This window comes from Seriola dumerili, unplaced genomic scaffold, assembly GCF_002260705.1.
Source record: "Seriola dumerili isolate Sdu_G_001 unplaced genomic scaffold, Sdu_1.0 BDQW01000066.1, whole genome shotgun sequence".
Classification (NCBI taxonomy): domain Eukaryota; kingdom Metazoa; phylum Chordata; class Actinopteri; order Carangiformes; family Carangidae; genus Seriola; species Seriola dumerili.
In genome coordinates, this window is record NW_019174321.1 from 200,100 (window position 1) to 272,188 (window position 72,089).

At 40.7% G+C, this 72,089-nt stretch overlaps 1 protein-coding gene and 1 long non-coding RNA gene across 2 annotated transcripts; one reads left to right on the forward strand and one right to left on the reverse strand.

Annotated features, from left to right (window-relative positions):
* Positions 1 to 3,959: 3,959 nt before the first annotated feature.
* On the forward strand, positions 3,960 to 5,621 carry LOC111219477. The gene is made up of 2 exons (XR_002665020.1): positions 3,960 to 4,074; positions 5,031 to 5,621. It is a non-coding gene; the product is annotated as an uncharacterized LOC111219477 (long non-coding RNA).
* An 11,520-nt stretch (positions 5,622 to 17,141) lies between these two features.
* mmp24 (matrix metallopeptidase 24) lies at positions 17,142 to 56,778 on the reverse strand. The gene is made up of 9 exons (XM_022742150.1): positions 56,687 to 56,778; positions 54,834 to 54,950; positions 45,532 to 45,631; positions 44,871 to 45,075; positions 36,381 to 36,542; positions 33,400 to 33,614; positions 25,204 to 25,342; positions 20,441 to 20,707; positions 17,142 to 17,506 (listed from the first exon to the last, which is right to left on the reverse strand). The coding sequence occupies exons 1-9, from the start codon at positions 56,761 to 56,763 to the stop codon at positions 17,142 to 17,144; spliced, it is 1,647 nt and encodes a 548-aa protein (XP_022597871.1). The 5' UTR covers positions 56,764 to 56,778.
* Between the last annotated feature and the right edge of the window lie 15,311 nt (positions 56,779 to 72,089).

A 72,089-nucleotide genomic window follows, 5' to 3' on the forward strand; every position in this document is an offset into this window, starting at 1 on the left:
AAGGCTTAAAAAGACATAAAAACGTGATAGTATAGTAAGGTATAAAAACGACATAGTATAGGAAGGCATAAAAAGTCATAGTATAGTAAGGCTTAAAAAGACATAAAAACGTGATAGTATAGTAAGGTATAAAAACAACATAGTATAGTAAGGCCTAAAAAGTTATAGTATTGTAAGGCATAAAAAGGCACAAAAACAACATAGTATAGTAAGGCCTTAAAAGTCATAGTATAGTAAGGCTTAAAAAGTCATAAAAACGTGATAGTATAGTAAGGTATAAAAAGTCATAAAACCGACATTGTATAGTAAAGCATAAAAAGTCATAATATAGTAAGGCATAAAAAGTCAAAGTATAGTAAGGCATCAAAAGTCATAAAAACCTCACAGTATAGTAAGGCATAAAAAGTCATTGTATAGTAAGGCATAAAAAGTCATAAAAACATCATAGTACAGTAAGGCCTGAAAAGTTATAGTATTGTAAGGCAGAAAAACGTCATAGTATAATAAGGCATAAAAAAGTCATAGTATAGTAAGACCTAAAAAGTGATAAAAACGACAGTATAGTCAGGCATAAAAACGTCATATTTTATTAAGACACAAAAAGTCATAAAAACAACATAGTATAGTAAGACCTAAAAAGTCACAAGAACAACATAGAATATTAAGGCATAAATAGTCATAAAAACGTTATAGTATAGTAAGGCATGAAAATTACATAGTATAGTAAGGCATAATAAGCCATAAAAATGTTATAGTATAGTAAGGCATAAAAATGACATACTAATGTAAGGTATAAAAACAACATAGTACAGTGAAGCATAAAAAGTCATAAAAACAACATAGAATAGTAAGGCATGAAAATGACATAGTATAATAAGGCATAATAAGTCAAAAAAAGTTATAGCATAGCAAGGTATAAAAACAACACAGAATAGTAAGACATAAAAAGGCATAAAAACAACATAGAATAGTAAGGCATAGATAGTCATAAAAACATTATAGTATAGTAAGGCATGAAAATGACAGTATAATAAGGCATAATAAGTCAAAAAACGTTATAGCATAGCAAGGTATAAAAACAACACAGAATAGGAAGACATAAAAAGGCATAAAAACAACATAGTATAGCAAGGCCTCAAAAGTCATGGTATAGTAAGACATAAAAAGTCATGAAAACATCATAGTATAGTGAAGCCTAAAAAGGAATAAAAACGTCATAGTATAATGAGGCCTAAAAAGTCATAGTATGTTAAGGTGTAAAAACGTTATAGTATAGTAAGACTTAAAAAGTCATAAAAATGACATAGTATAGTAAGGCCTAAAAAGTTATAGTATTGTAAGGCATAAAAAGGCACAAAAACAACATAGTATAGTAAGGCCTTAAAAGTCATAGTATAGTAAGGAATAAAAGGTCATGAAAACATCATAGTATAGTGAGGCCTTAAAAGTCATAGTATAGTAAGACATAAAAAGTCATTAAAACGAAATAGCATAGTAAGGAATAAAAAGTCATAAAAACGTCATAGTATAGTAAGGCATAAAAAGTCATAAAAACGACATAGTATAGTAAGGCATAAAAAGTCTCAGTATAGTAAGGCTTAAAAAGTCATAAAAACGTCATAGTATAGTAAGGCATAAAAAGTCATAGTATAGTAAGGCATAAAAAGTCATAAAAACATCATACTATAGTAAGGCATAAAAAGTCATAGTATAGTAAGGAATAAAAAGTCATAAAAACATCATACTATAGTAAGGCATAAAAAGTCATAAAAACGTCATAGTATAGTAAGATCTAAAAAGTCACAAGAACAACATAGAATATTAAGGCATAAATAGTCATAAAAACGTTATAGTATAGTAAGGCATGAAAATTACATAGTATAGTAAGGCATAATAAGCCATAAAAATGTTATAGTATAGTAAGGCATAAAAATGACATACTAATGTAAGGTATAAAAACAACATAGTACAGTGAAGCATAAAAAGTCATAAAAACAACATAGAATAGTAAGGCATGAAAATGACATAGTATAATAAGGCATAATAAGTCAAAAAAAGTTATAGCATAGCAAGGTATAAAAACAACACAGAATAGTAAGACATAAAAAGGCATAAAAACAACATAGTATAGCAAGGCCTTAAAAGTCATAGTATAGTAAGACATAAAAAGTCATGAAAACATCATAGTATAGTGAGGCCTAAAAAGTCATAGTATGTTAAGGTGTAAAAACGTTATAGTATAGTAAGACTTAAAAAGTCATAAAAATGACATAGTATAGTAAGGCATAAAAAGTCATAGTATAGTAAGGCATAAAAACATCATAGTATAGTAAGATATAAAAAGTCATAGTATAGTAAGACATAAAAAGTCATAAAAACATCATAGTAAAGTAAGGCCTTAAAAGTCATAGTATAGTAAGGAAGAAAAGGTCATGAAAACATCATAGTATAGTGAGGCCTAAAAAGTCATAGTATAGTAAGGAATAAAAAGTAATTAAAACGAAATAGCATAGTAAGGAATAAAAAGTCATAAAAACATCATAGTATAGGAAGGCATAAAAAGTCACAGTGTAGTAAGGCGTCAAAACGTCATAGTATAGTAAGATATAAAAAGTCATAAAAATGACATAGTATAGTAAGACATAAAAAGTCATAAAAACGACAGTATAGTAAGGCATAAAAGGATTAAAAACGACATAGTATACTAAGGCATAAAAACAACATAGTATAGCTAGAAATGAAAAGTCATAAAAATATCATATTATAATAAGGCACAAAATGACAGTATAATAACGCATAAATTTCATGGTATACTAAGGCCAAAAAGTAAAAAAAAAAAAAAATTATAGTAATGCATGAAAAGTCATAAAAACGAGATCGTATAGGAAGAAATCAAAGCAATAAAAACAACGTTGTTATGCGTCATTATACTATGGTTTTTTTTGCCTTACTATACAATGGCACTTTTTGACATTTTTATGTCTTAGTATACTATGACGTTAGGTTGTCAGGACCAGCCCTAGCTTTCCTCATCATTTGTTTTGACAGTATAAAGTCACATTTTTTTTATTGACATTAAAAGGATAAGACTGTCAGTATTCTATATTTGTGTTATTTATTGCATTCGCCATGAAAAGACTTAACCAACAATGCATTACCCTGTCTCTCAATAATCTGACTTCTTTACCATTTTAATTTCCTAAAACAGCTGCTAACTGTAGTTTTTAACAATCGTTACTCAAACAAGAGGAAAATAGGGAATTTATTGGGGACTATTTTCAGCGGTGGATTAATCCACATTTGGTTCTCTGGCAGCAGGACGGTGTGTGTGGGACTGAATCAAAATAAAGCACGGTGTGTGTGTTCATGATGATGAAGGAACATGTCACCCAGTGCAACACTGTGACTCACTGGTGTGTTTTTAATAGTTTTTGGAAACAATGCAGGAATAATACGTCAGTAGGAGACAGTGTTGGCTTCAGTCTTTTTATGGGTTATAATATGTCATATAATATTCTATACAATATAATAATATAGTAATATCTTCAGCCTTATCCTTTAATCCAGACCTGCTGCAAAGATTTTCATCCACCTTTTCAATATCAGCTCTTAAATGCTTGTCAGAAAATCACAATTAAGGAGTTACACTCTTGAAACCTTGTCATAATAACCTGCACTCAAAAGCAAAAGTGTTTGTACTTGAATCAAATGAGGTCTTTCTGCGCAATTGGAAAACATCAAAACATGATTAAAAATAACTACCTGCTACTAAACCACATTATAATGATTACAGCCACTTTCTGGCAGAGTTAGAACAAAAGACTGATACCCCCCCCCCCCAGTCTTTATGCTAAGCTAATCTAACTATGTGCTTTTTTTCTTAACTGTTGCCCATTCAAGACTGTGACACAGGTGGTCTTTATGTGTGTCTGTACATGTGTATGTTTTCCCAAGTGTGACCTGCTGAGTCGATAATGGGAGGAGAGCAGAGCTGTGAGAAGAAAGCCAAGGAGAGAGAGGACAAGACTGAAAAACACCAAGAGTCTGCCAGTGCTGACACTTCAGGGTCTGAAGGTATTCACAGGAGCCAAATACTTTTTCTCTGTTATGAGGGACTTCCACACCACTACATTGTACTTTTCCCTCCACTGAATGCATCTGACAGCTGTTTCTACTTTACACATTAAGATGTAACATAAAAATTTATGATAGGCTTATAAAATACAACACATTGGTAAAGATGAAACCAGTGGTTTCCAGCCTTTTTTGGCTTGTGACAACCTACGAAAACACTGTAGTTGTGTCGCCTTGTCACATTTCAGATGTCTATGTTTTTAGCAGCTTCACCAACGAGACATTTTCCCTCTGAACTTCTCAGATAGTTTATTTAAATAACTGTAACCGGCCCAACGAGGTGAAATTATTCAATATTTCTCAAAAAAAAGAGAGGAAGGATTAGACAAAAATCACCAAAATGAAAACAATTTTTTCTCCTTTCCTCTCCCTTTAGTCATCTCACAACACTTCAGATTTATCCAGTGACCCTTCAGAGGAATCCTGACCCCTAGGTTGGGAACCACTAGAATAAACTGTATAATAAAATAGTTAAAAGCAGTTCCACCTGGAGCAGCTACTGCCGCTTTTCAATTAATCTAATAATATCATATAGAATAATACATTAGTTTATTTTCTGAATAAATAATTTTACTTTTGATACTCTGAGTACATTCTGCTGATAATAGTTCACTTCTGACTGAGTTAGATTATGAATACAGGACTGTTACTTGTAGTAGGAGATTTTTACCCTAATGTTCTGGTGTTTCTTCCACCACTGCTCATATTCATATTGATACATGATGAAGTACACGACAAAAAAATCTGTTGCATATTTTAAATGGTATTTACCAATGATCACCTTGAAAATAAAGCTGCCTTAAATCTGCAAGAAGTAACTTTATGAAGATCGTTTCATTTCAGAATAAAGGTAATCTGATGTCACAAAATATGTAATGTATACCTTACTTTCACAGACGCCCCAGCCGAGCTGCCCCAGTGCAGGATGGGAAACAGGCACGTGGACAACATGTGTTTCATGATCTCGTGCACCAACTGGTACTAAACTGGTCCTGGTACAACAGCGTGATAATGGAGCAGAAGACGTCAATGTGGGGAAGGTTCGAAAACCCATGTGGAGTTCAGGTTGTTGTCCTGTGACCTCCGGGCCGGACGCTGCATTCATGTACCCGCTGCTGCTCTGAAGAGGACTTCTTTAGAAACCCCTGTCGTGTTAATGAATAGTTAGAGGATGAGTGGGCCTCTCTTGATGATGGCTTCTCTGTAAACTCCCCTGCTTCCTCTTGCAAAGAGGATGTTCCTGCATGTGCAGCTCTTGAACTTGTCTACATGCATTTGCTTTTTCTGTTAACACACTGAACAGGATTGACGTGTTAGAAACGCTGCACGTGCACTTAAAGTAACAGCTGTAAAAGTCACAGATTCCTATACTGATTACGACTGTGTCTGAATTTCTCCTCATGCTTTCACTAACATTTGGTCTGTGGCTGAATTTGAGCCAAATCTGTTGTTTGATTTGTGAATAAAGATGTTTGTCTTTTTCCCAATTGTGTCTCATTATTTCTCAACATTGAAATTAAAATGTTTAAAGGTCTCATACTTAACACTTTCCCTGTGTTGATACATAAGAAAATATATTTGTGGTTTTTAGAACCAAAAACCATCTCAGTGTAGTTTTATATCTCCTCTCTCAGGCTTCTCTCTGGAGCTCTAGTGACAACAGGTCAGTCTGTTTTTTGAGTGATCTAATTAAAATATAGCAGATTTCAGGTAAAACACTCAGAGAAACCAAATCCTGCAAGGTTTGGATGGTGGGTCCAGGTGGGCGGGGCTTGGTGACTGCTTTGTTGTGACATCACAAAGTTCCAGAAGTCCTGACGGCTGGTTTTAAGGCTCAGTTTCTGAATACAGGCTGTGTGCATTTCTCTGTGGACTGAGGCTTTGATACTTTCACAGTATTAATATAGAAGCTAGACCTGATCTATAATCACACTACACATGGACAGAGACCTTTACACTATATGGACCTTTAATGAACAACATGAAAATAGATGGAAGCGCCTCATTAATTTTTTTACAAATATATTTTTCCCTCCTTTAAAGTGTTGTTAGCCTGTAAACATCATCATGAGCAACATCTTAAACCTGCTCATGGTCTTGATGTGATGCCTCCACCTCTACTGTTCCCACTGTTTGGTAGATGTGGCACCGTCACTACATGAAGGGCGGTAGATCTTGTGTGGCACTGAAAAACCTTAAAGCAGGTGTTCAAGAAGCAAATTCAACAAAAAGAACATTGGCTGAAGCTCAAAGAGAAAAAACAAGCAGCCTAACAGCAACATATTCTCTCCTCTGATCACTCAGAAACATTTTCCCTTCTGGGCCTCCCTTGACTGGAACCCACCACCTGCTCAGGTAAGCTGAGGTGAGCAAAACAGCATATGCATTCATCCAAGGTTGGCTGTGAAATTACAATTTAACTATGGGCACACCTTACTGTCAATACATAAACAACAACACAACAGTGGATAGTGGAAAGGCCTCAAGGCCTAACATCTACCATCATGATATTATCATATGTGTGTTATTGACACAATATCAATACTTCATTATTTAGTCACTGTCACCCGTGTACATGTGTGTCCTTGTGTGGTTGCTGATAGAATAAACATTATTGAGCGGACTCATCAAGCCGTCGCTGTGTGCTGACACGTGGTCAAAAACCTCCACAGGGCACCTTCAACTTTGGTAAGTGGTGATGCATTGACTCATTTACAACGATGACATAAAGTCTGTGAAACAAGAAATCTGAGCAAATGATCCATTTGTCCACAGTAAAAGAAAGAAAATGTCCCCATGAAAACTCCATATAAAACATTAAATTGCCGTGAAATTAAAATGTTGTTGGACGGCGTGAGTACTCACAGAGTCCAGTCCCATTACTGGGCAGGTGGTTTCACACATTGCATATCACCAGAGGAGGCGCATATTGATCCCTGAAGGGGTATTTCAGCAAAATGCCACAAGGCAGATTTATTATGCACATCTGGTAGATTTATACTGCAGATGCCCCAAAACTGTTAATGGACTTACAGAAATTCATTTAGAATCAGGTCTATTCAAAGCAAAGCTATAACAACGATGAAATGTACATTTTAACTGTGTATTTTTTTCTTTCTGCTGTATCACACAACGACAACAAAGATCAGAGAGAGAAAGAGAGATAAAAAAGATTAAATAATAAATAAATAAGTTAAAGTAAACAGAGACAGACAGGAGGTTTAACTTATTGGTGATTGCTCTGGTTAGTTCTTGGCATATTAATTTAAAGTGAAGAAGGCAGCACTGTGGGCCCCCCCCCCCTCAGATAAAGCTGAGACACCTGTGACCCCCAAACACTCCTCAGGGTAGATATAAGTATGAATGGACAGATGAGAGTTTCAGGATTCCTGGAATATAAGAACCATGTTGATGAGACGTCCTGATCCTCAGTAATCTAACAAACATATTGACTGTGCAACGTGACAAAAACTCATTGATTTTGTGACTTATTTTGGCGGCTTTTCTTGACTTGTTCCTTGTGTTTTTTAAGCCTATACTTAAGTCTATATTTATAGGTAAACTGGCACCATGTGGGTTTATTCATGACGCACATCCGAGGGAAGTGACACTGAAACTGAAAAATGTGTATATCACACGTCAGACTATCCTCATTTAAAAAGCGAGCCCACAGGTCGTCTCTGCAGCAGGGTTACGTTTTGTTGCTAGGCGACATCTAGTGGCCGTAGTAATCATGACAGGAGCAAAAGGGGGAAAGTGCGGCGATGAGCGACAAAGTCTGCGTCAATTCCCACGTGAAAGCAGCAGTTTATGTTGTTTTCCTGTCCACAACTGTTCGACAAAGTTAACCGCGTTGTTATTATTGTAACCATGACAACGAATATCATCTAATGTTGAGGAAGTACTTATTCTAACCCCAAATCACCATCTTTTCCTAAACCAAACAAAACCATGACATTGTTATAACCTCTTTAGACTTTTTGGAGAGAGAAAGTTTTTTGTTTCTTTTTAAAGCCACCTTCACTGCCTCAGTGAGCTGTGTGTTAAAGCCACTGCTGCAGCTCCAACTGCTGACCTCCGAAGTTGTTTCCCCACTCGATGGAAATTTAATGCTTTAGACTGTGAGAACACCACACAGTGACGAGGTCCAGGGAAAAAAAAGTTTTACATGCATCAATAAGCAGGAAAACAGTGGGACATGTTTTGGAAACAGAAAACTGCAGGATGCGCACAGTAGCTATGTATGGGATCTGGACACCACTGAATAACCACATAATGAAAAACAAGCCTTAGACAATGAAGTTTTCACTTTTATTGACATTTCATTGTTAACAGAACATTGTGTTATTTGTATATAATTGGCATGGGACAGTAAAACCAAACAAAACGTAAAAATATGAACCAAAAGCTTTCTGTTCCAGTCATTTAAACATTTTAAATAATAAAACTTTCTCTCGTTAGAAATAAAACTCGATCTTCTCAAGTCATTAAACATGCCTATGCAATATAAGCATCATCATAAAAACATTATGTGCAAAGGATGATCATCTTAAATAAGAGAGAGGGAAACAAAAATACAAAACTTTTTCAAAAAAGCCTTTGTTGGTCTTTTTATTTACATGAGCTGATATTTGATATCCGACATTTGACATGATGACTCTATAAAAAACAAACAAACAGAAGGGTGCATCAGTTCGCATGTAAAGTGAGCCGAGATCAGATTTTTTTCATTTTGATTTTATAATCAACCCATTTCGTCAAAAAACCCAAAAACCAAAACAAAAATCATGTATTTACAGAAAACATCTCTTTTTTTTTCTCTTCATAAGAAAAACTAACTGAATTGAATCTCTCTTAAAGCTATATCTGATAAAATCTCCCTACAAGTAGTAGTAGTAGTAGTAGCTGTGATATTATCCAAAGAACTTCAATATATCTTGTAACTTCAAAAAGGTCTGCCCAGACTACCTCTGATATGTTTTTATTCACCTACGTATATATATTTTTTTTAAGAAAAGAGAACAATAGAAATTAAAGGCAACAACAGGCAAGTTAAAGGAAGACTTAGCCACGTGAAGCCACACTCCAAACTCACAGCAGCGTTTGTCAGACACGGGGTTTTTATTTTTTAATACCGTAAAATGTAATTTGTGAAATGTATTTTTATCTATGGGGGGCAAATATGAGTTTTAAGCTCAGTGAGTCACTGGTAAATTAGAAACAGTTGAAATTTGAACAAAGCTGTGGACGGTTTGAAAGCAGTTCTGGTTGCGAGGTGACTTTTTATTTATTAAACAGAGGGCAACGTTTACCTAAACACATTTATTTAAAGGTCCCATGTTTATAAACACTTTCCTGGCATTTTTATTTTGAAGTGTTGATCCATAAGAAGACATATTTGTGGTTTTAAGAACCAAAAACCATCTCAGTGTAGTTTTACATCTCCTCTCTCAGGCTTCTCTCTGGAGCTCTAGCAACAACAGGTTGGTGAGCCAATCAGAAGAGAGGAGGCTCTGACTGCTTTGTTGTGACATCACAAAGTTCCAGAAGTCCTGACGGCTGGTTTTAAGGCTCAGTTTCTGAATACAGGCTGCGTGCATTTCTCTGTGCACTGAGCGCTTTGAAAATCCAGCCTCTGTACTGTGTTAAAAAATATGTTCCAGAGTTTATCTGAAGTTAATATGAGTTCAAGTTAATCAAAAATATTTAGTGTTGGGCCCATAGCTCACTACAGACAGCAGCTTCTTTATATTCTGCACAGACACATTAGGAAAACCAGACGGTTGTCTTATACCTGCCCCCAGGCTGTCTGTGATTTGATGAGACACAAATACACCATGTGAACAGAATGTAAATTAAAATAATAAAGTGTCACACATTTGATTTTGATGCGCGACACCCCGTTATAAATCACAGGCCCACAAGATTATGACGGAACGCAGGATCCAGTTCATTAAAGAATAAAAACAGCTGAGAACATAAGGACAGTGAAACAGAATCTTGCACTTAAAAGACTTTAACTCTGGAAGATTTGTCTAGCTCAGATGTTAACTTCAGATGAACTCTGTGTTTTTACTCACGTCAGTGGCCGTTTTGCACAGGAGAAATTATTGCAGCAAGAAAAATCTGTATGAGTATTCATGTGGATGCCTGACTATTGATTTAAGACGGACTGGAAAGATTGTGAACTAGTTCTTTTATAATTTCCTTGAAAGAAGAATATAGTCTGGTGTGGACCTGAGACACATAACCATTGAAACAGGAAATTATATAGAAGTTACAGGTAGATTCAAAACTGAGATAAATTTAAATTTATAAATGTAATTATCCACATTTGTTCAGTTGTACGCTCGGCTTTCATTTACAGCCACGCAGAAAGAACCGCTGTGCACTGTGTAAACTACAGGCAGTGCAGCACAGCCGGTAACAGAAGGTTAATTAGTATCATAGCAACACCTTGTTCTAATTACATATCAGCTAATTTTTTAAGGAAATTACTGAGAAATTATAGGACCTGTAAAATAAAGTGTTACCAGAGTTTCTGCTCTGCCCTCCAGAAACTAAAAGACTGAGTGCTGGTTTTTTGTAATTTTTTTTAAATTTTTTTATTATTAATATGTTTTTGTAATTTGCTGTAATGCAAAGACGCACCATCTCTGGCAAGTGTTTGGAAGTGGCATAATCAGATAACTAAGTCTACCTTTAAAGGCAACTCACTGTTGTCCAAACCCACCAGAGCATCACCAGACCTGGGACAAGAAGACACAGAGCTCTGACCAGAGATCAGCTGCTCTGCTCCTTTACTGAAGAAACTGTGAAGCTTAACACCTCTGTGTTTCTTATAGAGTTATTTCTTTCCTTTATTTTTATTTTTATTTTTTTAAACTGTGGTTTATTGAACTTATCTGCAAGTCTCTCGCTTCCTCTGTTGAATTGAGGGTATAGTGCTCACGTGGTGGATGCACAGTCAGTGGTGTGAAATGTGACAGAGTGACACCGAGAAAGACGGGGACTGAGTTTTGGCAGGCAGATAAATCCAACACCACCAGCATAAATGACTCGGCGCGTCAGTTTGTCCCAGGTCTGCACACAACAGCCATAAAAGAGGCAAATGTTCAGAGGACCCTTTGCCCTCTGTGAAAAGTACAGTTGAATAAATAACTTTCAAAAACAGAAACCACGTGGTGGACGGACAAGCGTCCAACACGCACAGTCTGAAAATCTCATGTTTACATATATTTTGTCTTTATGTGTGTGTTCCATAAGTAATATGAGTAAACGACGATGTAACCACCACGTTTTCTTCAAGTACCTTTCTTCCTTTTCCACAAACAGACATCTGCTGAAATACACTGCACTTTTGTAAACTGCTATTCTTCTGTAAAATCTCAGCACATATATACAGACTCTTCTAAAAGAGGAGGGGGGCGGTGTCTTATTTAAATGGATATAAGTACAGGTGTTTTTGTGTTTCCAGGTAAAACATGATGGAAAGTAAAAGTTTTACCTGCTCACCCCCTCCCCAGCCTCCCCCGCACCCCCCCGTCACCCCCCCCCCCCCCACTTGTTAAAAATCTCTCTCTCATTACTGCAACATGTAAACTCACAGCTGAAACTGTTAAACCCTCCGCTGAGTGTCCTTCTATATATAAACACTGTAACCTGATGGGGATGATGTGAGAACAGGAGTCATTCATCGTCATTGGGCGGCAAAAAAAATAAAAATCAAGCGACCAACCAGAGAGAGAGAGAGAGAGAGAGAGAGAGAGAGAGAGAGTTGTCGTCTTGAACGCCGCTGTAAAAATCAGCATCTCTCAACATCTCACATCTACTGCTGAAGTGCCCCGGAGCAAGGCACTTAAATCCCCGATGAGTCTAATCTGCCTGCACATCTGCTCCAGTTAAGACCTACAGTAAGCACCTGATACGACACTGACCTCCAGTCGTAAAACCTTCAGTTGTTTCCCCGCCGCGGCTTCAACCCCCCGTCAGTTACATTATGAGCGAGCACCAATGAGAGTGAGTGAAATGAATCAGGAGACGTTATTATTAGGTGTGGGTGTTTTTGAAGTGGGATGGACACCCCTCATTTGCTCCGTGAAATGTTGTCGTCGCCCTCCCGCCATCGCCCCCCCCGTCGGTCGCCCGCCCCCTCAGGGAGAAAGCTACAACTCTCCCTTCCCATTAAATCACAGCTGTAACAAAACACTCCACTGATGACAAACCTGCAGCACAAACTAGCCTGGAGCGCTACTATTTACAAAGTGCACCAGCGTCAAGTAGAGACACCACACGGCCAACGACCACCCCAACAACACCACGATCACGTTATATCTACTTCCTTTTTCCCCCACCTCCCCCCATGTTTCTGTCTGACAAAGTTTCAGCTAACAGACGGGTTAGCTTCACCTGCGACGTGTTTTCCTCCAGGAAACTAAGGAAGACGGTCAACAAATCAAAACATAACACAGGGACATCAAGATAAACAGTTCAACACGGGCATCCGTTTAAAAGAAGCAGTTCATCAATAATTATTTAAAAAACTGACTTTAATGCAGCTTTAACAGTCCGATTTTCCTCCTTTATGTAGAAATACTGAAGGTTCATGTTCAGTGCGACGAGAGCTGAAACTGATAAGTCGATGAATTGATCACAGAAAATTAACATGTCAAACATTTGTTGCTTCCAGCTTCTCCTCTCACGATTGTAAAATTACATCATTTGTAGTATTTCATTACAAATGCTGATTATCCGCTTTTGAAACTTTTAATTTTACTCAATTCAATTTTGATCAAACTGCATGTTCTCACTCGAGTCAAGCAGCTCTGCTCAGACCATCTCACTCCAGCCGAGAAAACACGAAGAGAAAGACAAGTTTGATCCAGCAGGCAATTTCCTTCAGATTGACATTCATGTTTCCACAGACTTACACGACCCCCCCCCCCCCCCCCCCCCCCCTTCAACAGAGAGAGCCAGTAAACTGTAACACAGGCGTAAAGGTAAAAAGGAGCACAATGTCTTGTTCTGTGTTTATTGTACACCCCCCGAGGAACAAATATATGTTTTCCACCGAGTCAAAAATTGCTCTGCAGGATACTGAACGACATCGATTTGTGCTGAATGCTGCGTGTGCTGAATTGCTCTCGACGGCGATGGCGAGTAATTGCGAGGATATGCGGCGAGAACACATTCAATTACTGCAGGACAGAGAGCTTGGTGAATAAGGTACAAAACTGAGGGAATGAGAACAACAGGAAAGGGTGGAGGGAGGGCAGAGGGAGAGGTACTGAGATGTGGAAAGATGCACCACAACCTACTGCATTAACACTGTGCATGTATGTGCATGTATGTGCATGTATGTGTATGTATCTAAGGAGAGTTTAGTTATAAACAAGATTAAACAGGTGAGGTTGTTCACCTGATGATGACGATGCATTTTTCACAACATCCAGTAGGTTTTAAAAAACGGTTCATAAACACCAGAGTCACGTCGACAGTCTGGACAAACAGTGACTCAGTTGTAACGTCCCGAGCTGACCTACAACAGTGATTCCCAGCCTGAGGTGGCGGGCCATAGACGGGGGACTCCAGAAACCCTCTGGGGAGCTGAACGGCCTCCGAATGAACCGCCATGAGTCACATTAGGAAGTTAATGACATTTAAATGAGAAGTTTGTGTGTTCAAATAAAGCGGCTGCATAAGATCTGAGTTGCGCATTAGATGATTCAAATCGGTCAAATCAGTTTGAATTACACTCTTCACTTCACTCTGGGTGGAATAATTTGCCGGGCGGACGGCGATCCTGCTCCGTTCTGAAATTTTGTTCTCTGCTCTTAGTGGTGCCAAAGAAAAGTTAGGTAGGAGCTGGTTATTCTTCTGTGATAATACTTAACATTTATTACTATTCACAATTTGTGCATCGGTGCAAAACGAAGCACACGCCCACAGTTACAGAGAAACACTCTGCACACGTCCAGACCAATCATGTTGTACGAATCACTAAGAAAAAGATAAAGTCCTCCACGCTGACTGATGCAGATTTAAAACTACAGATGATGGGACGCTGGAGTTTAATTAGATTTTAATTATTTCTTGAAGGCTGTTATTCCTTGCAGCACAAATAATGATCAAAATAATCAAACACTGGTCTGATTTAGTTTGATACGGTTTCTCCCTCAATGCTTTTATCAATCTGATAAAACTTCTATGAAATCTTAATTTGTGTGTTTTTATGAGAATTGAAACGTGACCATATGTACGACCCGGGCGATCAGAATCAAATGTGTTTTGTAACAATCTTGTCTTTAAACAGGCTGTTGTAGTTAAAAAAGCTTGAATTGATGTAAATGACAAACAAATGCATTCATCCTATCATTGATTCACTACTTCTGAATTTCACAATTTTACTAATTCCTTTTTTCAAAACAAGGTGTGTTTAAATGTGCAGACGAATCCCTCTGAGCAGTAAGAGCTGACGATTTAGAGCCAAAAACCAGGAGAAAATATGGCACTTTTTTTTAAATTTTCTTTTGCAAAACTGGACACAAGCTCCTTAAACAATAAAAGCACTTATTAAATCATAATGAAAGCAACCGGATTCTGACGCAGACAGGTTAGACCTATAGCAACCTACATACAGATTGTGTATTTGAACCTAAAAAGACATAAAGAAAGATGAGGTAAGTACAGAGGGAAAGCAGCAGCACAGATGGAGGGAAAAGATTAGAAAGGCAGAGAGAGTGAACCAGCGGAGAGATGAGAGGCCAGATGGACGGGGAGAATTACAAGAGGACAGTGAGAAAATACAGAGGGAGGACAGTGGGATTAAAGCGAGGGTTGTGGAGGGCGAGTAGCCCNTAACAATCTTATCTTTAAACAGGCTGTTGTAGTTAAAAAAACCTTGAATTGATGTAAATGACAAACAAATGCATTCATCCTATCATTGATTCACTACTTCTGAATTTCACAATTTTACTAATTCCTTCTTTCAAAACAAGGTGAATCCCTCTGAGCAGTAAGAGCTGACGATTTAGAGCCAAAAACCAGGAGAAAATATGGCACTTTTTTTTAAATTTTCTTTTGCAAAACTGGACACAAGCTCCTTAAACAATAAAAGCACTTATTAAATCATAATGAAAGCAACCGGATTCTGACGCAGACAGGTTAGACCTATAGCAACCTACATACAGATTGTGTATTTGAACCTAAAAAGACATAAAGAAAGATGAGGTAAGTACAGAGGGAAAGCAGCAGCACAGATGGAGGGAAAAGATTAGAAAGGCAGAGAGAGTGAACCAGCGGAGAGATGAGAGGCCAGATGGACGGGGAGAATTACAAGAGGACAGTGAGAAAATACAGAGGGAGGACAGTGGGATTAAAGCGAGGGTTGTGGAGGGCGAGTAGCCCCTATTAGAGCTTTGTGAACAGAAGTAACTTCATTAAGCCCGGTCGATGTTGCCGCAGCCACAGCCAGCATACTAATACAGACCCACATATATCCTCAGTAAACCCCCACCCCCCACCCCTGCTCCTCATCCCCTCTGTCTCTATCTCCCTCTATTCAAACCCTGCTTTACCCTGCCTCGCTGTCCCTTCACTTTCTCCATTTTCCTCCTTTATTGCACTTCTCCAAGCGTCTCCACACTTTTCTCCTCGGAAAGACAAACGCTGAGGATAAAGAAAAAAGTTCAGCTCTGGGTCCGTAATTATCAAAAGGCTAAAAACTGTAATCAAGAATATTCAAGTAGAAATAAACATGTAGAATTACCAGCAATCTAATATATTTTGAATATATAAATAAGAATGAAATGGCTGAATGGAAACATCCTATCACATCTGAATAAAATGCAAATAGTAGGCAGAAAAACAAAAATGCTTCTTGATGATATTTTGTAGAATTACTAAAAAAAACACGTTTTACACCTTTGGAGCTCTCTTTCTATACTGACTTTGGCGAGCAGGAGTAAGAGTGAAGGAATTTTTACTTTCAACGTTATTCAAACTGAGCAGCTTGATAAATGTGGGCTCTGGTTGTGTGCAGATGGTTAAACACGAGCAGATGTGTCAGGTCTGCTGAGACCGAGACAAGGCCGTTGAACTGTCGTGTTGATTTATTCTATCGTTATACGCTGACGACTCGCTATTCTACATCGGTCCAAGCTGTGTAGATCAAAACCCTTTCAAAAAAAAAAAAAGAAGTTTTGTTTGACTGGTTGAGGAGGGAATTTAAGTCAACAACGGTCTGAGTTATTGGTGATGAGGATGTTCTTGTTGTGTACGGTGAGAAAAGAGAGAAAAAGGTCCTCTTTGACAGTTTTACATCTCCATACAACTGAAAATAAATTAAACAAAATTCAGTAATCCACGGAGAGATCCTTGGTTTTCTTTTTGTTATGGCCTTTCTACCTACATTTATCTTCAAGTTTGATATTTTTAAACTGTTTCTTTTTTTTAATTTTTTTCTTTTTCATTAAATTTCATCTGACTCGATAGTTGAAGTAGTTCACGTGTACAAGCTGTTGTTAGAACAGACTTGGAAGTTGTTGTCTGGCTTAGAGGATCTTATTCTGCTCCTCTTCCTCTTTCTTTTTATTTTCACTGAGAAGGAGAGTTGTGTGTGTTGTAGAAGAAGTAGTCAAAGTTCAGTATCATCAGCTCATGAGACCACATCTCACTTGGCCAGAGAAGTTGTGGGCAAGCCAGGTGAGCAAGACTGACAAATCTGCTGTTTATGTGTCCTCAGCCAATCAGATCCTCCTGGAGTATTTGTGGACTTGTTCTGTTTGTTTTCAGCATCCTGACAAAGTTGCTAATCTTCCTGTTTTACACTGAAGTGCTTGTGTCACGAGACAGGCACGAGTCCCTAGCTAGCCAATTAGCGTCTTTCAGCATTGCCTTTCCATTGTCCTGTGCAATGTGTTCTTGGCCATTAGCCAACATTAGCTAGCTAACAACATGATGACCACTCAATCCGTGAACTTTGACCTCTTCAAAAGGACAGACGCCTGTCATACCCACTCCTGAACAGGGTATTTGTAGTAGTGCTGTGTCATGGTGTTCTGCTGCACTCCTTTGTTCTTAAACTGGAAAATCGTGTACACCAGCACCAGGATGCACAGCGAAAGGATGCAAGGGATCACCACGGCGATGGCGTTGACTGTCGTCGGGACGTCGTTGATGGTAACCATAATGTCCACGTCGTCGAGTGGCAGCTGCCGGTCACCTCGATTACCGGTGCCGCCGGAGCGCTCCATCTCGGACTGGTCGCAGCCCATCCAGTCGCGCAAGATGGACTTTGGATAGCCGGGCTCCACCGTCAGCTTCTGGTTGTCAAACTTCCAGTACTCTTTCCCCTTGTAGAAGTAGGTGTAGTCTGAGGGGGGGAGGGGGAGGGCATCGAGGAGGAAGAATGACACGAGGAATGGGGGAAGGAAAAAAAGGGGTGGTGGGGTGGGTTGTGGGTAGGTAAAGGAAAGAGACCAAAAAAAAGGAAATAAATTGTTTAATTATTGGTAAATATTGGAAATTACTACATTATGAAAAATGTTTGTTTACGTTACTGTTAACATTGTGTCTAAAATGTATTTGATGGATTAAAGCTCTGACCCGATGATGCCGCTAGATGAAATTTGGTTCAGATATTTTGAACCAAATATGGTAGTCCATTCAAAAGTTGGTGACACCTTTCACTTAAAACCCCAAATTTCAGTCAGCTTCATGGCCTTAAAGTCAGAGGATCACCACATTCATAAGGAGTCGTCCTGTGGGGACCATGAATGTCTGTACACAAGTTCATGGAAATCCATCCAACAGCTGTTCAGATAGTTCAGTCCAGACCAGTGGTTCCCAACATTTCCCGACTCGTGGCCCACTTGAAAATCTCAAAAATGTTGGCAGCCCACATCCCACCCCGTAACCATAACAGAGGCCAAATCATATGCTCTCAGAGCACTCTTTATTTTAATGATAACAATCGAACTGAAAGCAGGGGAAGCTCAATATTTCTTTTTTGTTTGACAGGTAACCAGCTATCTATTTTGACTCTCCAGTTTTTGCCATGGATACACCCAAGCAAACAGGTATATGATGTGGTTCAGCAATGAGGTGGTCCGGCCGGCGAGAACATAGAACTTTAAATTTATATATATATATATATAAGAAGAGATTTGTAGGCCCAATTCCAAGTCCCAGCCCACAGTTTGGGAACCAATGTCTAGACCAAAGTGGTGGACCAACAGGGCCACAGTGTTTCACATACATTGATTTATTGTTGGCAGCCTGCCACAATTTTGTCACATATTGATTTTACTATTTCAAATTGCGCATATGGTTCTCTCTCTCTCTCTCTCTCTCTCTCTCTCTCTCTCTCTCACACACACACACACACACACACATCAACAACGGACCTTGTCTGTCATAGTCGGACTGACCATCAGGAGTACTGGGAGAAATCCCGCCACATCACACATCAGAAGGCTGTCAAAAAAATCCATTAGGTATTTTCCCACCCCTCTCTGCGTGCCTGTCACTCAGGGTGCACAGAGCTGTCATGTGGGTGCAAGGACAGGGCTCACGGGCCAGTCACAACATGCAACTGTTATTTGACACAAGGTGAAGCAATGAAGCTTTATATAGTCTGTAGGAAACACTGTCACCTTCCACTAGCATGGCTACACTGAATACACACAGGACATTTAGTAAAAACATGTACAAATTAACAGATTTCAAGCCACCATGAGCATAAACAATCCACTACACCACCTTCACAAATTCACAACTTACAACTTACACACAAAAAAAAACTCACTTGTGCTTGTGTCACAAGAACAGACACTAAATGCCACACGGCTTAAAGTGGAAATCTCCACTTTGTTTTCTAAATTCCTCAAAAGCTGACACTGAGGAGACCTTCAGTCTTCAAGAAAAGCTTTCTCTTTAAGTGAAACACATCCATCTTCAGTGTCCTCGCCTCCCTTTCTCCGCTCTGCTATATCCCTGTGGCGCGGAATCTCATTAGAGGCAATAACATTTCTATTGTGACACGGCAGTTATGGCGGTTACAGTATTTTGGTCCCAGCAGTGGTTGTTTTTTTTATTGAAGGGCAATATTATGTAATGCCTGTGAGACAGACACAGGAGCTGGGAGACAAATGGGACAGTATGTGAGAGAGAGATAGGGGGTGGGGGGGGTGGGGGGTGTGCACCCTCATGGATAAATCCTAGCACACACATGCAAACATAATGAATAGCTAAACTGTGTGCATGTATGTTACTGTAGCTAAGGCTTAACATCATTTACTTAAAGTACCAACAGTAATAAAGTAAAAATATTATGTATAATGGCCCATTTCAGAAAAATACGTTGTATATTATATTGGATTAATGTTGTAAAGGCTGTACTTTAAATGTATAATATAGTTTATACTGTAAGTTTTACTGCAGCTGGGTAGTTTCTCCTAAAATAATAAGGCTGTTAAATAAATGTGGAGTAAAAAGTAAAACAATTGCAGGATAAAATATCAGATCTCAGCAGCACACACACACACACACACACACACACACACACACACACACACACACACACACACAGACACACACACACACACACACACACACACAGAGCTCACCAACAGAAAAACCCCAGAAGGTTTCATCTGATGTCGGCTTTTTTGTCTGCTCCATCACCTCCAAACAGCCAGTGGAAACAAACATACACACACACACACACACACACACACACTTACACACACGCTTTCGTCTGTTGCCCCCAAAGTCCCTGCAGGATAGCTTCTCATCTAACACCAAGACACCACACCCGGCCGACCATGTCACCGCCTCTGATCCCTCTCTCTCTCTCTCTGTCTCACACACACACACACACACACACTGAGCTCTGCCTCTGGTGTCCCTCTGAGGAAGCTACAAGGTCATGAGGTCTCAGCTCGACAAGTAGAAGTGATGATGGGTAGTTTTCTTCTAGGACACAGTCTGTGTGTCTGTGTGTGTGTGTGTGTGTGTGTGTGTGTGTTGGTCTGGCACCTTTGCTTGTGGCATTTTTAGGCTCAGAGAGAAGTAATTCACTGTGAATTAACTCAATTATCGAGACAGTGTCTGCAGGACTTGACCGTCTGTTGGTGTGACTGCTCCACTGAACGACCAGTTAACCTCTGACTGAGTGACTGAGTGATTCGCCACGTGAGCCCCTACTCATATTAAAGATTTTTATCTCACACATGTACCTGTACAGATGTATGTATATATTGTACAGACAGCGACACCAGACAGAATAACCCCGTAAGACACTCACATCCCTCCCTGCTGATGAAGGCCCCCTGCGGTGCATCCGGTATTCCCTTCCACACGGCGATGGGTTTGGGGTATCCCGGGTCCGCGGTGCGCTTCTCCTCATTGTAGCGCCAGTACTGGTCCCCTTTGAAGAAGTAGGTTTTCCCGACCGGCTCCCAGCGCAGCGCCGTGTCGATGCCGTCTTTGGGGAGGCAGCTGCCCAGCTCCACCAGGCTGTGGGGGTAACCGGGCTCGGCCGTCACTTCCTTAAACACCCAGTACTTATCACCTGCAGGATGAGAGGAGACACGAGTCAGCATTTCCATCAGTGGAGGCAAACCAGGCAAATGTTTGGGGCCCCCATGGGGCAAAGGGGCCCCTGATGGCCCCTCATATTGGCACATTTTGCTATGACAACTGTAAATCTCCCATAAAGACACTATACAGTGCACAGCTGCTGCCCCAAACCCCCCTCAGTGGGGCCCCTGATGATGTGTGCTGTAGCTAGCATTTACAAACTGCTTGCATGTGAGGTGTTCAGGAAACACCTGTAAATTGTAGCATCTGTTGATAGTCTGCATGTGTTTTGATGTCAAGTTGTGTTTTTAAGGCAGAAACTTTGAGATGTGAAAACTGTCTGATTCGCTGTTATGAATACCGATGTGAACTGAACTGATTTCTTTACTCTGCAAACAAACCTTGAGAATTTTTGAAGTGTTTTCTCCCTCACTTTAATATTTATAAATGATTATTATTTATTAGAGTTGAGATCCAGATTATCACCAAAATCGAATCGATTTTTCCTCGGTCCAAGGTCCATCTGTCAGATTTTTTTTTTTACAGAAAATGTGTTCAGAGGATTTGAGATATCCTGACAGGTCAAGACATGAAGTCCTTGGCAGAATTTAGTGTCAATAACTTTTATAAATAAATCAAACGATGTTATTTTCTGGAGTCACAGTTGTGTTTAAACTGTTTAACAACGCAGCAACTGCTTTTCTACAACACAGAGAAAACTGTTAGGTTTAAACAACTCTTTAATATCAACTTCTTATTCTTTAGAAGAAATATGTGGATAAAATATGAGACGGATTAAAATGCAGGAGATTAAATCACAGAACTGCTCTATAAAAGCTCTATTAAATTAGCCCGGCTTGACAGCAACTTCTTTAAATAGGCTATATTCAGCTGGAGGAAAAAAAAACAAAAAACAAGTGAACAGCGAATACAAAGAAAGAATAATACAAGACGCTGAATTCTAATTTCACTCTTTTCAAACACTAATAGCTTTCCACCAGGCGCGTCAGGCACCTGGACGCAGTGTTAACAATTCAAATGAACAGCACACGTTACAGGGAAGATACTAATAGATAATTGTGGCCTCTAGCAGGTACTGTAATCAGTATAATTTCTTAAGGAGCCAGGAGGACATAAATCACTGTGGGTAGAAAATGTCATCAAAGTCGTACTGAGGCCCCTGGCTGTGTTTGTGCACTGAAGACATTGAGGTATATACAGAAAAGATCAATGTCATACTTATTTATTGGTGCTTTATTTGTGTTATCTGGAATATTTGAATAAAATACTTTAAAAAATGATCTTACTATTTATGGTAAGATTTTCTGAGCTTGAGCTTCAGTGTCTTTTTTCAGCAAGAAACTTACTTCTCAGGCTTCTCTCTGGAGCTCTAGTAACAACAGGTTGGTGAGCCAATCAGAAGAGAGGAGGCTCTGAGCCTCTCTTCTGCTTGACTGCTTTGTTGTGACATCACAAAGTTCCAGAAGTCCTGACGGCTGGTTTTAAGGCTCAGTTTCTGAATACAGGCTGTGTGCATTTCTCTGTGGACTGAGGCTTTGATACTTTCACAGTATTAATATAGAAGCTAGACCTGATCTATAATCACACTACACATGGAAATCTAGATTTATACAACATGGGACCTTTAAGGTGGTGAGCATGTTGGTGTCGCATGCAGCAAAATCCCAGTAAAGAAGATGTAAACAATGCAGACACACACATACTGTGTCCAGATGTTCAAATGTTCTGTTTTATATAGAGGGAAATACATTCAGTGTGTTTATTAGGCCTCATGGATGCACACAATGCTGAATGTAAACAGAAACTTTTCATATCTAAAGTTTGTCTTAAAACAATTAATAGTATCATTGTTCCTTATCATTAAGACCGTTTTCTAAAGCAATTTCAACATAAGGAGACAAAATCACTGACTTCCTCCAGTGCAAGTTCAAATGATGCTACAATATCAAGTGGAAATCTTCAAAAACTTTCCGTTTTTTTGTATAAATATTCCTTTGTGCTTCCACCGACAGTGTTTCCATGGTGAAATGTAGTGAAGGGAAGAAACAAAAAGACTGAATTTAATGCTAAAAAGACTGAATTCACCCACTCAGACTGCTAAAAACCTCACGCTGACTTTGGCTGAACTTGTTGTGAATTTTTGCACAGAAATATGATATGATATCATATGACAGGAGAAATGATTCAACTGTGCTTTTCCATTATATGAGCATGTGAGCATTGTTTGAACTTTCCCTCTAAAGAGTAGATTCAAAGATCAGTGTTAGATCCACATTCACGGCACGACAGGAGTTTAATCTGGGCACATCTCTTGCATGTATATGAGGTGAAAGTACGCTGTCAGCTTTTCAAACCGTGGCTGTCATGCCTCGTAGTTCCCGGGTTAATGGGAGGTGCTGTTTTTGTGCTGCGTGATTATCGGCACGACACCTTCAACATCATCCATCCATAGGTTTTTAAACTGAAGACCCGTGAACCGGAAAAGCTACTGAAAGTGCAGTTTTCTTTCACCTTATGTCACCCCCATGAGAGCTTATGGGGGAGATTATTACCTGCACGCACACACACACACACACACACACACACACACACACACACACACACTGACAATCAACAAATCCTCCCTCTAATTCTCTGTGTGTGTGTGCGTTCTGCTCACACGTGTCTCGTCCAAATGTGTGCAAAAAGCATCGTCATGTGTCTGTGTATGACAGTGCGTGTGTGTGTGTGTGTGTGTGTGTTTGTGTGTGTGTGTGTGTGTGAACGAGAGACGAAGACGGCAGCTGAGAGCTCTGAGAGAGCAAAGCTATTAATATCTGCTCCTGGCTGGCCGCGATAGCAGGACACTCTGTCAGAAGATGTTGGTGCGTGTGTGTGTGTGTGTATGTGTGTGTGTGTGTGGTGTGTGCATGTGTGTGTGTGTGTTACAGAGAAAGTGAGAAAGAGTGAGAGAGAGAGATGGAAACAGAGAGAAGGAGGGAGAGATGACTCCACAGTCAGCAGGCAGGGGATGAGCGAGGTTTCATACATAGACTGAAATTCTATTACTTTAGGCTGGGTGCTCCCCACTGCACTGCCATTCTCTATTTCACACTTTATTAAATATAGTTTCAGGAGGAGGAGGGCATGTTGAGCGCAGGACAGAGTCTTATAACGGTGGAGCAGATGGTAGACAGAGATTTGAACGCCCTTCTGTGATGCTGCAGAGTTTTTCCGCTGGAGATCGGGAGAGAAATTGGCTGATTTTGGAGAAATTTACAAGAAAACTCTCTCATTTCATCTGAACTGACATGTTTATATTTATAAACTTTCCTGATCATACCACTTCCTGACAAGACAGCATTTATAAAAGCTATGTTTATTAATAGTTAATGGATCATTTATACCAAAACCCATCTATAAACTGAATACTAAGAATCATTAAAAACTTAGAAACTGAGAACCCCAGGACCCTTCACCAATGTCATACCAACATTTATAACTGCATTATTACTGAATAGAAACACACAACCATGTTTTTATCAAAAGATTCAATCCATTAGATTTAAAGCGCCATATTTTCTTCTTCTTCTGTGTTTTATTTGAAGTGTTGACCCATAAGAAGATATATTTGTGGTTTTATGAACCAAAAACCATCTCAGTGTAGTTTTACATCTCCTCTCTCAGGCTTCTCTCTGGAGCTCTAGTAACAACAGGTCGGTGAGCCAATCAGAAGAGAGGAGGCTCTGAGCCTCCTCTCTTCTGATTGGCTGACTGTTTTCTGAGTGATCCAATAAAAATACAGCAGATTTCAGGTAAAAACACTCAGAGAAACCAAATCCTGTAAAGGTTTGGATGGTGGGTCCAGGTGGGCGGGGCTTGGTGACTGCTTTGTTGTGACATCACAAAGTTCCAGAAGTCCTGACGGCTGGTTTTAAGGCTCAGTTTCTGAATACAGGCTGTGACATGGAAATCTACCTTTATACTATATGGGACCTTTAAACTGCAAATATGCAATGTTATTTCCATCAAAAGAAAAGTTAGCTAAGGCAAGTGAGCGAGCTCAAATAGACACAAACTGCACATCTGGAGAGAGATGAAGTGAGTTAAATGTGATGTTTATGTCACACTGCAAACTAATGCACTTGTACTTTTTGTTTCAGAGCACAATGTGTTCTCATGCAACATGTCTCCATGCCAAACATGTGTCCCTCTCAGCTCTGACGCCCTCTGTTAGCATCCTGTTAGCTCCATGGTGAGACTATTTAGTCAGATCTGAGGTTCTGTAAAATGATGCCACTAAATTGACAACAACATTATGAATTGGAGCAGCAGTTTGACAAATATAACACAATGTTTACTGTTCCTTTGTATATATGTCAGGACCCATGAGACTGAAGGGCCTAGTTCCAGGCAGAGCAGTGAAACATCTACGTTGATTCGTGGGGAAAAAGATGAAAATGTTTGCACGCATCTTTCTCTTCATACCTTTGAAGAAGACAAATTTTCCATCTGATCTCTCGTAGGCGGCGTCGATGCGAGGCGGAAGGCCTTTCCAGAACTGATCGATCTGCATGGGGTAACCCTCCTGCACCTTGTTGTTCCTCAGACGCCAAAACCACCGGTCCTGGAACACAATGAAGTTAAAAATTCAATACCAACGGAGATCACTACACTAAACCTACAGCAACTTTCCAAAGTAAGACTCCAGTGGCATTGTTAAACAAATGTCAGAATGAGTCACAAATGCCCAGAAAGAAGTTTCTGAATCACTGAAGTTTCACTGAGCTGCATGTGGCTGCTGAAAGCATCTGATTTCATATGTGATAGATCAGAAGGCTTCGTGTCTGCACGGTTCTGTTTTACATCTCTCTGTCACTGTGCAAGTGACAGTTAGCCATAAATGGATGTTGACATGCCCTTAAAAAACATTTTCCACATCAGTAATTCTACCAGCGCCACTTGTCAAACCTGTCAATGAAAAGAATAACAAAAAAGAAGAGTAATCTTTAGTGATTGTACCATATTGAGAAGTTTTTCAACAATGCCAGAGCTGCTGTCATTACATTACATTACTTTTAATACAGAACAAGTTCACAGTAACTTCAGACACAACCTGTTTATTTAAATTTAAACAAAAGTCGCCAATCACGCTGGTGTGACAGCATAAAAACCAAGTCACGTGGAACATTGCTGTCAACTTCCGTCGAAAGTGCTGACTTCAAACATTATGCTAGTTTTTGCTTGTTGTTGATAGACCAAGTAAAAACTGAGATAGCATAATATATACTTGATATAAAAAAATTATTTATGTGTCCGTAAACATGCATTTATGTCTTAGTCATTTCTTGTCATATAACATACAACATTTAGAAATCCCTCACACTCTGGGGATGTAAGGCTTGTCATGTAGCTCTCTGTTTTATTATGAATATAAACGTTTTTGAAGAGTAACATAGCAAAAAACGAAAAAAAAACAAACCTATGGCCACTCCTCCACCTGCAGCGAACCACAAACTCGCGCAGATGCTGGTTAAGAGAAATGAATTACTGAAGGTTTTGCGGTCAAGTCACAGAAGGTATCATGGTGCTAGGAATAATGTGGATGAGAAGAAAAGGCGTGAAAAAAAAAAAGATGAAGAGAAAGAAGAGGTGAGAGAGGAGAGGGAATAACCAGATGGACGAACAGAAGGGGAGCAGAGAAGACGCAGGGATAGAAAAGGACAGGAGATAAGAAAAGTGAGGTGATGCGAGGGTAGAGAAGGGAAGAGGAGAGGGGGAGGAGGAAGAGGAGGAGAAGAAGGCAAGCATCAATCTTAGCTCATTATCATTTGGCTTCAGTGAATCTAGGACAGAGCCAAGCGCAGTCCCCACTGAGTACTATATATATATACACACACACACACACACGCATGTTGGTCTTTTTATCATTGTGAGGACACACGTTGATATGAGGCATTCTCAAGCCCCTCACCCTAAAACTGAGTCTTAACCTTCAAGCAGCCCTTTAAAGTTGTTAGGACTGGCCACAATGTCCTCACAATGTTGGTTTTAAACACAAATTGTCCGCACAACCATAGAAAAAAAAACACACACACACACACACACACACACACACACACACACACACACACACACACACACACACACACTCCATCTCAAATGATCCAGCATCATCCTCTGGCTGCTAATGCTTTTCTGTCTGAACCCAAACAGGAAAAAAAAAGAAAATCAATACTTCACATCGAGCAGAAGAAACCATGAGTATTTCTCACCAAGGAAACATCCCATAATGAGTGTCTCCTTTCAAACGCCCACTGGCTCTCACTGCTCTTCATGTCCTAATACGCCCCTTTCCTCGAGTTACAGGGAGAAAGAAAATCAGCCTTGTTTTTCTGATCAGTGACGAGGACGACGACGATGATGATTTTCTAAGTTACAGAAAAGCTTTTATGTTTCTGTCAGTACACGACTTCACAGCTGAAGTCGGACATATTGCTGCAGGCTCTCTGCGCTGCTGCTGCTCTGCTTCTGATTGGACGATATAACTAATGGTTCTTATGAAGCTGTGTTTGTCTCTAAGTCTCACAACAACTCCAACCCCAACAACCACACAGGTCGTTCCTTTCAACCCTCTGATACGACCCATAGGAGTGTCTCATGAAATAGCGCCCCCCCTACGGCGGCATGCGTACTGGACGTTGGTTGTCATGGTTACAATAATAAACATGTGGATTGTATCAAGAGCGGCTTACCTACCTTTATCGCCATGGTTAACATAATAACGGCTTAATCATGGCTTGGTTAGGTTTAGGAAAAGATGGGGATTTGGGGTTAAAATAAGTACGCCTTCAACATTAGACGATCTTTGTTGTCATGGTTACAATAACAACAACGTGGTTAACTTTGTCGAACAGTCGTGGATAATAGAAACAACATAAACTGCTACTTTTACGTGGGAAACGATGCAGACTTTGTCGCTCATCGCCGCACTTTTCCCCTCTGCTCCTGTCATAATTGCTACGACCACTAGATGTTGCCTAGCAACAAAATGTAACTATGGGTCATAATAAGCTGCTGCACAGACGACCTGTGGGCTCATTTCTTACAGGAGGACAGTGTCCCCAGTCGGCCAGATATGAAGTTAGCGAATCAGAAATGCTCATTAAAGCTTCCTTTTTCTTTCTTTGCATGCATTTCTCTATACTTGATGCAGCTCAGTGCAACAGTTTCTCATCCAAAATGCAACTAAAACACTTCAAACACATCTCAGGATCAACTTTTATACACTGATACACTGACAGCAACAAAAAACTACAAAAAAAACCCTAAAAAAAGAAGCTTTTGTTTTCTTTTTTTTTTGGAATAAAATACGATTACATTATGTTGAAGAGCAGCCCTGCATGGATTGTGCTGATTGTGTTACAGAAATTATTCAGAAATTCTGTTTATTTTCCTAAAGTAATTCCTGGATTGGAAATCACTGTACAGTTCTCATCCGCATCATCACACCTCATTTCTTCACCTGGCACCTCACCTGCATTGAATCCATTTTTTTAACTATGGAAATGTAGCAGAATGCAGCAAATTGTGGTCCAATTTACAATAATTTTGTTGTTCTTTATGGTTTTGATCATGAATTCGACCACAGATGAATTCAATTCAGTGTCAAAGCAATAAAAAGTGAGCCACAGACTGCTGATTTAAAATTCTTCTTAAGTTTAGCCAAACAGTCCAACATGAAACGGCGTCTGCATCAGACCGCTCCTAAGTGAACATAACAGCTTTCACAGCTTTAATTCCAAATTAATTTATATAATGTCAAATATATTACAGACTCCCTTTGATGTCTGTCGAGTTTTTGCCTCTTTTTCACTTAAAACACATTAAATCTTGCTTCAAAATTCAGTTTTTTTTAAAAATGTGATTAAAGCAGAAATGGGACGATAAATTAATGGGAGATAGTTATTAATAACGTCAGCCACAACTGCTGGTGGAGTGTTTGAGATCTTTCCTTTTCATTAGATTAAATTAAATGCTTGTAGTCAGTGATGTGGGTGCCTAAATTAAAACATCCCACCTGACACAGGACTCAAGAGAAGTAAGTTTTTAAGACGGAGAATGATGATGTCAGACCTGTTCAAACCCACAACGATAGTTTATACAGTTTCAGTTTAAGCCACTGACTATACTGAAATATACTGTCACAACTTCCTCCAAAATACACACCGGTGTAAGCAGATAATGACCCAGTTTGAAAAAGCTGGTACACAAAATGTATATACAGTATACATATATATATATATATATATATATACACACACCTGAGCTTAAAATACCTCTACTCATATCTCATTCAGGCTGCAGCTGTAGCAGCTGCTCGTTCCTCCCAGTCTCTTATAATGATCCACTTAGTTAATGTTCCTACAGCTGCCATCACTAAATGTTGACACTGGAGGTGACCCGAGTTAAAATAATATTCTGCTTCTGTTGTGTAATCTTATTTTGTTTTATTCAGTGTGTGTTTCACAGAATCAAGTTTTGCAAAAGGACAAAATATCATTACAAGGTCAAACAAGCCCTTCACTGAGGCCCATTGGACTAAGGTAACTTTACATAAAGTAGTTTGAACTAGGTCTACACACTGACTTAGTATTTACATCCTAATAATATATTTTGTATGAATATATCAGAAGAGACATTTTTCTGTAGAGCGAGTACTTTTACATTTCGCTAATAAAACTTCTTTTACTTCAGTAGGATTTTGAATGCAGGACCTTTACTTATAATAGAAGTTTTTTAAATTATGGTCTTAGTAGAACCAGTTTTCCTCGAATCTGAACCGAGTAGTTTTAGTTGCCTAAACTTAAAGGTTTCATATTTTACACTTCTTCTGTGTTTTATTTGAAGTGTTGATCCATAAGAAGATATATTTGTGGTTTTAAGAACCAAAAACCATCTCAGTGTAGTTTTACATCTCCTCTCTCAGGCTTCTCTCTGGAGCTCTAGTGACAACAGGTCGGTGAGCCAATCAGAAGAGAGGAGGCTCTGAGCCTCTCTTCTGATTGGCTGACTGTTTTCTGAGCGATCCAATAAAAATAGAGCAGATTTCAGGTAAAAACACTCAGAGAAACCAAATCCTGCAAGGTTTGGATGGTGGGTCCAGGTGGGCGGGGCTTGGTGACTGCTTTGTTGTGACATCACAAAGTTCCAGAAGTCCTGACGGCTGGTTTTAAGGCTCAGTTTCTGAATACAGGCTGTGTGCATTTCTCTGTGGACTGAGGCTTTGATACTTTCACAGTATTAATATAGAAGCTAGACCTGATCTATAATCACACTACACATGGACAGAGACCTTTGGACTATATGAGATCTTTAACTACACCTCAAACACAGAGGTGGCAGAATCAGAAAATGATGGACTGCTACGTGCCTCATTTTTAAATGCACTGACACGTTTAGAAATGAGAATTTGTTGCAAACATTAACACATATTGTTGTGACACGTGCAACAACTTCTAGGTCATGTGGAGAAGTAACTCCAACATTTCTTTTCCCCAAACTTGTTGTGCAGTGGAGCAGAACGTGAAGACCAAACTGATTATGGCTAAAGGCCCTTTTCTGTGTGCCAGCTCCCTTAATCTTAGCTGACACATCTTCTTATCAGACCTTTAATTTTAACAAAGTTAGTGCAGTGTTTTTCTTTTTCTCATCCAGCTGTTAATTATTTAGACGGATGGAGACTTTTGAGGCAACAGCAAAATCCTCACGTCATGTTGGCTGTCAGTCAGACTGTCGTAGAGGGACGCAGAGTGAGACAGACGAGTAGGAAGGGAGGTTGACAGACAGACAGGTGGGGAGGAGGGGGGGGAATTGGCCGACAGACAGGAATCTACCAGAGAGGAGACAGACCAGTATGGACAGGTGAGCTGAGAAAAGAGACGGACAGACAGACGGATGGAGAGCGAGACGGGTTTGTGACCTTTTCTAACATTCAGTTTAAAGATCACAGACATCAGAATGGATTTTTCCTCCTCTTCTACACTGCTCCTCACTGTGTAACTGTCTCTCTCTCACACACACACACACACACGCATACGTTGTCATGATATTGTTGATTTGTCGAATGTGCAGATTTATGTGAACTTTTATGGACACCGCATCATGTAAACTGCTGTGTGTGTGTGTGTGTGTGTGTGTGTGTGTGTGTGTGTGTGTGTTGGTATGGTGGCACTAATAGAGCTGCATTAGTCTGCTACTAACTAAGCTGGAAGCATATGCCTGGTGCTAATGATCATAGAGCTAGATAGCACCATATGCCACTGGGCTCATTCTTCTCCTGAGGAGCCTTATGATACTATGAGAGCGCACATTTTTAGCACAGGCTTCCCCCGGTGGGAATCGAACCCGTCGCGTTGGCAGTGTCGGAGCGATCGTTACCTTCTGAGCTACAAAGCGACCGTGCCTCACTCACAGCTGCCGGGGTCCTGCATCCTCCCGCTTTATGTGCAATTAAGCTTTTTCCCCAGAGTCGCCCTGTTCTATACAGCAACCCGCGGCTGAATGACTCACCCGCTGCGGGAGCTAACACCCGTTAATTACATACAGAACAGTTTCCTGTTCTCCAAAGGAGTTGTTCACCTTAAGCAGAGACATGCACCCTGGATTCTTTCACAGCGAAATACATCAGAGAGTTTTTACCAAGTTCAATATCTGTGATTTTCCTGCTGGATATACCGTCCTTGAACCTGCTGCATCTGCTTCTACTTCAGTTTTATGCCTGCTTTCTGCATTTAGCATAAGAACATTAAATATATTTGACAGTGCTGCACAAAGGAATGCTAAACACATAGTTGCTGATACCTCACACCCACAACACTCAAGAGTTTGAACTGTTTCTGTCTGGCCGTCGATTCAGGGCAGTCTTTTATTCCTTATGCCATACAGGCACTGAACACAAAACGACTGCACCGGGAAACACTTGTTACTTGATTTGTTATCTCATAAGATTTTCTCTCTGGTATTTATCTAACCTGTCTGCTACCTGCTCATTTGCATTACTGTATGTTGTACATGTTGTATGTTTTTAATGGTATGTTTTGTTATGTGTCTTTTTGTGATGTTATTGTATATATTTGTACTTTCTTTGGGAGAAGCTAAAGACAAAATTCTACCGAGGTGGACAACAAAGTCAATCAATCAAGCAATCAATCAATAAACTGTTACGACGATGGGACTGACACCAGTGTAAGCAGAGAGTGTAGCTCTTCTACAGGTCAAACACTCCACAGGGAGCCTTCACATACCTGATGCTACAATCTGAGGTTTGCTGTTAACGTTGTAGATTATGTCATCTTTGCCCATATGTTACTATAAGTGCCCATAAGTTCTCTTGGGTGTACAGATTGCAACTCATCAAAAAAATATATTCAGTATTTCTGCACTGCAAGCCTGCACTTACTTTCATTGCAAAAAAAAAACAACATATTTTCACACTCATCTCTAATTTTTCCTGTCTGATATAAGTGCCACACAAGGCTTCACAAAGAAGGAAAACAATCAAAAACTAAATAAAATAACATATAAAACAGTTTTAAAGTAAAAACAATAGATATGAAATAAGTTATAGATAAAATAATGTGGTAAAAGAAAGTTTTTCAAACAGATGGTGAAGTTAGAGAGTGTCAGAGCCCTAACAGTAAAAGCCCTGTCACCCTTGGTCTTCAGCCTTGACAGGGGGATAACTAACAGGGTCTTATCCGAAGATCTCGAGCTACGGGCTGGTGAGTAATGATTTAGAGGCTCAGTCAGGTAGCTCAGTGCCATACCATATTAGAATTGATACCATAAATCAATTCTAAAACGGACAGGCAGCCAGTGAAGGGTGAAGTTAAAATATGGCTGATATGATCGTTCTTTCATGATTTGCTTAAAAGTCTTTTTCTACACCCTGAAGCTGTGCCAATCATGTTTTGGCAAAGGCATGTCAACACTGCATCACACTGACGAGACGAGAAGTGATAAAAGCATGAATCACTGTTTATAGATCATTAAAAGAAATGCATGATCTAATTCTAGAGATATTTCTCAAGTGATCTAAAATAACTCTGTGGGTTTCACATGTTGAGCTAGAGATCCAAGAGCAGCCAGAACCTGGACATGAGTGAGCTTGGATTTTATATTAAGGATTTGCATTTTGGAAGAGTTTAGATGATGAAAATTTACTGCCACGATAACTTATCTGACTCAGATGGTTTGCAGGAAAGATACAGCTGAGTATCATCTGCTTAGAAAATTAAATCAAATATTGTGCTGCTTAATTATTTGGCTCAAAGCAAAGAGAGCAAATAGAGAGAAAATAACATAGGTCCTAGAGAGGAGCCCTGTGGTACCCCAAATCTAGACAATGCTTGAGAGGAAGTAAAGTCATTAACAGATACATCAAATTTTCTGTTTTGAAAAGTATGAAGATGACCACTGGAGATATCATTGACAACTCTTGCGTGTCGTGAAACAGTTGCAGTAAATTCTTGGAGAGCTATTTCCTAAAAAAACACTTTGTGACATTTTTTTCCCCCCTGAAATATCCCCCTGTGGAGGTGACGCCACCGTGCAGCAGCAGCAGCCAACCAAACACCTCTTAAGGACTTTTGAGACAGTTGTGTTTTGTCCGTCTCTGCTCACCTTGAAGACAAACATCTCCCGTCTGAAGAAGGCCACAGTGTTGAAGTTGCCGTCACAAATGTTCGGTTTGCCGTTCCCGGGCAGCGCGGGCCGGTCGCCGGGCGGACGTGCCGGACGGGAATGACGGTCGTGCTTGCGCTCGGAGGTGGAGTGTGTCCGTCGAGAAGGTAAGGTGGGCAACGGCCTGGTGGGTTCCAGCATGGCTGTGGGGATACCTGTGGGAAAAAATAACACAGATAATAACATGAATTATTCCAGTGTGGTGATTTCTGGAAACCGTTTTCATGCAGATTACAAAAGAACAACATTTTATCTGTGATATAATTTAATGAAGCAGTGTGTCTGACACTGTAGGACCCCTCAGGCAAAACTGAGACAACTGCAGCCCCACCACCCACAACATCTCCCATCTCCACCCTGTCAGTTAGTTAGACTACAACTTTTAGTCTTATTTGTTTTTTAGCATATATTTGTTTACATTTTGTCTAATTGTCCCCATTAAAAGTTGCCGAATTAGCTATTAGCACTTCCTGTTTGCAGTGAACCCGCTTTACTTTGATGCTGAAGAGAAACCTGATGATTCTCAGGCAGGTTCTGCAGTCACAAGGAGCATCTTTTTTTCTATGGTTTCTAATCAGATTTATGAACAATTATTCACACGGACATCGGAGGCAATGATAACCACGGGAACTGTAAGTCACACTGAATTTGAAAATATATGTATCATGTCTGGGAGTTTAGATTATGCAGGACAAATTTTGATGCAAATTGTAGCTCACGCCTCACGTCTTTCCATTTGCACTCTCCCCCTCAGCTCCCCTACGCTTTGCATTTTGAAAACCGCTGGTCCAGAGCACCGTGGTGATGTTTCAAGTATAAAAGCAGCATCACAGCCACACTTCAGCGTTTCAGATTTACACTGGAAAAATTACATCGAAAAAATTGCTACCTCATACTTACAACTTAACGTTTCAAGAAAAACATTTAATCCATCCTCAAAAATATTCATTTCTTATAGGTTGAATAAAATCCATATTCCAAAATAAACTGCACTTACACACCAGCAGTCTCATTGTGAAATAAAGCCCTTCACTGAGAGTGGATGGTTGGTATTTTCAGGTGGTGGAGAGACAGAGCGGCGAGGCAAATAGGATGAACTCTCAGCAGATAAAAAAAAACAGGCTTTGTTATCCACACTGAGAACAAGTGCAGTGGAAAAACACTGTTGACAGCACTGTTTCGACCAGTGTTTCCCTTCAACACTGACTCCAAATGTCACAAGTGTATCGTGACCTTTAATGTTTAAGATTGTTTTTTTAAAGATAACTTTCCCCGCTGTGAAGATTAGAGGAGGAACAAAACCAGTCCGATGAATATTGTACATATGCGGCTATTTGGATATTTGTGAAGCCGTTTTAAAAATGTTTCTTTTTCCTGCTTCTTTTTTGTCTTTGCATCACAAATAAATGTTACACTACATTACAACAGACGCTGTGATGATTATTTCAGGGCAGAATAGAAAGTGTGTCAGGAAATGTGTCTGCTGCTGACAGGCCGGCGCTGTTTTATGTTCATTAAAAAAAAAACTAAAAAGTAAAAAAAAAAAAAAAACTAAAGCTGAAAGAGTTTACTGGGATGAGAAGCATCTTCCTCCTCTCTGAAACAGAACAAAGTGTCCCCGGTGTGAACACAAAAGAAAAAAGACACAAAGTCACACATTTTGTTTTTCTTTCCAGGCAAGCCTTGCTCAGTCAGCACTGCATATTGTTTATCAGCATGATCCCGCTTCACATTCATATACATTCACCCACTACGGAGCTCCGTGATTCATTTCTCCATAATTCAGCTGCACTCTGGGCTGCAGGATTAATTATTAATATCCAAGGTGTGTTGTTTTTGCTTTTGCAAGTTTTTGCTTTCAGGTCTCAAGTGAAGTCAAGCGCTCAGGCAGAGGAGTCCAAATGAAGTCTCGCTTTTTGGACATAAATGTAAAATCCTGAAGCTTTTTTTTTTTTTTTGTGAAATCACACAGTTTCTGATTCTATCTACGGTCGGTATTTTATCACCAATACCAATTCAATTATGCTGTGACCTCTCTGTACAGCAGCGGGCGGAGAATGCCATTTCTGCACAGGATTCAAATGTACAGGAACAAGCTGCAGCATGTAATTCCTGTTTGTAATTTAATCTAATTGATATCATCCTCACTATTTCTGTAGTAAGTCACATGTACTTTCTACTGCTCCTGTTTCACATCAGAGGTGTTAATTAAACGAAGAGGCAAAACTGAAAGAATTTGTCACTAAAGTCAGAGCGAGGAGCAGTAACTCAGTAACAGAACGGACCGACTCCTCTCGCTGTTGTCCTGCTGTTGTGTGCAGCGCGAAATCAAATGGAGGTTGTAATTATCATCGACCGACTTCTGTATTAAAACAGTTTGTTTGGCTGCACTGTAAACGGATACACCAGCTGCTCTTGTTGGATTTTGCTGTTGCCAAAATCCACCAGGACTGAAATATGAACAATTACAAGATGTAGCTCTGAAGTGTCAAACCTGCACCTCTGCCCAACTCTTACAAATTTAGTTTTATGAAAAGCACCTCTGCAGCGTCATGCGTCCCAAAGACTACGACAAAACACTGATTTCTCTCCCATAAATGTGACTTAAATAATGCGGTTCCTCCTCTCCTGACTCGTATCTTTTCATTTCACTCTGCATCGAGATTTAGGGAATTATCAGTTTAAAATGTAACAGCGGCACTGAAACTGCTTTTCACGCTATTAAAGTTAAACGGTGCAATTAATCCGCTGTTCACATGCGCGCTGAACCGTGGGTGGGGTGGTGATCGCCGCAGACTGACAAAAAGAACGACTCGTCGCCCTGTTAAACAATTATCTTCAAAATGTGGGAACACAGCGTCATTACTTTTGGTTTCACCCACACTCCTCCGGCCCGACAGACAGGTAAACCGGCTCCTCACCGTAGATCTTCTGGATGCCCTGCAGGTCGTCCAGAGGCAGTTTGAAGTTGTGCGTGTCCATGTACTGGTAGAAAGGAGCCATGATGGCGCTGGGATCGTTGGAGTGCTCCAAACCCAACGCATGACCCAACTCGTGAACCGCCACCAGGAACAGATCGTTTCCTGAAGGAGAGAGGGAGGGAGGAAGAAAAAGATCAGATCAGAGGAGAAGAGAAGAGGACGGAGAGGGGGAAAGAAGACGAGAAACAACAGTAAACGACGGAGAGGAGGAAAATAAAAGAAGTCAAGCGAGAGAAAGAGATGATGGAGGACAGGAAAAGGAAGGCGGAGGTGTGGAGAGGAGGAAGAAACAACTTTCAACATCACTGACAGACCTTAAAAAGCTTTTTAAAAAGGTAATTTCACAGCAGAAATCAGGCGATAAAACAAAAACAAGAACTACTTTGGGCCTTTCTGATGAAAAACAACAGTTTACCCAAAAAAATTAAAAATAAACAAATAAATAAATAAGAAAAAAAAAACCCTCAACATCTCCCTCTTGTCTGAAACGGAACAAAGGCTCCCCGGTGTAAACACAGTAGGGAAGACCAAAAGACACAGCGTCACACACACTGGAGAAGTGAGCTAAAGTCAGTCTGTGATGCTGTTGACTCATCAGCAGTGTAAAGTGAATCTCACATACATCAAAGCAGAATTTGTGGTAAAATGAAGCGACTGTCGGCTTGTGAATCCGAAGCTCCCGTTTTTTTTTTTTTTTTAAAGTCCAGCATGAGCCAGTTCTTCAAACGACGCTGTTTGATGGGGATTATTTAAGACTACGGCAAACTGTTTAGTGCCACATCCAGTAAAATTCACGAGTTCATACTCCCACAGATTTTAAATTTATAATCTGTGAATGTATAAATAATGTGCTGCTGCTTCAGGAGTTTGAAATATGCTTGTGAACAGGAAAATATGTTGAATTTGGACTCTGAAAACATCCCACCGGATGCACTCCGCAGTCTGATGTGTCATTGTTTGGAAGTTTCGGCTCATAAATACGACTGACAGCGTTTCACATGCACAGGAAGCTGCGAAGACTTTCAAATTAAATGTGTCGTGCTGTGTGTGCGAGCTTTCGAAATGTCATAAATATTAGTTTGTTGCAACAGATGTGTTGAAACGAAGCTCAGACCCCGTTTAACACTTCGCTTCGTGCAAGCAAAACAGGCTCCACCCCCAAGCTGCTGTCATGTTTATCTGATCTCTGATCAATTTGACCTGTGATTGATTTGTATGGGCGAGGGAGCGGTGTGAATGAGAGGTAAATCTTTATCATTCATGGTTCATAAATACGATTCATCCATGAGTTTGTGTGAGTGTATAGATAGTTGTTATATAGATTAATAAACATATTTTTATTATTGCTTAATCTGTAGTTTTTTTTTTCTCATCACAACTTCCCATAATCCAATGGGGTGTCTTCAAATGTCTTGTGTTGTCATGCCGACAGTCCAAAGATCTTCAGTGTACTGCCACAGAAAACTAACAATTTACAACATTTTAAAACCTGAATTTTTACCATTTTCCTGCAGTAAATGTTCTGCAGAATAATTTTCAGTCGATGGACTAATTGATTATGGTTATAAATAAACTACTAAAAGTTAAGGAGCCAGTAAACTCCATCAGAACCGCTTGTCTGAGGGTCGGAAAGTTTCAGAAACCCCCTCCCCACGCACCCTCCTGATGCCGGGCTGAGGGATCTGCGTCCTAACCATTCAAAACAGACAATCTGACATGGTGGTGACTGCTTTGTTGTGACATCACAAAGTTCCAGGAAGTCCTGACGACTCGTTTTAAGGCTCAGTTTCTGAATACAGGCTGTGTGCATTTCTCTGTGGACTGAGGCTTTGATACTTTCACAGTATTAATATAGAACCTAGACCTGATCTATAATCAAATAACACATGTACATCTGCCTTTAGACTATATGGGATCTTTATGAACTAGTTCTGATTGAGCGTAAACCAACCCTTATTCTTCTTCTGGCCTCGACCCTCTTGACTGAAGTCCAGCCAACCCTGATGTAGCTGTGTGTAAAACCAGGAAGGAGTGCAATCAGATTCAAGATCTGGCTAACACGGATATGTAGCTAAATGTAAATGAAAAGTTCCTTCTCCTTCTTCTTCTTCTTCTTTCTTCTTTTAATTTGGATATGCGACTCACGCTGTGCTGGAGACCTTAAAATCTCTAAACGCTCATAAAAATTAATGAAATGACAAGTGTAAATTGGGTCTAAATGCATAAATATAGGACGTTCGTGGAAAGGAAATGAGATGATGAAAGAATTTGGATCCGACGGAGGAGAAAGTCGCAGAGAGGAGGGTGTGATTCAGGCAGAAAGGGAGGATGTGGATAATCTCTTAAAGGGATGATTTTCCTGCTGGAGCGCTCCACTGCAGCGACAAAAACAACACTACTTTTCACTACTATTCGCCTCGCCACTTGCACTCCTCTTTCAACCAATCAAAATAATAGCAAGAAAGAGAACAGAGGGCTGTGTTTTCCCGGACGCCGTGTATTCCTTTGTGCTTTGTTAAAAACCAGGCTCTCTGTCATAATCTTAAGAGCTGAGATTTTGAGTTGCTGTCAGATGCTTAATGACTTCTTACGGCCTGAACACAGCTCAAATTAATACATTTCATCGCCTCAGTAATTGGGTTTGACTCTGTTTGAACCTAATTACAGAACATAATTATCTTTCTTTCTTTACTCAGGCTGGTCTGTTTGAAGATTATAGCCTCGGTGGCCGGCAGCTGACTTATAGACTAATGCAACTGTAAAGATGGTCAGAGCCAAAGAGCAGAAGCTGAAGTTTCTTTCATTAATTTTCTTCTTCCTTTCCTCTTTCTAAACTTACATATTTATTTTCCTGTTTTGTTTCTGCTCTTTCTCTCTGTTGAATAGTAGAATAATATCAATACACAATCAAATTTATTTTCCTACCAAACACTGACAATGCTGTAACAGAAACATTTCTGAAGTTAAAGGAAGTAAAATGGGCAGAAATCCTTCATGTTTCCAACCAGAATAAGTGAAATCACTGTGATTCTTCAAAAGCAAAAAGAAGGTTTCCCTTAAAATGAGGTGTGGTGGATTACGCTGCCATAAGAAGAAGCTTGAATGAAGAGTTAATGATGATTTGGAGGCTTATTATTCCAAGATGGCTACCCCCCACCCACACTTGGGTGATATCCAAAATTTAATATCTCAATACAGTCCAACCCAAATATAATATAATTATATTATTGTATTTTATGTTTCAGGTAGAAGTGACGCTGCCACTAAACTGCAGTTTTATTTGCCACATTCAAAGTTTTTTCCCCTGATATTTTTCAACACATGAAACATTTTGCATATGGCAGGAAATATCGCGATATTCAATATTGTTGAATATCGGCCCCAAACCTACTTCATTCCCTACTTTAGTTGTGTTCTGTACTTGGAGCAGTTTGTTAACAGGTGAAAACAGACACAAACAAACTGTGAATTGCTCCTTTTAAATGAGCTGAATCGATCGTATCAGTGTTGATATCAGAACTGATTTAGATTCAAACGCCAAAGATGAAGGTTTTCAAACCTCAGTATCTTTTAAACCAAGAGGATTGATGTTTACAGCTGTTTACAATTACAGTCCGACATGATAACTGCATTAACGTACTGATGTTTAGCAGGTAATGTGTCAACATTTGATAATTAGCACTAAAGACAAAGTACAGCAGAGGCTGATGGGAATGTTGTTATCTTTTGCACTGGAGGAAAAGTCGTCCGTCCTCTCGGGGCTGTGACTGCACCCAGTAGTCGTTGAGATTGAGACCAAAGTGGCGTGGACCGACCACAGCCCACGCCTGGATAAAAGCAGGGTTATGCTACTTGTGTGCAAAAATTGATTTTGGTTTAATATTGATTTATTCATCCCTCTGTTTCTTTTACTCTTTAACTTTCCTGCTTTTTTCTCCTAATTTACGTCTTTTCTTTCTCACACCTTCAAAAACACACGCAGACTCACACTCTGCCGTGTTTCATCCCTCTCCTCCTCTGCCTCCTTCTTTATCTCTCCTCCTCCTCCTCTCACCACAGCCCTCCACCTCCTCCTCCATCCCCTCCACCAGCCTCTATCTCTTTCTTCAGAGTCGCAGGGAAAGATAAAGATGATTTTACAGCACAAGAAGTACACTTCATGTACGATGGCTCGAGGGAATTCCCAGTGGGCTCTCTCTATGCATCTGCCTCTCCCCTTGTGGTCGGTCTGTAGTCCGCCGCGACGCCCCGCAGCGGCGATAACGGCTTCGCCTATCATGTTTGCCCCCTACAGACGTCTTCCCGCCTGTGATAAAAGCTGATGTTTGATATATGCGGCGATGAAACCTGTCTCTCAAGTAATCCCAGTCCGACGTGTCCACAGAGTCCGCTTTGTTCGGCTCGGGCATCTCTCCCGCTGCAAAATGTACATTTCTGGCAGAGATGAGTTTGCGTGCCAGGGATCATTTTGTACAAGCAGCATCTGAAATTAACTTTTTGGATCACCTGCCAAGTAACGCACAACAAATTACCTGCCAAGAATATTTTCTTTCTCTCATTCTCTCTCTCTCCCGCGATAACCATTAATAAAGAATTACGTTCGACATACCCCGACTTTTCAAACCTATTCCCGTCCAGAAACACGTCCTGTGTGAAATATTCGCTCAATTAGAAGACGAGAGCAGATTTATTTAACACTTGCTTCATCACTTATGCAGTGGAACACACCTGTAAATCATGAAAATGAAAGGAGGAATGTTTGCATTGTGTACAGGGACAAAGTCTGACTCGTGCTCGTGTCAAAGTGAGGAAGTGAAATGTCAGTTACTTAAAATGTTACCAGGCGGTGTGGAGGGGAAATCTGTACCAATTTATCCACTGAGGACTAATTCTTCTGGCATTTTGTGTTTTGTGACTGTTTCAGACGGGTGATATTTCATTCTTCACACTCTGTGTGTGTCTGTCGCTGCTCTCCCTCCGGAAGATCATGTGTCCGGTCGCCAAGTTTTCTACTTAAGTAAGACACTTAAGTTTTAATCTTAGAGTTACTTCAGGTTGCTGTGCAGAAAATCTTCATTTTCAGACTCAGGGGGAACCTTTACTTTTTTACCTTACTTTGGTTGCTAAGGTCTTTTGCAGCGGTTTAACCGACTTCAAGTGAGTCCTTAATTATAAAACCAAGATAAGGAGAAAACCTTAAATACTTAAGTGAACATTTTAAGGAAACCTTAACTCAGACTTTAAGGATAAAACTTTAAAGTCTCACAATCAAGACTTGGATTTATTTAATTATAATGTTGCTTTTTACAAATATAATAGTTATTTCTGTACATTATCTATTATCCTACAGTTCCTACTGTCACACATCACACCACTCCACTTATTTTATCTACTGCAACAAACACCTTAAGTAAAATTTAGAGATGAAAGTGCATTATTTTATATTGTATACTGTATGAAAGAATACTGATGCTACAGTACTGTGCAGGTTTATATGTTTAGATTCTTCTCCGTCATCAATATCATTAGGAGGCGATCGATCCTGCTTTTTTATATGAAGAGAGATCATTTAAATCACTGAAATTTAATATCTCTGCCATTGATATTTGTCTTTGTAATTTAATTTAATTTAATTATTTTTCTGTACTCAGGTCTCACTTGTAAATGAGATCTTGATCTCAATGTGACTTCCTGATCAAATAAAGTATAAATACATTTTTAAAAAGATTACTGGTACGACGGCTCTTTGGATGTTCAGTCCTGTGCTTTGGTTCAGACTCAAATATTTCCACACTAATGAGCGTGAAGTTTTTTTGTGGACATTTATTGAGCTTTTCACGTTGTCCAGAACAGAGGACAGATTGTTTTCATTCAGGAGTTTGAGTGTCTCGCATCTTTGACGTGGACACTTGTGCCTTTCAGTTCTCTCCTCCAGGTGTTCAGAGGTTAATAACAGAAACTGTCTCTCACCGGCGGCAACAAAAAAAAAAAACAGGTTTTAAACCAAGGTGAAAATGAGGCCCGTTTGTCCTAGCGACGTCCTTCTGAAGCTGATACCATGAATTAGTTTCCGAAGCGTCTGAGAACTTTGCCGTCTCACTATCTTGTCTCTAATCTTTCAATTACTCCGTGTGTGTGTGTGTCTGTGTGTGTGTGTGTATGTGTCTCTGTGTTTGAAGGGATTTTAGAGATAAAAAGAACCTGGGTGACCGCACACACACACACACACACACACACACACACACACACACACACACACACACACACTGACGGTACTGATAGATGACTTACTCCTCAGTTTATGAGTATATGTATATATTGACAAATCAGCAGTTTAGCAACGAAGAAACATCAAGAAAAATTATGTATGTGTGCAGAAAACTTTACACTACATTAAACTAAAACTGCCGTATTACATCCCAAGAATCTCTACATATTTCCTGGGACAGTTCACACTGGAAGAAGACTCACATGCTTGCTATAATGTGGTACGGCAAATTTAGAGCTTCTCTGTCAAAGCTAATTCTCTTTTCTGCTAATCTCTCAAACCAGATTCCTCTCCCGCTCTATCACCCCCTCTCTCTGAGTCTCGCTCTCTCTCTCTCTCTCTCTCTCTCTCTATCAACACTACAGTTATTCAAGCAGAGGGAATCTGGCATAAGTCATTTGTCAAACTGAGATAGAAGACGGAGGGAAAAAAAAAAAACTACAAAGTGAAGCGTTTTTCATCCAGTGTCTAAACGGTCTGGTGCTCAAAGATAGAGGAGCGGCGACTCGGGACACTTTCCTACAAAGCATTTCATTTACAAATGCTTTGTATTAAAACTGAAAAAAAAAAAAAAATCATTTAATCAGTTGGTATTTCATTCAACTGTCATTGGCAATGCTAACACCAGCTGTAATATTTCTACATTAACCAGATTCACTCAAGGTCGTAGTCAAAATCATAACATAACTAATAGGCTAATAGCAATAATGATATTGCTACATAGCCAACGTTAGCATTAGCAGCTGTTTACTTACCAATAAACGCTGTGAGTTCATCATCCAACATCAAGCATCAAACATATTGTTTTGCTTCTATTTCTATCACTTCTTTTCTACTACTAAAGTTAGCATGCTAACCAGCTAGCCCCAGCCCAGTCGAACTGTCTCCTCACTTTCCGATACCGAGTCACTGCAGCGCGCAGTTGTCCCTGAAGATGTAGCGCTGCTCAGAGGAAGTATTATAAGCTTTTGTAGTGTAAAGACAACAAGGGCTGAAGCTCTTGCCAAGACTGGTAAACAGCTTTTAATGCTGATGTTAGCTAGTGCTAACAAAATGAACAACTCCTGAGAGCACCGAATCATAACATGCATTATGTAAAGGCATTTTACTTTGTGACAGTGGAGAGGAAAAACTTCCTTTTAACAGTAAGAAACCTGCAACAGAACCAGACTCGACTAATTGGGTTGAGACAATGCCAGAAAGAGGAGGGAGAGGGGGAGAGGGGGGGAGAGAGAGAGAGAGAGAGAGAGAGAGAGAGAGACCAGGAACAGCTGTATGTGTTGTTGTACATAAGCAAAGCCTATTAGCATCCCCAAATCTAACAAATGTGCCTCTAGTTGTAACCTGTCTTCACTTAACCCGAAAGCACCAACGATGAAGCATGAATTTCAGTAGAGGAAACAGTTTTAAAGCCCCATTCAGAAATAATGTTAAAAAGGAAGACAGTTGCAAATTACTTAAAATGTCTTTTTCTGAATGATCAGCTGATGTGTTTAGCCATGTGATCAGTCCACCACTTTGCTCCAGACTGATATATCTCAACAACTACTGGATGGATAGCCATGAAATTTTGTGCAGACATTCGTGGTCCTCAGAGGAGGAATCATGCCAACTCTGGTGATCCCCTGACCTTTCCTCCATCCATCCGCCATCATAAAGTAGCTTACACATATATATCTCAACAGCTTAATGCCATGACGTTTGGTTGACACATTAGCATTTAGACTGCTATCTGCAACAGTGACAAATACTTGAAGTTCAATACATATAAAATAAGTTCGGCTATATAAAATGAACCAACGCTCTAATCACATGGAAAACAACATGAGCTTGTGTTTATCTTCACTTTTTCTTCATTTTCTTGTATGAACTGTCTAAAGTTAGCGAAATATATCGCAGGTAGTAACAGCAGTTTTATGTGTTAAGACTCAGAAACACACTTTTAAAACGCAATATTTCTCTGCGACGGACAAGCCAGTCACTGAAGTAGGTAATTGCAGGTGTAATTATTATGGGATCGTGGGTTTAAAAATCATAAAAATGCCCCTGGGTAAGGATTCAAATCAGTCACCGACGCAGGTAATATTGAAACCCCCCCCCCTAGAGAAACAAATCCAAATTAGAGTGCACAGAAAAACGTAGGAACTTTTTAGACGTCTTACCGTCATGGTTGGCGTTGCCCAGCGTCCAGGGCTCGTCAGAGTCAAAGTGTGTGTCACCGCCGATGCCAGCGCCGGGGAAATAGGCGTGGGCTAGGAAACCCCCCTCTCCGTCGAACGGAGAGCTGTCACCATGGAAACCAGAGGCGAAGAAGATCATGATGTCTGCCTCCTTTCGCTCGGTCTTGATCTCTGAGTACGGCACCTCCTGAACACGAGAGTGGAGAGAAAATACAGACACAAATTCAGAATCAGTCACAAAATACTGTAAATTATATTATATATTTTAGTTGGGACTCAATCAAAAGTGACTCTAGTGTCCCAGATAACAAAATGAAACTTCGGCCCAACATTTGTCCGGGTCCTCGGCCCAAGTCTGGCCCATAACCTCCCACATCTGGGCAGATTCTGTCTGTTATCCTCTGGTATTGGCTGACAGCCACAAGATTTTCTGTGTGTGTGCCAGAATTGGTCCAGATGTTGAATTAGCATTTGACAATCTTGCCGTATATGGGATTCGGGCCAAAGAGCCAGGCATATACTAGGCAAGAAGATAAATATGCATGTGGCCCAAGTACGGGCCACACTTATTTTGCTATCTGGGGTGCAACAACTCATGTTGTACATTTTTTAAAACACTTCGGAGGCAAATGTTTTCTCTGACCTGGAAGGAGAGCGGAGTGACCGTCTGCCACACATTGAAGGCTTGTCGGATCGCTCTCTGGGTGTCCTTCTCCCCCACTTTAGGGGTGAAGTTAGATATGCTGCGGGTAAAAGGAAAAACAAGATTTAGTTATGTGAAAAACAAAACTAGAGTGAGCCAACGCCAGTTAGTGGTGTTTACTTGTTGACGGCTGTGGATACAGTTAATTTACTGACCATGAAACGGTAAACAGATTGTGCTGAGGTTTACGTTAGCAGTGGCTGGCATGTATAGGTAACAAAGGTTAGGTGTGGATTGTATTACATGTACGTTAAACAACGCACCCCCACCAACTCGGTGCCTCGTGTTTTTTAAATGCAGAATAATAGTCCTGTTATTGTAGTGCTGAGCTTAATTATCCTCCTGTTGTGGCGCCTTTTACCACCTTTCAAGGAGATTTTGTGTATCACTGAAAATGTACTTTCCAAATAATAGAAACAAATGAAAGAAAAATAATTAGTTTTTACACTTCGGTTTTTATACAGATGAAATAAAGGAATGTAATGTTGTAATGTATTTTAAGGAGCTTTAAAAGTTGCTGGTGAGAAGGTTTTATTTACCTTTAGACAGAGCCAAGCTAGCTGTTTCCCCCTGTTTCCAGTCTTTATGCTAAGCTAAGTTAGCCATCTGCTGACCCTGAGACATGGGTGTGTTATTTATCTTCTTGTGAATAATCATGTTGTACTCTTCCTTTAAAGCAACGCAATTCAACTGAATTTTAATTAGTCTACTAACCCACACTTGTACTCTTTAGGAGTAATACTGGGTACTGAGTATTTGCAGGTAATTTAGGTTTGGTATTCAGAAACTGTAGCAGCAGCATCACAGCTAAGCCGTCCTCCCTGCGCGGGGTGTGATGCAGCTTTCAGCTATAAGAGACGAATGAGGCAGAAAGGTCATTACAGAGTAATTGCAGGAGACGAGACGCGGCACCCATATCTATTTTGCTGCGAGAGAGGGGACGGTATATCATTACATGTTCTCTCACTCGCCTCACTGTGAGGAAACACATGCGTGTAGCGTCTTGGAGTGTTAGAGGACAGATGGGAGTGATTGGCAGCAGCAGAGAGGTGGTGGTGGTGGTGGTGGTTGGGGGGGGGGGTAGGAAAGAAAAGCTAGGACAAGAGAGCGAGATGGCTAAGCGGGTGATGAGGGGTCATTTCACACAATCTGTCTCTCAACAGGGGGGCAAATACTTTGTTCCCATCCAGAAAAATCTATTATGGAAATAAATACCAGCACATTACACAACTGCCATAATCCAACATTGATACATGAGCGCACAACAGCGAATAAATAAATCCAACTGGCAAAGAAATAGAAATGTTTTTCTGCACTTCCTGTAGTTTACGGGTTGTTGGGCACCGTGTCACGCTGGGAATGGAGATATACTTGTTGGGGTTCATGATGGAGTGAATGTACAACATGATTTGAATAACCACGAGGATGATGCAGATTGAGTCCGACTGAGATGAAAAAGAGGAAAAAGTAGCTTCTCTCAGTGTTCACAGCAGCCGATCTTCAATGATCGCAACTGGCTCTGATATCTTTATAAAAGCCATAATAATCTGTTTTTTGTTTTTTGTTTTTTTCTCTTAAAATATTTGTTTCTGACTTTATTAAAACCCAGTATGTAGAAAACAACAACTCCTCCAACCTGAACATCCACATCCAACCCTCCGACACGACCCAATACGAGCGTCTCCTGAAATGCCGGCCCTATAGCGGCAGGTGTACCGGACCACCGTTGCCTTGGTTACGTCAACAAACAGTCATGGCTTGGTTAGGCTCAGCAAAAGATCGTGGTTTGCGTTTAAATAAGTACTTCCTTAAGATTAGACGATCTTTGTTGTCATGGTAACAATAATAACAACAAGGTTAACACCGGTCTCCTGTGTTTTGTTTCCCTTCGCTCCTGTCATAATTACTACGACCACTAGGTGTCGCCTAGCAACAAAACGTAACTATGGGTCACAATAAGCTGCTGCACAGACGTGCCCTGTGGTCTGGTTTCTTTACGGGACAGTCTCGTAGAAAAGTGCTGATGTGGTAGCGCCTTCACCTTGACACACGCTGGACGTGCACACGTGATGAAGGTGACAAAACATGGAAATAACAATGAAGTATTTTTATTTCACCAAATAAGGGAATATTTAATGTTTAAATAATAATAAGCTATGCAGGAAGAGATGTGTATTCCTTCATTGTTTGTGACTCACAGGGAGATTGTTGTGTCCTACAGAGTGAGAGGTCCAACTTCCTGTTCGACCTCCTATAAAACTCTAAGAAGACTTATTTGAGATTTGGGGGCATTAGTTCTGCATAGAAAGTACAATTAACAGCGATCACAGACACAGACCAAATGAAGATTCATGGTACTCACCATATTTTCCAGCCTATAAAAAAGGAGTAATGAGCCATTTTTTTTTTATTTTTTTTTGCAGTGGGCTCGTTTATTAGCAATTCTCATGTATTTAGGAAAGGTCATCAAGCTGATCAAACAATGTCAAGCATCTTTTCTGAGCTAGTAACAGCAACATTAGGATTAAAGAGAAACACAACTCAATTCACTTCTCTGCATTAATGTGTAGATTTGTGTTTGATGTTTGCTCTGAATGGCCATGTGAAGAAATTCAGAGCGACTGCAGATATAAAACATGACTTGAAATTTAAAGAGGTTGTTGTTGTTGTTGTTGAGTCAGAGGGAATTACTTTAAGGACTGCCAGTGTGTTTGGCCGGAGTCTGTGCTGTCTCAGCTAATCTTGAAGAGCCACACTGACTCTTGAAGTTGAGCAAATTTAAGTCTTTTTATTTAACTTTTCTGACGGGTTGTTTGCTGCAACATTGTGCAGTGAATGGCTGACACAAACCGTAATAATAAATAAATAAAAAATAAAAGAATGAATCAAAGATTGTTTGTTTTGACAGCTGATTTTTTATTGTCTTTCCATATTTGGAAATGAGGAAAGTGCCTTTTTTTTCTTTTGCAATTGGTGGATGATCGATCATATTTTACAGACTGAATTTGAATTTGGGAGTGTTATAACAAATTTGATTAGGTACCCTGTCTGTTGAAGCATATAATCTCCGTTTGCTGACAGTGGACGCAAGTAAGTTTGAGAACCCCAGAGTTAAGATTTATGCTGCTTTTCATAACTCTCTGCATGCAAATCCCTTCATAAAGTTTATTTATAAATCCAACTTTCAACCCCAAAGCCCAGCGATTAATGTGTGTGAGTGTGTGTGTGTGTTTGTGTGTGTGTGTGTGTGTGTGTGTCTGCCAAGCAGACGGCTAGGTAGCAGTTGTCTGATTTGAGTAAATGGCGTGGAACGTTATGGCACTGAAGCTGGCCAAATGACCTGTGGCCAAAACACACAGATGGTCTTCTGTCTCACACACACACACACACACACACGCACACACACTGTCTAGCACTTCAGTTGGATATCAGCAGACACACACACACACACCTGACATATTTAAATAACAGAATATTCCGCAGAGAGTTAAAAGGCATCAAACGAAGGTAAAGGGCAAGAATGAGTGAAAATCAATGTGTCTGACCAGAAGTAGATGATCAATCTAAACTTTATTAAAACTTTTTCCTTTATCAAAACATTCAGATTCTATGGATGACTTGTAATGTAGATTCATAACTAAGACAGGAAAAAGGGACGGTAGGAAAACAAGACGTCTACAGGCTGTACTTACAATAATAACAATGCTAACATGCTAATGTCAACCAGGTGTAATGTTCAGCACTGTCACCATGTTAATTCAGCGTGTTAGCATGCTAACATTTACTAATGACCACTAGACACAAAGAACAGCTGAGGCTGATGGGAATGTCATTAGTTCTGGAGGTATTTGGTCATGAACCAAAAAACTGGACAAATTAAAACTTTGACCTGATGATGGCAAAAAGTTAACGCATCAAAGTTATGACACTTCATCCTCAGGAGATTATGAATGAATGTAGCTACATTTCACTGCAATCCATCCAATAGATGTCGAGATATTTCACTAAAAAGCAAAAATGTCAACCTCAATGTGGATCTGCAGGAAAAAACAGGGGCCGAAGTCAATAAGATTCATCCTCTGGGGACCATGAATATCATATTATAGGAGTTGTAAACCAAAGTAGTGGACATATTGAAATTTACAGCTGATAATGGCATTAGATGAAAATTCAGTGGATAATGAAAGTTATTACAATTAATCCTCAGGGGAAAATGAAAGCACATTTCATGGCAATCTATCCATTAGCTGTCAAAATATTTCACTAAAAAGCAAAAATGTCAACCTCAGTCAGTGGGATTCATCCTCTGGGGACCATAAATGTCATATCACAGTATGAGTTGTAAACCAAAGTAGTGGACATATCGAAACTTTAACCTGATGACGGTATTAGATGAAAACATTGAAAGCAATTCATCCTCAGGGGAACATGAATGTCTGAACCAAATTTCCTGGCAGTCCAGTCTGAACCAAAGTGGAAGACCAACAGACCAACACTGCGATGCTGCTAGCATCGATGAAACGAACCTCTTATTCTTTCGACGTTCCCGTATTTACATCTGGTCAACACATGCACTCGTCATCCTCAGAGGATCCTCCAGTCAGTCAGTCAGAACTGAAGATGCAGAAGTTTTCTCTCTGTTTCTGCTTATCATCATCTTTCAGCTCAGTTTCAGTCAAAGGTGCTTTGTTGGCAAGAAAGTTAAGAGCGATGTTGCCGAAGCGTCAACATAAAAGTTAAACACCTTTCTTGTGATTGCTCTGTCTCAGCTTCTTTTTTTTTTAATTCTTCACTTGATATGTTCCTCTCTCTCTCTCTCCTCCTTTCTCAACTGTTCTTTAAAATTCACCTCCCTGTCCTGAGGCATCAATGGAAATTTTTTATTTAGAGACGCACGGTTGCATAATCTTGCAGCTACAGCATCTAGCAGTGGGTGATAATTTCCATTTGCCAGCAGCCCTAAAATTCCTCTAAATGTGTCTCTTTGCATTGCCGTCGGTGTCATGTCGATGCTTTGCTCCAGCTGCTCCGAAGTAGCTGAACAGAGCAGAGAGGAAAATCATCCTGACTTAGCTCATCAATATCCTTAGACCTCTTCAGTATCTGCATGTGATGCGAGCATACTGAAAAACAACAGCAGTTTAATGCATTTTTCATTGTTTCTATGTAGTTTTCTGGGATTAAAGCTCCATATTTTCTTCTTCTTCTGTGTTTTATTTGAAGCGTTGATTCCGTAACAAGATGTAATTGTGGTTTTAAGAACCAAAAACCATCTCAGTGTAGTTTTACATCTCCTCTCTCAGGCTTCTCTCTGCAGCTCTGGTAACAACAGGTCAGTGAGCCAATCAGAAGAGAGGAGGCTCTGAGCCTCTCTTCTGATTGGCTGACTGTTTTCTGGGTGATTGAATAAAAAATATAGCAGGGGGGGGGGGGGGGGGGGGCTCAGGGCTTTCGGATATCTACCTTTACACTATATGGGACCTTGAAATGAATATGGCCAAATACGGCGCTACGGTGTGTCGCTATCGCCCTCTGGAAAATGTGTCAAGCCCTATTTTGGCTTACCCAGCAGGGGTTTGCCACATGAGCATCCAGATAGACAATAGCGAAGTGGATCATGCAGAAGGAATAGTTAGAGAACATCCCATGTTGGCTTTCATTAATTCAGTTCTTTGGTTATGTTATCGTCACTTTCTGAATGGTTCCTTTTAGCGGTGTAGCGTGTTGGTCAGTCGTTTGTCCAGACCAGGAAATATCTCAGCAGGATTGCAGTGAAATGCTGTTCAGATGTTCACTGTCTCCAGAGGATGAAGCCTCCTAACTTGTCCACCAATTTAATTTCCATCGTTTCGAGGGATCGCAGTTGAATTTCGTACAGAGATTCATGGTCCCCAGAGGATGCAGGACAGGCAGAGAATCGCGGGTTTATCAGAGCTACGATCTTTGCCTAAGACCCGTCGAAAAGAGCTTAACTACTGATTAATCTGCAGATTTTTTTCTTCGATTAATTAAGAATAGTTCTGGCTGAGAACTGAAGCTGCAGCTGTACTGGTGGATCGGCATCAACTCTTTCATACGTGCTTCACAATCACTGGCTCATTGTGTCAAATCATATTCATGCAGGTGAAGCATCGACATTGTAATCCGACACTTATTATTTACTATCTAAGATTTAATGCTCATGTTTGCTTATTAAGGGAGATCATCTCTCTCAGCATGATCCATGTTGCTGCGTGGACTCTGTCTGTAGACTGGGAGTGAATAGATTAATTGTTTAGTCCATAAAGTGTCAGAAAATTGTGAAAAATACCCAAAAGTGATGCCTTTAAATTGCTTGATTTTACCAGCTTAGAGTTAAAAACCCAAAGAAATATCATTTAAAATGATAAACAACAGCTTGAAGCAGAAAATCATCAAATTTCAGAAGCTAAAAGCAAATTCCTGACACCTTCACTTTGATGATTCATCGATTGTTGTTGGTGATTCATTTTATGTTCATCAACAACTTGAGTAATCAGCTATTAAATCTAAGACTGGACCAGACAGTCAAAACACAGGTTTAAAATCAAAACAATCAACTAAAGTCCATCAGGTCTATATGTGTCTTTTTTATATTACCCTGTTACTTTCACATCGTGTCTTTTTTTCTTACAGTAAATCACTCTGAATCACTTTGTTGTTGAAAGGAGCTTTACGAATAAGCTTCAGGAGGCTAAACAGCTGCAGAAATATCGATCACTGCGGGTTTAAGATCCGGCCTTCTCTCTCTGCAACTTTTCTTGGGTATAAAAGTGTAAACCTATTTAATGCAGTGGAACAAAACCTTTGCCTGTGAACATAAGTCTGAATAGTGAATAATATAATCCAGGCTGCATTAAGCCTCCTCCAAAACATTACCCATCGCAAATTAGTTACATGCGAGTGTATTTCATAGGAGAAAGGGGGCCGGCTCTGGAGATGCTTTGGCGCCTGAGAAGAAGAACAATTAAGTTAAAAACGATTCTAACGATAATGCGGCTGGAGCGGCGGCTGCAGAGCTGAAGACAACGCGGAGCTGCCCTGCAGGAATGTGACAGCTGATAGCAGGTGAAACATGAGGAGGGCTGTGGAGACTCAGATACAGTAAAGAGTAACCAGATAGGACTGTGATCTCACACTTTGGGTTTTATGTAACGCCGTAGAGTGGGTAGCTGTAATGCAGGAGAGCTGGGATGCATTCAGTGTCTCGTGGGAGTGGCGTAATTTACATTAGACCTATAAAGCCCTGAGTAGGATGGTTTGGAGGGAAAGGAGGAGAGAAGGGATGAAAGGAGGAGTGAGAGAAAGAGAGGAGGGTGAGAAGAGACTAAAATTCTCACATAAAAGCAGCAAAATAACAAGTTGTTAATGATTAATTGTAGCGTGTAATAAAGAAAACAACTGGAAAACTTGGAGGAAATAGGTTCAAACAGTGAGAAAAAGACGAGAAAGACAGAAAAAGAGAGGGAAGACAAGAAATAGAGAAAGATTTTAAGTGGGTTAAAGGAAGGAGAGAGACTTTACAGACAGAGAGATTAAAATAAAAGAGGGAGATGGTTGTCAGAGATCCGATCCCAGGATAAGAGGAATAGTTCCACATTTTCGAAAACAAACTTTTTCGCTTTCAAGCTGAGAGTTAAATCTGCACTTTATATATGAAGCTACAACTAGCGGCTAGTTAGCTTAGCTTAGCACAAAGAGGGGAAACGGGGGAAACAAGAGAGCGGACTGTGCAAAACTGCAGAAAAAAAAATGTTGTATGTGTTATGAAAAATGTTGCATATGGAGGGAAATTTCTCGATATTCAATATTATCAAATATCGGCCCAAGCCTACTAATTAACATATCTGATCTCATCTTTATGCAGATGAGTTGAACATTTAGGAAACAGGGTTTTCTGGGGGTCACAAATAGCTCTTATCCACTATGATTACATACATTTGTAAAAGACGTTGGCTCTAGGTTCTGCCTTGTTTTCCACTGTTTTACAAACCAGAACTTCTTAAAATTTGATGTCACTGTTGTGCACTTTTTGGTCGACGAGTTCACAAAAGACAGTATCATTAAGTCAATAAAAACAGCCCACCAGACCACCTCACACATGCTGCTAACCAGCTTTCCAGAGGCAGCTGCATCCTTCAGGACAGCCCCAAAGGACGCACCAGCAGCTGCCAGCGCCGCTCTCGCTCTGCTCCAGCTCGTGTAGATGGGACTGCAGGATGCAGCACAAACACTTCTAAAGCTTTTCTGTCTTCGAAACAATCAAACAAACAAAAACAAAACAAAAAAGAAATAGTGATGCAACGTTTGATCGGACTGCCCTGCAACTTTGTGGAAATGTTAGGTGATTTAAAAAAAATACCAACAAAACCTGAATGTTACTGGAAATCTAATTAAACTGTGGAGACAATCTGCTGCAGACAAATGAGGAACAAGACAACAAAACACAAGGTCTGATGTTCTGAATCGCTTCCTCTCAGAGCTGATCTAAACACACGTCCTGGGTTCCTAAGTGCAGTGTTTGCCGTGTTTGCAAAGGAGCTGAAGCATTTCTTTCTCCCCCAGAGAGAACCTGAAATTTAGGTTCAGGAACTGAAGTAGTTGAGCGTTGCTGTTTGAACCTGCAGCCCGTTCATCAACACTGGCACACAGCTAGAAACAGAGGATGGGAATACAAAGAAACTGCCCGAACACTTACTCAGTATTGTTCCTATTTTATCCACGCCACTAAAGCTTATTTTGAATTTGAAAGCGAGAGAGGGAGAGAGAGACCTAGAGAAAAGGCAGGCAGGAGAGGATTTGGTGGGCAGAAGCCACACCGGGAGCTAGGATGTGTTCAGTGTCTCGTGGGACGGCTCTAATCTGCATCAGACCCATATTACACGGCCGAGCTGCTGGTTTGGATCGTCACATCCGGAGGGTTCGACTGCGTGTAGACAGTAGGAGACGATGAAATAAAAGGTGGAAAGAGAGGAGTGGGTGAAATGTAATGCAGCGATACGAGATGCATTCAGGGTCCTGTGGGACGGAGCTAATTTACATTAGGCCTGGCCAAGTTCAGGCTGGGAGAGAGCGAGAGCGAGTAGGAAGGAGACAAACAATCGGGGAGGGCGGGGAGGAGGACGGAGAGAGAAAATGTATGAAAAGAAAGGGAAGCAGGGGGAGAAATAAAAAGTAATAAATAGAGATAAAGAAAGAAAGAACATAGATAGCAGACGGCGTACCTGTAGGAGATCTTTTTATCTCTCCACTTCTGTCCCGTCAGGGCGTAGCGTTTATTCCTTTGCCGGCGGCTGGTGTGAGGATGATCTGGGACGCCACAGCGAGGTCTCCTCATCCACCTGAACACAACAGTCACATTCAAAGACCCAGCACTTTCAGCCAATCTGCAAAAAAAAAAAAACTGACGGGTAAAAAAACCCGCTGACTCAAGAAAACACATGCAAGTATTTCTTGGAAACCAAGCGCGTCGTTGTGTTTGAGTATTTTCAGTCCGTAGAGACAATAACCTCTGAAGCCATTAACATAAAAAGACAATTTTGCTATAAGCTTCAGTTACTGCTGCTTCATCTGGTAAGATTTGCATTCCCTCAGTGCAGTTTACAGCGGGGGCAGATTCACCAGGGAAAATTCTCAGCAACGGTCTGAACAATGGATCTTTGATTTCACGCTGACGTGAACAAAAGCAGCTTCTCACAGAGATGAGTCCTAAAACCTGGAAATCAGTTAGCGTTTTAACACGTCCGGTTCCCTCGTCCAAAAGTCTCTGGGTTTTTTTTTTTTGGTTTGATGACTGAAATAAGGTCTGTGGTAATCACAAGCTCAAGACATAAAAATACATCAGTAAATACCTCAATCCTGATTTCTTTGAGCTTTTACATCTCTTAAAAAAAAAGGCCGGTTGCTAACAAGTTGGCTAACTGAGACTGCAGAGGTTGTTGGGGGCGTTGAACGTTGTCACGCCGTCCCGTTGGCTTTTTGACGAGGGAAACACGGTGGCGCTTACAAAAATACGTCATCCGTGTGGCCACTCTATTTCTGTGGATTTCTGTAACAACTTTTGCTAGCGGAATTAATTAGCTTTGGCTAACTAGCATAAGGTCATGCTAATGCTAAGACCCTCTTTGTTTTCTAAAAAAAAAACAAATTTCTAAAAGAAATGTTTCCAGCTGATTCAATTAAAAGTCAAAACTCTACAACTGAAAAAGATTCTTTAATATGCACTTGATGGCTACACACATGCTATCATGCTAATATAAGGCTGGTGCTAAAGCTAACAGGTCCAAGACAACGTCATCATCCTCACCAGTTAATGATCCACAGAAGACACAAAATAAAGGAGCAGCATTGTTAGTCTGTTATAGGAAGTAAAGTTTGGTTAAATAAGCCATTTAAGTTTTTAATTTGGACAGTGGAATAAAGAAAGTGCCACATGGTTTCAGACATTTGTTTACACTTCATCATGTCAGTACGAAGTTTAAGAAGTTTTCCGTCAGCAGGTTTCAAAACCGAGGGAAACAGACAGAAGATGAGAAAGCAACAGCAACAGAGATGATGGTTTTAAAGCTTTAGTTAAAAATCCTTGTTCAGTTCCTCAGGTTCATCCAGGAAGCTGCGGCACACTGAGGCTAAATATGTCAGACCAATTACAGTCGTTTTATAGTCGATCATTATTCATCTGCATGGCCTTTATTCATAACTGTGGTCTCAAAAGGTTTCAGAACAGCCATGAAATAATGCTCCTGAATCTGAGGGAGAATGAGTCGCCCACACAAACTTGGATTTGTCTGTAACAACCAGCGTGTCCTGTGTATTGAAAGCAGGAGCATCACATTTAAATTTAAAGCTCGCATTGATCAATATTTTTGGATGGATCAAACGACTGTGGGTTGTTTGTACTGACAAACCCGCGGATATTATTACCTGACTCCACAGTTCTCGTCAGGTGGACTGAGCTTCAGGCCGACGGTCATTTGATAAATAAATAGGCAACTGTATTTTTAAGTTCACCTTATCAATGATGATATATTCGATATGTGTGTTACCCAGATGCTCAGCCCCCCGTCCCTCGACTCACTCTATAGTCGTCTCGTCCAGTATTCCCGTCACAGGAATGCCGTAGAAGCGCTGCATGGCGGCCACGGCGGACTGCATGGCTTTCTCCTGCCGCAGGTCTGACGTGCGGACGTCGTGAGGCAGCAGGTAGCCGTAGTTCTTCAGCCACGTCTGAGAGGGAGGGAAAACAACAAGAGTGGAGGTCAGTTAATTTAAAAATAATCCATTATAACCCTTTAAAATGTTTCCTTTACCTGCAAATCCAAGTTTAACCGGTGAAAACAGTAGTCGCAGGTTCGAGGTAATGAGTTCGACTAAAGAAACCAAGACCATGTAGAAGCATCTCGTTAAATATTAAAGATGAAAGCATGTTTGTGCACATTACTGTGATGGTACAGACGCCATTCTCCAGTAATGACTAAAAGCTCACTCTCCATGAGAAGAGACGACTGAATGATTAGATCACTAATCATCGGGGGAGTGGGGGAGGGTGGGGGTGAGGGGGGCTGTGGTTTGAATTTCATCTGTTCATCATCATCAACAACACAGATCATATATAAAACACATCAAGGGATTTTTACGCAGAAGAACCAACTGACTGATTATTTACAACCACAGGTTTCATTTCATCACCTGGTGACTTCATGTTAATCAGATTAAAGTCGTCGACGTTACGCTGCGACTCTCGTCCTGTCTGAAGTCAACGGACGGCACGATACAGAAGAGCCGATATCTCGATATCGTTCAAATTAAACGCGAGCAGTTTCCCGCCATTTCATTTATGCTAAATATTGCTTCGTCGAGTTTCCGTCGCTCGTTCTTTAGCTCAGGTTAATGGAAACGTACGCACAGCTGCGGTCGAGTATCTTCGAAATGCCGCCTGGAGGAGCCGGGAATCGAACCATCCACCTTTCGATTAGCGTACGACCCGCTCTGCCTCTTCTTACCAGCTCGAGCCTTGTAACATTTACACTTTTAACTATTAAGATCACTGCAATACATTTCTCAGGTAAGTATTGTCTCTTATAGACACAAGAATAATCAGACCAGCCTCTCCCTCCTTATAGTAAACTTACTTTTAAGTTTCTTGGATTTTGTCTGAGGGGGGGGGTTAAGTGTCCGACTTCTGACTGTGTGATTTTTTTGAAACTATAAAGTTAAGTCTTCACACAACAGATTCATGACAATCCGTTCTGCAGTGGAGTTTTTCTTTGATGTGGCAAAAGCAGAACAAGAGGAAGGAGGGAGTAAAGGGCGGGATGACAAACTGGAAGAGGATAAAAAGAGACTCGGGCCGAGGGAAAGAGAGAGTAACGCGGAGAGATTTATCGGATATGTCAGAGGGAAACTGAGAGAAAGAGATGAAAGGACAAGAGAGGAGCCATTCCTCCCGAATCACAGGAAATTTGATTCACACTGATCCGAAAATCGATGCCAAATCCACAAGTTTCCACGGATGATTCTTATTATGTCGTATTTTTCACTTTGCAGAGCTGCTGTCTCTTTAATATGACATAACACAATCTCACAACCCTCCTGAGAGCGCCACGGAGAGGAAAATGAAGGAGGGCGAGGAAGGGAAAGAAAAAGTGAGAGAAGGAGTTGAAGGAGAGGAAGAGCAGCAGAGAGATAGATAAGAGAAAGAAGAGGATGAGAGGGAAATGAGAGAGGAGGGTGGGGGAGAGATAACGGCGGCGAGGCTGAGCCCTTCTCTACAGTGGGTCATTAATATTTCAAAGTGTGTGCCAGCCTCTCGCAGCCGGTCCAGACCCGGCAGCCAGCACTCAGCCACAATATCAACGTCTGCCTAACTACCATGACGGACGCAGGGAGGTAACCGCCGCTGAGGGATTCGGTCTGTCACCCCCCCCCAGACAGCTACGCCACCTAAATAACACACTCTCATCAGTCAGGACACGGATCTCTCTGTTTCCCTCTGGTTCATTTCAAAATACATCATTTGGAGAAAAATGAGGAAAAGACGCGTTTTGAAAAACAATCGTTGAATCTGTGAAAATAAAACCTACAAGTCGTTTTCTATGAAGACGTTATTGCTGGATTTAAGTCATCAACATATACTTATATATGTTCTAATATAAGCATAAATAAATGCAATAAATTATTCTTGTTGCACTTTTATCCACCGGAGTCACGACGGCACTCCAGTGGTTCAACCAGACGCACCGCAGCGTGTTTGTGAAGCGGCCCAGATGCGGCCCAGATGCGGCTCTCCGCTCTCCTCCGTTTAAATAACACACATGAAGCTGCACAGAGCAGATCCACCCAGGCAGGAAGTCAGACACAGGAACACTTTCAAATTAAAAACAACCTGTGCAGACTCCCAATCGTTTATCACGTCACTACATCAACGTCATAACCGGTGGCGCCGGGTCAGAGGTCAACCACACCGGTCGGAGAGGAGTGAAAACAAAAGAAAATGACCACATCAACACGTCAGCGGTATGAAGCCAGATGTGACGTCACTGACCTGAGTCGGGAGAAAACCCGGGGTGAGTTCGATAAAGCGAGACATTTGGTGATGTCACCTTGTGTAAACTGGACATCTTGTGTGTCGGACCGGTCGGCTTGTGGAGTAGTTTGTTCATATTCTTTGTGCGTTCTTGTGTTTGGTGCTTGTGTTACGACACTGGGAGACTGTGTTTTTAATGTTCGGCTGTTTATTTTGAGTCTTAATTTATTTGTGGCGAGTTTTGCACCATTGTTGATTGTTTGTTTTTTGTTGTTTTACACTGATGTTGTTTCTTGTTGTTTTTCTGTGTGTGTACAGTTTGACTGGTTGTGTTTTTCTTTTTGTGTATTTTATTTTAATGTCTACTCTATGTGCCCTTTAAATTGCCCCCTGGGGACCAATAAAGTTTCTTGCATTTTAATTAAACAGAATAAAATACAAACAGAACAGCACAGAAAGCAAACAATCTACAAAACAAAGATACAAATAAAATACCACAAAACGACGAGCACAACCTCACTAATGAGCACACGGCCGATCCCTCTGTAAAAACTCTTTCAGTTTGAGTTTTTAAACGATCCAATTTCAGAAACTTCCATTTGTCCAAATGAGGATTCACTAAAAGGCTCCTTACATTTCCCAGCGAGTGCAGCTCATGTGACTGAGCCAGACACTCTTGAGATTTCATGTTGCTTTTCCCCCAAAAGTTGCGTCATAACTTTCAGACTAGTGTTAAATTGAGACGAGCTTCTTCTGCCTGAAGATCTCACAGACTGTGCAGCTGTAGCTTGGATCCGTTCTCTTTGTATTATTCTTATTGTCGACTTTAATCTGTCAGCTGCACCAACTAACCGTTCAATTTGCGCTACAAGCTATTTGAGGGCCGGTCCCCAACTCCTGTGTTTAGATAACTCATTTCCACCACGATCCTAATCTGCTTTTAATCCTAAATGTAAATGTAAACACAGATTGCCACATGGTCGCGCGCCGAGAGGAAACCGGCCGCACGCAATCCAATTAAAAAACTCCACCACGATAAATCTGTGGCGATGACAACACCAGAGCTCTCGACAAAACATCTAAATCTGATTCCTGTGATTTAATTCTCTTCCATCCAGACGCTGATGATAAAAAAAAAGAAAAGAAAAAGAAAACGAGCTCCAGGCCAGAATCAACAAAACAATTTCACAACTGTCAAGTAACAAGACCTCTATTTGAAAGATACAAACGTAATGATTGTTCAGTTCAGTTTATAAAAATGAACCCGACAGTCGCGCCACATTTTCATCAACCGGCAAATGAAGTCGCCTCGTTGATGTGCAAATGTTTTTTCATTTTGTGCAGCCACTTATTTAAAGTCCTGACGTCGCATTATTTCTGAACCGTTCTTATTCAAGTTTGTAGATTTGATCAAAAGCTATCGATCAACAACAATCCATCAACAACAATCGATCAACAACAATCTGACAGAACCTCTGATCTGTTCCTTGTTAGTGTTCCCTGCATCACACACACACACACACACACACACACACACACACACACACACACACACACACACACAGCACTCTGTAATGAAGTCTCTCAGGACCTCAATACTGCATTAGTCAGTATGTTTGTGTGTGTACATGTGTGTGTGTGTTGCTGTGTATGTATGCAAGTGTGTGTGTGTGTGTGTGTGTGTGTGTAAGTGCATCCCTGTGTATCTCACTGTGTGGTACATTGTGTGCACATGTGTGGATCCTTGCAACCCAAGGTGTGTGTGTGTGTGCGCGCGTGTGTGTGTGCACTCTGCTGACGAGTGGGCCAGCTGCTGCTGGCTCAGAGGAAGCAGTTCGAATTAAATAATTCACCAGCTGCTATTATACAACAATTACTATAGTGTGCTCACACACACACACACACACACACACACACACACACACACACATATGAACACACACACATGCATGTTTCATACAACACGAGTGCAGCAACATAAATCACTGATGAGATTAAAACCTTTGTGTGAACATGTTTAATTAATATTCTTATCTTATAGACGTGGACAAAATGCTTTTCTTACAGCCGCGGGGCAGTGATGCATTAGATGTTGTGGGAGTTTGAGGAACCACAGAGACACACCTCTCAGTAACTGCTGCCTCCTGCTCAAAAAAGTCTGAGGAACACAATTATAGAGAGAGAGAGAGAGAGAGAGAGAGAGAGAGAGAGAGCAGTCCTGGTTTGTCGAGGCGCTCCCCACAGAGAGGCTGCTGCACACCTACAGCCTCGATACTGGAATAACTTTACTCAAAGTGGAAGAGATGAGACTTTCTGCCCCTGAACGTCACACACGACCAAACAGCGTCTTCAAGACGTTGACGACCAGCGACGTGGTCTACGAAGGTGTGGCCCTTTCGTAGACCACGTCGTCGTCCACAAAGACTGAACCGAAATGAGACGGTCTGTTCATCAGCTGTTTCCCAGCTCCTGTCCCCTAGCAACCTTGACAACACGTAACTTTTTTCCACAACTTGATGTTTTTAAAGCCTGTGGTTTTAACAGTTGTACCGTGTAGCTGTTGAAGTGAGCTGAAGTGTAATCCTCTGGCTTTCTCCCTGTGTTTTTTGCTTTCATTACCAGCGTGCAATGAATCTTGCGATAGGTTGAGCGTCCATCTTTTCTTGGACAACGAAAAAAAGGCCAATTAAAGGACGCATTCCTTGGCCTGCATTTGAAGGAGCCTTCGAAATGGGACAGTCGAGTCGCACCGCTGTGACACAATCGGTCTTCAAATGCAGCCTCTGAAGGATGCGGCGCCTGAATTGGGACACAGCTCACTTACATCACCCACTGCTGAGATTATTTATGACTGTCAAAGCTCCATTTATGTCCTGAAAACTGAAATATTAAGACAGAGCGACGTCACATGTCATTTTGAACCGTGAACTTAAAGAGAGACTTTTTTTGACACAGCTGTAAACTTTTATATAGTCTAAAAGGTCTGTGTCCATGTGTAGTGTGATTATAGATCAGGTCTAGCTTCTATATTAATACTGTGAAAGTATCAAAGCCTCAGTCCACAGAGAAATGCACACAGCCTGTATTCAGAAACTGAGCCTTAAAACCAGCCGTCAGGACTTCTGGAACTTTGTGATGTCACAACAAAGCAGTCACCAAGCCCCGCCCACCTGGACCCACCATCCAAACCTTTACAGGATTTGGTTTCTCTGAGTGTTTTTAAGAGAGGCTCAGAGACTCCTCTCTTCTGATTGGTTATTTGATACCAGGTTTATGATCCTGGTGATTCATGTAAACGCTGATAACATCAACCCACGCTGCTGTTGTCGTATGTACAAGATGCTATGTGATTTTCATACACAACCAGGCTCAGATGAAGAGAAACCAAATCTCCTCTCAAAACACAAAACGAACACGAATCACACATCCATAAATATCAAATGTATACCACGCAAACACAAACGTATTTAAAATTCAAATATTTTAATGACGCTCTGAATCACATTTTACTTGCATGAAGGCTCTGCGGGTGTGCGCAGCGAGTCCTGATGATTCAAGCTGCACTGATACAGCCAGTTTTCATGTTTGTGCTCGTGGGATGCAGCGAGTGTGAACCCGACCTCTGAGGATGGCAATGCAAAAATCAATACCTTGGCTCTTGTTTGGTTTTTTTTCCTGACCTAACAAAATGAATTTACACGCAGGCACTGTGTGTTGTTTGTTTCAGACTTTAAACTAAGTTTTAATTTCTTGAGCCCCTGGAGCAGCATCAGTGATTATTCAAGGGTCAATAGTCACATTTATCTTACTCATCCTCTGCTCAGTTAATTGACACGATGATGACACACACCCCCCCCCCACCCCCCTCCTCTAAAAAGATGTAGCTTAATGTGTCCCTTCAACTATAAGGTGACTCACTTTCCACTTTGAGATTACATCATGAAAAGACAGAAGAGAGGAAGGCAAGAGATGAAGGTCTGCTGCAGAAAGTTTACTGCTTTGAAATGCTGCGACCTGCTGGGAGCAGGACGTGTTCGGGGTGAAGCTCTTTCCTGTCCGACGTCCTCGTGCTGCGACGCCGCTGCTGCTGCCGCTCTGATGCAACCAACAGAGAGCGTCCGCAGCGGGACAACAACAGCATTTGTTCCAGCACGGAAATGGACGCATGTTCACATTTTCTGGAACGAGCAAAGACTCTGAAAGCCACAGAAACTGTCTGAAGCTTTGTCTAAAAACCCTTTCAAAGAATTTCAAAAGTAAAATAAATCATGAGAGTTCTGGCGCTCTCTCGTCGTCTCAATCGTTTGGTGTGAAGTGATCATCTTACGTCTTTCTTTTTTTTTTTTCGTCTTGATGATCCGATGGAATCAAAAATATTATTGTACATTTTTAGTCTTGGCTCGATCAAACGGTGTAACTTCATCACTCACTCACTCACTCACTCAGTCTTGGACATTAGCACTGATCCAACCAACAATATGTAACTGCACTCCTGTTCAACACTCCTTCCCTGAAATAAGATACTGACCAGATGAGATGCATCAAATGGAAAATCACAGCCAGGCTCGACTTCTGCACTTAATAATGCCATGAATAGATTTATTTATCAATTAACTTCATAAAAAAAGACAGTAAACAATAAAAATAATCAAATCCTTCAGTCGTTCTTGTCTGTGAAGATGGTTCTTTATGACTCTGTCTGTTTGGACTCGTCCTGCTGCAGAATGAACCAATCAGACGCCTCCTGATGTTGTGATCGATAAGAATCTGAACATCTCAAGTATCTGAAACCCTCACACAGCGTAACCAACAAACCCGCCGCCCCCCAGTCCAAATACTTTCACTGCAGCTCAGGTTGAAGGTTGAAATATCTTTATTATCCCCGAGGGGGGAATTGCTGTGCAGCCAGCTGTAGCCAAATAGATCCCAAACAGTAAAACATTGATTCACACAAACACTCACAGAAACAGTACATCAAATAGATTCTACACAATAAATATAGAGGAAGTCCAGTGCATTAAGCACTACAAATTCTTGAATAAACATAAAGGTCCGACTGGTAAAAAAAATAATGTGCACCATATAAAATCACAATGAGTTATTTAAGAAACCAACCAGACAGTCGCAGCATGAACTCCCTGCACAAAGGGTTCAGGGGACTGATGCAGCATCAGCATCATTTGTATCTGTTGCTACTGGAAACAACATCCTTAAAGTTTTTGGTTCCCATTGTCTCAAACTGAAGCCGTATTCAATAAGACACTTTTTCAGTTCACATCTTCTAAACAGCTTAAGCAGCTCTCTCTCTCTCTCTCTATATATATATATATATATATATATAAAAATCCATTAGGGCCACATGCAGGGTGAATGATGGAGGAATGAAAAATCTGTTCCACGCAGACTCCTGATGAGACAGGGAGGCAGGGAACAGACTGCGAAGCCTGTGGTGCTACACGTGTCATTTAAACTTTAATGTATTGTCACTACATTAATACGTCTACATTTGAATAAGTACAACCTCTACATAGCGTTTTATAACGGTGAGATTCTGGTGGAAAAAAAAAGGGATCGTCCAGAATGGGTTGTCGGATGAAAAACAACCGTAGATCCTTGATGTATTTGAAGCATAATTTATAGAAAATATCAAAAGGTTTCTGTGCGTGCGGTTACGTTAAGACGCAGACAGGTTTACTGGTCTCCCTGGATTTAGGTGATGACGTGTGTTTCATGTTTTACTGCTCATTAAATGATTGATAAATGATGATTAATGATTATTAAAAATGATCTGTGTTTTAGGAAAAGGAAACTTTTCTGTGTCGAGTTTCGGAGAGAAGACAGATTTCTTTGTTTTCAGTGGTGGAAGGTTGTTGAGAGAGATTTTAAACTTTTTACACTACATTGTTTTAACTGAAACAGCTTCAAGTTAATTCATGAAATTTAGATTTTTACTAATAAAACATATGATGAGGTTATAAAATTTGATGCATTGTTACAGATTAAACTACTCAACAATAAGTATTTAACCAACAAACTTTAATAATATTTAAAAAAAAAAATATTGCACCATTTAAAGCTGAAAAAATAGACAAACAGGACAACATACAGTAAACGTGCAGTGGCCACTGATATTTCCTCCTCCAGCACTGAGGTTTGTACCATGAAGCTGCCGCCCTGTTTCCTCTCTGCCTGTCTGTTTGCATCTGCGTCCACCTGCCTGTCTGTCTGTCCACCTGATTGTCTGTGTCTCTGTCTGTCTGTCTCTCTCTGATGCATCAACCTGTGTGTCAGCTTGCGGTGCGTCTGCGTCTCCTTCGTCTGTCTGCTGGGATAAAAATAGACCCCCCCCCCCACCTCCCCTACTAAACTATTTACCGTCTCTCAGCTTGAGTGCAACGAGTGCAACTTCCCCCTTGTCCGACCGGTGTGTTTGTCCTGATAAGTGGGCTGTTTAACAAACTGAATTTTTCCTCCAATATTAGTTTGTGAAAGTACCTGAAGGTGTTATACTGGTTTATAGGCTTCATTGAGTCAACAACATACTGATGCAAAAGGAGAGAGTTCAATAAAAAACACTAAATGCTACAAGAGAAAAGACTTAAACCGATGAATTGTTTGGCCTGTAAAATGTGAGAAAATAATCTGATTAACAATCAACAAACTCAAAGTCATTTCTCATAGGAGACAAAGAAAAGTGAGAACTCCTCACACTCAGAGGCTCAAAACAGTGAAACAGCGTTGGATCATGGGAGTTGTTGTTTTCACCAACATTGCCGTCCAGCAGCCCAATTATCCACAGAGGTTTCCTCCTCTCCACGACAAACAGGCACGGTGATTATAACCAGTATAACCAGCTTCACATTTAAAGTCAGTGTTTTGCCGACGCATTTTCCAGACGTCCGCTGACTAAAATCCTTCATCTGGTTAAAATATATAGTTGAAAACGACCAAGGTGTAAAAAGTATATCATAAAAATGTGACTTAAAACTGGATGAAAAGTCGCTTCAGCGACCACAACGCTGACGCATGCACATAGGGGATATGACGTCATCAAATGAAATCACAGATTTCTCTCAACAACATATAGAACAGAGGTCAAGTCACTTATAGACGTTTTAATGTGGAAATGTTACGTATTATAACTTTAAATTACGAATTAATTATCTATTTGTTGCTGTTTCTACTGATCGAATAACCGTCAGCTCACATCTTTGTACGTACTTAAGGTGTAAGAGGTCATCCAAACATGAAACTAAGAATTAAGAATTAAAGATGAAATGAAATGAAGAATAAATAAAGTGCACTTCAGAGTCTAGGAGCTTCTTTTTTTTTAATGCACCACTCCTCATAAACTTTTTACCCCCCTTTTTTTTTTTTTACATCAGTGCCACCAAACTCTATACATTTTTTAGAGTGTTTTATTTTCAGTTATGTGTCTGGTACCACACTGTGAACCTTACATTACATCACAGACACAGTGCACATAATCACGCTCCCCTGGGTGCCCCCAAAGTGAACGTCTCAACTCTCGCCACACCACGCATCACATCAACGTCTGACAGGGGGAAAGCATCCGAGAACCTGCAGGACACCCAACGTCCTCTTAAAAGGGTCCTGATGACGCTCCTCACTGTTTTATCATCCGCTTCATAACATCATGTATGACTGTCTGCTCCTCTCACTGCTGCAGCTTTTAGCACTGTTAGTAGAAGCGCTCATACAGTCAGCGTGCGTCATGTTAAAACAGACCCAGGTATCGTTTGAAATGTGGCAATGATACTTGATTTTCACTCAAGTCTGAAGAACATAAACTATTTTTATTTGCTTCTTTTAATTCAACAAAATGAGCAAAACTTTTCAGTATTTCATGCCCGAATAAAACTGTTAAAAACCTGAAAAAGCTCTGTAATTCTGAAGAACATAAACTATAAGTTTCTAAAGAGCGGTGTTGAAGCTCAGAGTGAGCTGCCCCGCCGTCGCCGTCTTGGCAGTGCCTGACTCCGCCCCTGACACCCAGCTAATCCAGCTACTCCACGTGTGGAGCTGACACTTCAGTTTATGCCGGTTTGTAGCAAGCATACGCTCACCCACCTGTCACTCAAAGAGGCCACGCCCCACAATTCTCCATAACTTTAGTCCTTAATAAAATGTAAACAGGTGAGTTATATAAACAGGTGTCATGAAGGAGGAAATTAGCTCTAGAGACCAAAACTATTTTTGTACCAGGCTGTAAACATGTTTATTTCTGCTGTAAAGTTGGACATTTTAACATGGGAGTCTATGGGGACTGACTCACTGTTGGAGTCGGACTCTAGTGGTCGTTAGAGGAACTGCAGGTATTAGCACTTCCATGTTGGATAAGTGAACTAAGACTTCGATCAAGCAGTGAATGGAAGTGTCCACCCATATGAAGAAAACAATTTAACCAAATTTCCAGGCTCATTGAAGATGTTTCCATCCACCACGGTTACGTGAACATTAGGAGCTGATTCTCCATTAAACCACTGCAGAAGAAGATGAGGTCATTAAAAGTTTCCCAATCTAAAGATGGAAAACATGATGAAAATCTGACATTTCTGCTCGTTTCCTGGATTCACGTAAGAAAGGCTCCAGCCTCGTCCTCATCGCTCTGCACTGATCTGATGTTTTCATCTTCGCTGTAAGTGACGAGTGACATTTAAGTCGCATTGCTTCACGCACGTCAGCGTTTATTCACTAAGTCGAATGCACTTTGTCACATTTTGCTTTTATCGACACCACCAAACATTTTCCACCTCAACCAGGCGTGACATTTTTTATTTCAGATCAGATTCACATCTTTATGTGCAGGCATGAGGCATAGGAAGAGGTGGAGGGAAACACAGTTCAGTTGATACCGTACTTGACAGTTTTCAAACCTCAGTGGTACACACACGTTTTGCTTGGTAATCGAAAAAAGCATCACCGGAGGAAGTTTTCAGATCCTTCACTTCAGTACAAGTTGCAACACTGATCGGAAAACAAAACAGAAATTAAAAGCATGTATCAGCAAAACGGTGTATTAAAGGTAAAGGCAAAGCAGAAAATGACAATTTCTATTCTAGGTTTTTCGATTATCATCACTGTATGAGAAGCATTTTACTGTTGTCGTTGGTTGTGGAGCTAATTTGAACTACTTCAATCTAAAACAGTGCATCAACACGTATAAAGATCATCTTATGTTTTGTTTATCTGCCAAAAACTAAAGCAAAAAGACAAATAAATGCACATATTTGCCTCTGAATGTTGTGGAGTAGAAGTATAAAGTAGAACACATTTCTGTTTGATGCTAAGTGCATGTACTTAGATACATAGCTAGAGTCAGTCCTCAGCCTTGTGTCTGAAGAGGATCAAAAGACGTATCCCATGAGGACCTGGGAGGATTTTCTCTGTGAGCGCGAACAGAGCAGAGGAAGTGAGTCACTCTGGACTCTGTGTGTACTCACCTCCGCCGCAGCCTCACTTCTCCCTGTTCCTGCAAACATCACCTACATTAATAAGACTCCACAGAAGAAATCAAAAGTCAACACCGACCGCGGCGTCGAACAGCGAGTGATTAATGAATGAAATCAGGGTTCCTTGCGGCGCCCAGAGAGCTCATGTCTGCAGACGAGCTTTTATATTTGTACGGAAAAATGAAAAGGACTCGGCGGCGTTTTGTCAGTGAGGGTTCCCTCGTCGGCGGCCGAGTAAGGAGGGAATGAAGAGGCAGTTTCGGAGATGTTTGGTAATGAAATTTACTCTCATTATTTTTGCACTCCGTCTCCTCAACCCGATTAGACGGCGAGACGCAGCAGGCAAAGACGAAGCACAGACAATCTGACGTGATTCAATTTATCAGCTGATATAAATTCTGGATTTTCTCTCCTTCGCAGCCACTGAGACAATGAGACAAACACACTGAGATGGGAATGAGCTTCAGTAACAACACACCCCCCACCCCCCTGTCACTTTCATTGTTTCAGGTTGATTTTATAAATATAATCTCACCTGCAGTTATTACTTTGCAGTCACAGCAACGAGCTTAATGAGCAGCGGCTTTGCAGGAACTTTTATATTGTCGCCGCCAGACATCGTGTACTCATTCGCTATCTCAGTCTGACAGATTACATCCACGGCAAAATGTGGAGAATCAAAATGGATAGCTGGTAAGCAACAGGAAGAATTAAAAGGAAAGACACAGATGATGAATCAACAAGTGATCTCTCCCCTGAAAAAAGAAAGTTTGAGCTTCCTACACGTTTCCCCTTTGTTACCATTATAATAAAAAGCGCTCTGAGAAGGTGTATTTGTCCTCTGTATTGTTACGGGGTCGGATGTGGGCCGGAGTTTTTCCAGTGGGCTGTGAGTTGGAGAAGGTTGAGTTTGAACTGTAATTACAGGTAAAGTCAGTGGGAAAACAGTTCATGTCAGCCTCCAGGAGGGATGGGAACTGAAACCCGGTATTAAACGGGGCCCTGGGGCAAATCTTTAAAGACCGTAGTGTCAATAAGCTCCGACGTTAACGGTTCTGCTCTCGGTACTGGAGAAATTAAGAAAATAGATCTCCTGTTTATTATTGCGACATAAATGTTCTCTCACACGTTTTGTCTCAGCAACTCATTCATCTATGACGCAGACCTCTTTCTCTCTCTGACACAATGGGAAAATAAAGCAATGTTAATTCTGTTCTTAATTAGATTTTTTTTTCCACTTACAAAATAACAAAAAAGTACTGATAAGAGTACTGATAAGAGTACCGTTGAAGTACCGGATCTTTATGTGGTACAATAAAAGGAGTGGTACTGTTAAAATCTTCATGGTGCCCGTCCCTAGCCTCCATGTTGTTATCAGGAATTTTTCTGACAACATATTTTATTTGTTTTTCCACAAAAATATCCCATTTTGCAAAAACCTCTAGTGGCAACTGCAGCATTATTAAATTATGTTTTTATAGTTATGTTTAGAGAGTTTGTCTCGGTTTAATACAGAAAAAAATCCAGTGAGTTGAAGCACAAGACAGGAAGTGTTGTTAATATTTAACTAAACTGAAAACACAGTCCTTCATTCTCCATCCGCCCGACCACCTGAATTATATTCAGGGTCAGCGATTGTGTTTCGTACCACAACCCTGATTGGGAAAACAAGTTCCATCATCATAGTTATTATTATTATGATTATTACTGCATGGTGGTCTCTCTCTCTCCAACCGGTCGAGGCAGACGACCTCCCGCCCTGACTCTGGTTCTGTTCCCGGTTTCTGCCTCTTGAAAGGAAGTTTTACTTTTTCCCTGCCTCTGTCACCAAGTGCTGCATGATGGGAATGTTTGTGTCTCTGTAAATAATGTTAGAAAATTACTCGGTCCGGAGCTGCTCAAATGAAAAGCTCCTTGAAAACAAACATTGTGATTTGGTGCTAAATAAATAAAGTTTCTTCAGAGAGCTTCATATGAACAGTCGAGTTTCCTTTTATTATGAAAAGCATAATAACTATATTTATCATGGACAAACCAGACATGCGGCTGTGTATAAATGTGACTTGCTCATGCAAGTACACAAACGTCTTTATCTAGGATTCGGTTTATCAATACGACAAACACACACGTTCCATCTTCATCCATCTACAACCGCCTCCGTCTCCGCGGCAACACAGCAGCAGCTCGTCACCGCCGGGGACGCATCTGTCACAAACGCTCAGAGAAGCTTTCTCTCACGCTCGGCACCGGGCGCCCACTGTGATCGTTTCCCGTCTGTCACGTTCCGGGAAACTCAAGACGCAAAAGCACAACAACAGAGTCGGTGGTGGCAGGTGAGGAGTCTTTACTGGAAGGGTTCAGAACAAGGCAAAACAGACCGGGGCGGGCGGCGGGGTAAAGAGGTGGAGGGCAAAACAGTCAGGAGCAGGAACCAGGCAGAGGACTATGGTTTGGACAAACCACCAAGACGATGACGTAAAAACATGACTGGCTCCTTGATTTCCAGTTTCCTGGCATCTTGTTAGGAGCATCAGGAGGGGGAGGGGGGCTTCGATTTCATTTGATACATACAAAAATACTTTAAATTAAATGTCTTGCTGTTCCATCACCGATTAATTTTATTTACTCTGGAAAACAGCTCCACACACTCGCACCACAAACACGAGAGATTCCTGATTTCAGTTTTGACAAAGACTAAAAAGCAGAAGAGGAGCAGGGACTGAAGGAACGTCGACTGTGAGCTGTAGTAATAGACAGAACGAAGCACTAATGCAGCAGAGGTTGTAGGTTCAAATCCCACTGGGGCAATCCAAGCTTCAAATGTATGCAGTCATGATGCCGAGAGGCACTTTGGATAAAAGCATCTGCCAAATGGCAGAGTGTCGCCGTCGGGTGAAGATCCTCCGTCTCAAAAATGTCAAACTTTCGAGGACCCAAAAATAACAGTGGTGTTTTTAGCTTGATGACAGAGCAGTCTGGAGGTTTGTCCCCTGGGTTTGAGGGAGTTTTATAGAGTCTACACAGAGTCTGATGGTTGAGACAAACCTTTTCTGATAATCCAGTAAAAATGAAAACGTCACAGTTTATAGTCTTTATGATCTAATCAGCTGAAACATCAGCGGGTGGAAGAACCAGAGCTGCTGGGTCGTGAACCAGATGGATGTGAAGATACGACCTTCTCAGGGTTTGAGGACGTGAAGAAACAAACAACAAATAAAAGAAAAACAAACAAAATGCAGGGGTTTGGTGAACAGGTGCCACCACCTCACCCACAGGCTGCAGCAGGAATCTGGCATCTGTAAGGTTGCCACGTCCAGAAATCTGGATACAAGTTGCACCAAAGCACTATGGGAACTGTAGTTTCCAAACTTAGAGCACTCAGCACACACACACACACACACACACACACACACCTCCTTGGGTTATGTAATGTGAAACCCTTTTGAAGAACGCCCAGGTGGGACTGATGGGGCTCAGAGCTA

Bases quoted from the DNA above. Each gene is read 5' to 3' on its own strand.
- mmp24 (XM_022742150.1), bottom strand. From the start codon at position 56,763: ATGCAGTCCGCCGTGGCCGCCATGCAGCGCTTCTACGGCATTCCTGTG. The intron at 25,343-33,399 runs GTGAGCAGAGAC...ATTGTGTTCCAG, and splicing joins GGGAGATGTTTGTCTTCAAG to GACCGGTGGTTTTGGCGTCT. The intron at 20,708-25,203 runs GTATGAAGAGAA...CTCATCCTGCAG, and splicing joins AAAATTTGTCTTCTTCAAAG to GTGATAAGTACTGGGTGTTT.